Source organism: Pyrus communis, chromosome 2 (genome assembly GCF_041283825.1).
Source record: "Pyrus communis isolate YQ-2024b chromosome 2, ASM4128382v1, whole genome shotgun sequence".
NCBI classification, from domain to species: domain Eukaryota; kingdom Viridiplantae; phylum Streptophyta; class Magnoliopsida; order Rosales; family Rosaceae; genus Pyrus; species Pyrus communis.
Window position 1 is genome coordinate 6,008,455 of NC_142566.1, and position 65,980 is coordinate 6,074,434.

The 65,980-nt window shown below is 37.5% G+C and overlaps 8 protein-coding genes and 2 pseudogenes across 8 annotated transcripts; 2 read left to right on the forward strand and 8 right to left on the reverse strand.

Annotated features, from left to right (window-relative positions):
- Window positions 1-547: 547 nt before the first annotated feature.
- LOC137746551 (transcription factor bHLH91-like) lies at window positions 548-2,691 on the forward strand. The gene is made up of 3 exons (XM_068486567.2): window positions 548-1,684; window positions 1,831-2,250; window positions 2,442-2,691. The coding sequence occupies exons 1-3, from the start codon at window positions 815-817 to the stop codon at window positions 2,541-2,543; spliced, it is 1,392 nt and encodes a 463-aa protein (XP_068342668.2). The 5' UTR covers window positions 548-814; the 3' UTR covers window positions 2,544-2,691.
- Window positions 2,692-5,274: 2,583 nt separating this feature from the next.
- LOC137747974 (uncharacterized) lies at window positions 5,275-6,870 on the reverse strand. Its single transcript, XM_088678057.1, has 2 exons — window positions 6,486-6,870; window positions 5,275-6,368 (listed from the first exon to the last, which is right to left on the reverse strand). Exons 1-2 carry the CDS (start codon window positions 6,868-6,870, stop codon window positions 5,275-5,277), a joined length of 1,479 nt encoding a protein of 492 aa, XP_088534183.1.
- An 8,463-nt stretch (window positions 6,871-15,333) lies between these two features.
- On the reverse strand, window positions 15,334-16,908 carry LOC137747973 (uncharacterized). The gene has a single exon (XM_068488094.2). It carries the CDS (start codon window positions 16,906-16,908, stop codon window positions 15,334-15,336), a length of 1,575 nt encoding a protein of 524 aa, XP_068344195.2.
- Window positions 16,909-25,114: 8,206 nt separating this feature from the next.
- On the forward strand, window positions 25,115-27,533 carry LOC137746771 (BTB/POZ domain-containing protein At5g17580-like). The gene is made up of 3 exons (XM_088700743.1): window positions 25,115-25,508; window positions 25,608-25,674; window positions 25,809-27,533. The coding sequence occupies exons 1-3, from the start codon at window positions 25,474-25,476 to the stop codon at window positions 27,414-27,416; spliced, it is 1,710 nt and encodes a 569-aa protein (XP_088556869.1). The 5' UTR covers window positions 25,115-25,473; the 3' UTR covers window positions 27,417-27,533.
- A 196-nt stretch (window positions 27,534-27,729) lies between these two features.
- On the reverse strand, window positions 27,730-28,924 carry LOC137747972 (uncharacterized). Its single transcript, XM_068488092.2, has one exon. It carries the CDS (start codon window positions 28,709-28,711, stop codon window positions 28,184-28,186), a length of 528 nt encoding a protein of 175 aa, XP_068344193.2. The 5' UTR covers window positions 28,712-28,924; the 3' UTR covers window positions 27,730-28,183.
- A 323-nt stretch (window positions 28,925-29,247) lies between these two features.
- LOC148698418 (5-oxoprolinase 1 pseudogene) lies at window positions 29,248-29,952 on the reverse strand (annotated as a pseudogene).
- A 9,612-nt stretch (window positions 29,953-39,564) lies between these two features.
- On the reverse strand, window positions 39,565-40,215 carry LOC148698419 (uncharacterized). Its single transcript, XM_088678066.1, has one exon. The coding sequence runs from the start codon at window positions 40,213-40,215 to the stop codon at window positions 39,565-39,567; it is 651 nt and encodes a 216-aa protein (XP_088534192.1).
- Window positions 40,216-42,487: 2,272 nt separating this feature from the next.
- On the reverse strand, window positions 42,488-43,970 carry LOC148698420 (uncharacterized; annotated as a pseudogene).
- Window positions 43,971-44,093: 123 nt separating this feature from the next.
- On the reverse strand, window positions 44,094-48,755 carry LOC137725065 (uncharacterized). The gene is made up of 2 exons (XM_088678072.1): window positions 46,749-48,755; window positions 44,094-44,690 (listed from the first exon to the last, which is right to left on the reverse strand). The coding sequence occupies exons 1-2, from the start codon at window positions 48,753-48,755 to the stop codon at window positions 44,094-44,096; spliced, it is 2,604 nt and encodes an 867-aa protein (XP_088534198.1).
- A 12,720-nt stretch (window positions 48,756-61,475) lies between these two features.
- Window positions 61,476-62,823, reverse strand: LOC137746445 (RING-H2 finger protein ATL52). Its single transcript, XM_068486460.2, is given in 2 exon segments — window positions 61,476-61,698; window positions 61,701-62,823. Coding segments are annotated over 2 exon segments (1,062 nt in total). The 5' UTR covers window positions 62,713-62,823; the 3' UTR covers window positions 61,476-61,648.
- Between the last annotated feature and the right edge of the window lie 3,157 nt (window positions 62,824-65,980).

Below are 65,980 nucleotides of genomic sequence, written 5' to 3' on the forward strand. Positions count from 1 at the left end.
TGGTTTGCTTGGGTCTCACGGCTCTAACTTTTGTCTTAAACGTGTAAAAAAGCGAATGTGATCATTTATAATTATTCAAAATTTTTTTAACAATAACAGGCAAATAACGAAGAAGCCATGAAGTCTATAAAAATTCTGATCTCTTGCGGGAAAAAATGACAATCTAATGTTTTTCTACTTCACTAGAAAGTTACGAAATTTTCATTCGTTTTGTATGAAATTTATTTTTTTGATAAAAGTTAATCAGGAAAATCCTTGCAAACCCAATTTTATTTCTCTCGTTAATTACAAGATTTAAATATAAATACATAACAATGAACGGAAAAATAAGCAATTCGGGAGAATGAGGAATTGGTAGTTTGCCCTTTCTATTGCACTCGATTTTCAATTTCTTATTCTTATAATAACTAGTATTTCTTTTTATTTATAAATAAAAAATTTATGTTCGAAGTTTGTAGATCACAAGTTTGATATCAATTTATATTCATTCTATTTAATATAAATATATAGCTTTATTAAAACAAGTTTGTGGTGTAAAAAAAGAAGGAAAAAAAAGTTAGAGTGAAAGTGCAAAATGGGCAGGCAGAATCAAGAATTTCAGAGTAAGGAGATTGTGAATGGGCCCCACCGATGAGAATCTCAGTAACAAACTCCCAGCTCTGCTGCTGCTCTGGCAGATTGGAAAATCTCAGAGAGAGAGAGAGAGAGAGAGCAAATTAAAGATACAATTCTCTCTCACCTCCACAGATATCTTATTTTCAGTTTCAGTCCATAATAGGCTGAAGGCAAAGAGAAGCAGAGTTTTGGTCCAAAAATGTATCAAGACACAGTAAGCTGCAACTTTGACCCAAACCTTCTTCCCCCACCACCGCCGCCGCCGCCGCCACAACAACCGCAAGGTCTGATGGAAGAGCTTTCTTTTCATCACCATCACCAAAATCATCATTCCTCCATGGAGATGGAGCTCCAGAACGAACTTGGGTTCAATGTCGATAACCCATACAACACCACCACTGACCATGACACCAACATCAACAATTCCCATTTGGTGTCCTTTGATCACCCAACAAATTGGGACAACGACATTCACGGAGTCCATGATCAGATGCAGCAACAATTCCCAGATGGTACTACTTCTCCTACTTCTACTCCATACCCACAACCGCCTGACCTTCTCAACCTTTTCACCTTACCCAGATGCTCCCCCTCCTCTCTTCTTCAAAACTCATCCATCACCTTCACAAACACGCTCCCAAAAACCTCGCCCTCTTTTGGGTTCCTCGGTGACCTGCCCACCGCGGTTGACACCCCACTGGGGACGGCTTCTTCCGTTCTCTATGACCCACTTTTGCATTTGAACCTGCCTCCACAGCCACCAATGTTCAGGGAACTGCTTCAGTCTTTGCCACATGGGTACACGTTGCCTGGCTCCGGAAATGGGTCTTTGTTCAGTAGCGGTGGCGATGAGAGGGAAGGGAGCGGAGGAGGGATTTACCCAGATCATGGCACTATTAATGGGTCTATATTTGAGAATGGAGTGATGGAGTTCTCCAGAGAAATGGGTTCTATTGGAAGGGGAAGAAATCTCAAAGGGTCCAAACACCTTGCCATTGATCGCGGTCGGAGACAGCAGTTGAATGACAAGTTCTTTACCTTGAGGAGTTTGATTCCCAACCCCACCAAGGTTTAATCATAAAATTCACAATTCCAAATCCCCTTCCAATTTTGATTTTAATGTGCCAGTTTTGTTTTTAATTTTCCAATTTTTGCCTCTGCTTTTTTGGCTTGGTTAATTTAATCTTGCCTAACATTTGTTGCTTGGGATACAAGAATGATAGAGCATCAATTGTGGGAGATGCGATTGGTTACATAAACGAGCTTCTGAGGACAGTGGACGAGCTCAAATTGTTGGTGGAGAAGAAAAGGCGTGGGAGAGAGAGGAGCAAGAGGCACAAGACTGAACAAGATGGTGGTTCCGGAGATGATGAGAACTGTAATGTGAAGTTTGAGCCTCGTGACCAGTCCTACAACAACGGCTCTCTGAGGAGCTCGTGGCTGCAAAGGAAATCCAAAGACACCGAGGTCGATATCCGCATTATCCACGACGAGGTTACCATCAAACTGGTGCAGAGGAAGAAGATCAACCTGTTGCTGTCTGTGTCCAGGCTTCTTGATGAGCTGCAGCTTGATCTTCATCATGTTGCTGGTGGCCACATTGGCAATTCCTACAGCTTCTTATTCAATACCAAGGTTAGCTTTTTTCACTAGTCCGCCATTAGTCTCACTTTTTCCTCTTTTGACAAAACGATATTCTAAACTCATCTAATATACGAGAAGGAGAAATCAAATTTGTGTGCAATGAGGTGAACACACTTGACCAACTATGTCCTAATTCACTTAGTTTCGTTTTATTAATAGGGGGTTTGGTTTTAATTTTGCAGATGTATGAAGGGTCTTGTTTGTATGCAAGTGCTATTGCTGGCAAGTTCATTGAGGTTCTGGACAGACAATATTCAGCAGTTCCACCAACCAGCAGTTATTAGGAACGCATTTGATGGTCATTGAATTAATATTAAGTCTTCTAAATAGTATCATTTTCTTGTGTTGGTTTTACTATATGATTCTGAATACTTTAAATGCAATCCAATATATAAATAGTATCATTCCAATTGTTTGGAGATGATTTCTAAATTATATTAATTTCATATAAGCTATTTACTAGCTAGTTCAGTTGAATTACGATTAAAACTAATTTGATTACTAAATTGTCAATGTTTCAAACAGATTATTTTGGTTTAAAGTTGAATATAAACTTGATATTCAGGCCTTATTAGGGGTAGAGGATTGAATTGGAAAGAATAAATCATTATTAGTCTTTGAATAGATGTGAATGAATAATACATTACAAGGACGAATTCCTTACATGCTAACTAAAAAAGTTAAGGTTTTATCATAAAACTAATTACCAATATGAGGAGTAGTCAAATTACTTATAATATCACGCAATGTCCTTATTTTCTTTGATGTGAGATTGATACTCTCAAGACGCCCCCTTAAGTGTAGCAAATTTTCAAGCCTAACATGTGAACAACACAAATGGATTGATGTGGAGTACGTGTAGCCGTTAGGCTTCACACACGAGTCTACAACCTGCTATGATATGATGAAGAAAGTTGAGATTCCACCATAATTCCAATTGGCAATATAAAGAGTAGCTCAATTACTTATAAACATATGCAAGGTTCCTTTTTTCCTCAACGTGAGATTGATACACTCAACACAAACAATACATTACAAGCAACTAGTTTGATGATATAGCAAATGTTACAAGTATCAACTGTTTACATACTAATGTATTTACTTGTACATAGTTTTCAGTAGTTTCTTTTTTGGTCTAATTAATATGGCTCGTTTGGAAATATACTTTCAAATTGGTTGAAAGTACTTTTAGTTAAAGTGTTTTTTATTTCCAAAAGTACTTAGAATGCTTTCTGTAAGAATCACCAGTTATGTGCTAAACAAAAATTGCATGAAAAATATATTTTGTGTTATCAATGGAATCAAACTAGAAAAGCCTTCTAATCAAACATTTTAACAAAGTGTTTGATGTGCATTCAACTAAAATGACATTGTACAATTTAGACCGGTACACATTTGTATCTCCCCATCAGGACACAAAAGATGAAAAGGGATCCTCTCCGGATCCCTTCCACAAAATTCACCCAATCAATGAATCCGGACTCTTGAAATTTGATCAAATGGCTAAAAACAGGGGGCATCTTTAAAAGTTATAATAACTTTAGTTGTTGGATCAAAGTTCAAGGGTTCAGATTCATTGATTGGGTGGATTTGGTGGAAGGGATCTGGAGAGGATCCATTTCCACAAAAGATGAAAATGGAAGTATCATGTATCATTGCATCAATTAAAAAAAGAGTAAATTGTAGCAATGATCCCTCAATTTTAACGCAATTAGAGCAATGATCTCTTAACTAAAATTCCATTACCATTGGTCCCTCAACTCATCAAAACGTGCAGTTATGATCGTTTTTGTCAACTCCGTTAGAACTTCTGTCAAAATGGTCCCTGCACAACATTGACGACCTCGTTGATGCTGCTGACTACTCTCTCTCCCTCTTGAGGAAGGGGGAATTACCCAAGTACATTCAATGAGTAAGTTTCTGTTTCTTGTGGATTTTCACCCGAATTGGAGCTTGACCCACTTGGGATTTGGTGTCCAATTGTTGAATTCAATTGAGTTTTTGGGGAATGGTTATCATTCGATGCATTTAATTAATAGAAGAAATTGATTGCTTTCTGCATTTTGTTGGAAGTTTTTATGCGCTTTCAGTGATTGATTTACTTATGTGATCTCAGTTAGTTTTAGTATTGCAATTGTCCACGTTAAATGATATTTGGTTATTTGGAAAGTCGGTATTTCGGGTTTTAGTTTTGAAGTCGATTAATTAGTGAAATGTATAATCTTTTGTGGTGGGTTAAGGCAGGAGAAAAGAGTGAGGTTTTAGAGATTAGTATATAAAATTCATTGATTACTTCTTAAACTGGGATAAAAATCTTTGTCCGTGCTGCAGACTGCAGAATGTGTAGTTGGTATCTGATGCCGGTATCAGTATACATAGTTAGGGGTGTATAGATTTGGTATTTGGCTAACATATCCCAAAAGCATCAAATTCTTCCCTGCATATGATTTATGGAAGTTGTCATCTTCCAAGTTCTATTGTCAATGTTTGGTTTTGCATGTCTAGTTCTGGTTTTGTGTTTTTCTTTTGTGGTTTTATCTGAATACCGTTAGCACTTGGACTAGGAAGACTTGGAAAAAGACTTTAGGAAAAGACTTGAACTACTTGGATCTAACGGAAGACATGGTGCAAAACCGAGCATAGTGACGTTCTAAGATTCATATAGCTGACCCCACTTAGTAGGATAAGGCTTTGTTGTTGTTGTTCTATCAAATGCTTATGTTGTCACAAATTGTGAACAGCTCGACGGTCCACATCATTGTTTGAACTCTATGGTGATCTCTAGCTATCAAACTCTACATTAATAATATAATTTGATGTACTAATCATACTTGGAAAGCAGTACCTTTATAGTGATTTCGTACACCTCTAGCTATAAATAGTGGGAGGATCGACCTATGTGAGTTTGTTACATATAGTTAAGTTGCAAGTTAACGAGTCTTATAATTGATTAACAAATGTGGTATAGCTGGAATTTTTACAGTATTAAATCATTAGAGAAAATGACATAAACCGTCACATCCTTTCTTGCTTGATGTCATACTTGAAGTTGAAGGCGTTGATGCTACTGTAAAAACCATCGTCCAAGTCATCAGTAACATGCACTTGATCGTTGTTACCAGTGTCGCGACGGGAGTAGGAGAAGGGAACATCACATGAAGCCTTGGCGGCCAGCAGCCTCACCTTCACCACACTCATTGCCGGCACACCAACCATGCAAACAGTCTCCACTTGAGTTTCGGATGTCTCAGTTTCTCCCCACCGGACCTCTCCTTTAAACTCACCCCCTGAAATTTCAAACTTCATCGCTCCGTTGTCACCTCCCGTGATTTGTGGAACGCCATCGGCTTCAACGTTGGTTTTGGGCTTAATCGAGTAAACTCTACTGATATCATTCCAACTGCAAACATTCGACTTCTTGTAGAGCAACTTGAGTATTACGTTTGTGGTTTCTTGGGTGAAGTTGACGGCTTCTCCGGCGGCAATTACCGTGTCATTTTGGTAATTGTAGATCCGGGCATGGGTGAGGCGGTAACTGACATTGTAGATGGTCCTTGACTTAACAGGTTCTTCAACGTGGAGGTGTGAATAAACGGAGAGATTAGAGACGTTGGCGCACATACCAGTAATATCAGTAATCCCGCTTGTGTGTCTCTTGCAGTACTTGTTGTTCCCTACGTTCATGAGAGCTATGGCTTTGTCATAAAGCTTGAACGCCCGATACAATGTGTCTTTGTAGTTTTTGACTCGGGTGGTCGGGTTAAACGCGTCCGGCCAAATCCACTCGTCTTTGGCGAGTCTCCAGTATCTTCCGAAGAAACTGTTTTTTATTTGTAAGGTTCCGTCGGGGTTTCTGAAGATCTCATTCGCCGCAACCGGATCACATGCGTCATGACCATCAAATTGGAGATACGGCCCATCTTCTTCGTCGCCTCTGTTGTGCATATCGTTGTCGTCGACCATATTGGCTGTGAGGTAGTTACCATCGTCTCCCTTGAACACCACATGTTTCGGCAATATCACCAGTGATTCCCAATTGACGACAGTGCACACATCGTGCGACTCTGCATTGTTAGGATCGTCTGCTGCGGTTGAACCTCCATAAAGTACTAAGGCATCGGAGCTGCTGTGTAACGCAGCGTAACATCCGAGATGGACATGCCGAAATTGGACCACCTGACTATCAATATCATCACCATTACTATTATTTTTATTTTTATTATTACTGTTATTATTATTATCATTACTATTATCATCGTCCTTGTCCACCGGATCTACGTAGACCGGCTCGAACAAGGTACATAAGGGCTTTGATTTGTCTTCCTCGGGTTCGTCAGCCCCTGCAACAATCAAAACCTCGTTATCGAACCTATGCGTTCCCGCCACGCTAACCCAATATTTATTGTTGTAACAACATCTAATGTGGACTAGTCCCTTATTCCCTCCATTCTTTGCCGTCTCCACTTCGTACTTTGCGTAATGGCTGCCGGCCTCCTCTTCGGAGAATTTGAGAAATCCGGCTGGTGCGTTCTCCTCTCCATCATCTTTTATGTAGCGCAAGAATTTTCTGTTGTGGTTTGATTTCACGACCACAAACCTTGGCAATGTCATTCGATCTGATTTATCTCCCTCTCAGTGTATATCTCAATAGATGTCTAGTTCGCAACATGCTTGTGATATATATAGGTTTTTTTCACTAAAATTAGTCACCATGAATATTGCACTCATTCCACACCGTGAATTTCAAGAGCTTATTGCTTCATGCATGCATGGCATGTTACGTAGTGGTGTCCCATATTGATCGACGCTTGTATTGGGCTTTCTTGTATATATAGAGAAAATTTTGCACGAATGGTAAGGCTTCTTCCAGGTGGCTGTCTCAAAGCCAAGCCTGAGATTTTTTGAAATTTTTATGTTGTTAAAATTATAGGCAAAGTCTGCTTCCAGTTGTTTGTTTCATTAAGAACTTCATGCTCGTCCTCCCATGACAAAGTAGTGGCTGGAGGGTTTGGAGGAGTGTTGGAATTGGGAGGTAGTTTAGACTAGCAGGCTAGGCTATAGGTACAACTATTTTTAGACATGAATTTAGACTTCCAAAGTAAGATCAGCTGGAGGTGTGGAAACGGGTTGAATTATTTCAATTTACAAAAGACTGAAAAAAACTTTTTATTCTATTTGGATATTTTTTGTTGCAAAGTATAAAGGAATGTATTTTTTGTTTTATTTAATTAGGTATTTGATTTTTTTTTTTTTTTTTTTAACAAACGATAGCGTTAGAGAGTAAAAGGTTAAATGTTTGAGAGAGGGGGATCGAACCCGCACAAAAGGTTCATAAGCATTATTGCTTCCGCTATTGTGGTAAAGCACCATCTGCAATTAAGAATTTGATTTGATCTGGATATAGGTCTCCTTGTCTTGTGGACAAAGGTTTGATTTGATTTATTTCCTGTTATTGCTACTTTGTAATCTTATAAAAACGTCCTTATGAAGAAAAATAAAGTATTCAAGTTTGTGAGATTATTTAAGAATTCTAACTTTATCCTACTTTCTTTATTTTCAACTTTTAAACTGTCACTTAGTACTACGGTTTAGTGGTATTCATTTTCACATGTGAGTGTGAGACTTAGCTTACTCCTCTACTCCTTAGTGTAGATATCATTTATTAAAGAAAAATAGAAAACATTTTAAATCTAACTTAATTCTTTAAGTAAAATTCAAGTTCGTGGCATCAGCAAGTTAATTGTTTATACAATTGAGTTAATGAAATAGAAGAAAATGAGAAACGAAGAATGATCACAAGATGTAAGTGAGTCATAATAAAGTATGACTTTGTGCAAAGTAAAAGTGGCACAACTAAAAATTAGAAAATGATAAACACATGCCCTTTTTAAATTTTCACACACTTATATTTATTTTGGCGGTTGTTGTTTCTATTTGATTTTTCAATCTGACGACAAAAGTTGATTTATTGTCACATCACAGCCCGGGCCCCCATCACATCCCAAGCTCGACTCCACCGTAGCACGATGTTGTCCGTTTTAAGCCCTGACCACACCCTCACGGTTTTGTTTTTGGGAACTTACCCGTGAACTTCACGGTGGATCACCAATCATGGGAATGCTCTAACCCCTTTCTAGCTTAACTTTAGAGTTCCTACAGAACCTGAAGCCAGTGAGCTCCCAAAAGGCCTTGTGCTAGGTAGAGATGAGAATATACATATAAGGCATAGAAGATGCACTCCCCTGGGTGATGTGGGATGTTACAATCCACCCCTCCTTAGAGCACTTCCACCGGGGGTGGGATAGGCAGGCACACAGCCAAAAAAATGGCTCGGCACCTAGGGAAGTTTCTCCAACCCACGGGATTGCATGGCACCCAGCCCAAGCTGGCCTCTAGGCCAACCCAAAATTGATAGACCTTGGGACCGGCCTACATGACGTTAGGTTGAAGTTATGATACGAAATCGATGATGACGAACTCCATCTCCGATGAGGAAGATGGCTGGACAATGCTACCTTCGAGGACGAGGCCGCCGACCCTGAATTTGCTATTGAGGATGAGCTGGTCTTGGAAGTTGTTGAGGACGATGACATACAAATCCGGTGATGCAGCTGAAGGTTAGGGCGTAGGTCCAAAGGCGGCAAGTTTGGAGCTGGCGAGCCCGGGCGCCGATGTCGACCGGTTTGGGGTGGGTCGGACTGCGAAAGGTAGTGGAGAGGAAGTGGAGAGTGAAGGAGAGGTGGGGATTTGATAGAGGGTGGAGATGGGGAGTGGGTTAACGTGCTCTAGTCTAAAGAGCATTTTTGGGGAGAAACTCAAAAATTAAAAATCAAATTATTAATTTTTATTATTTTATAATAAAAATTAATAATATTTTAATAAAATTGACTAGGCTATTTAGTTTTAGGGATGGATATGCATTGGCCTATTACTGTTCATTTGGGTCTATCACTGTTCACTGAGTGGATTAAATGGGCTAGGTGTTGGCGCAAAGTTTTTAGGGGTGTAATTGCTCTTAGGGGCCCGACATCCTCGTCGACACACTTCCGGCCATGGATTAGCTCTGATACCAAATTGTCACATCCCGGACCAGGCCCCCACCACATCTCAGACTCGACTCCACTGTAGCACGATATTGACCGCTTTGGGTCCCGACCACGCCTTCTTAGTTTTGTTTCTGGGAACTCAGACAAGAACTTCCCAGTGGGTCACCCATCATGGGAATGCTCTGGCCTTTTTCTCGCTTAACTTTGGAGTTCCTACGGAACCCGAAGCCAATGAGCTTCCGAAAGACCTCGTGCTAGGTAGAGATGAGAATATACGTATAAGGCATAGAGGATCTACTCCCCTGGAGATGTGCGATGTGCGATGTTACATTTATAGCCAAAAGTTGATAAAGACATCTCTTTTTTATTTTTTATTTATTTTTATTTTTATTTTTTATTTTAATATTGATTTGTAGCTGCAAAAGTTTTGTTTTCGTATGTATCGATGTTTTCTAATTTTATTTTGTACCAAAATTTATAAAAATTATTCGTACAGTTAAATATTTGAGTACTTTGTTTTCCGCACATATTTCTACCCATAATAGAGTGTGTAAGTTCGAATGGAATTTGATCAAACATTTTTTTTACCATTTTATTAGAGGTATGTTTAATTACCTATAATATTGGTATATTTAAATATCTGGTACATTTTGTTTCTTGATACATTTAGAATATAAACGTACCATAAGTTTTAAAAATATTTTTTTTATATAACTATACATAAAAGTTTAACAGATTAATGAAGTTTTCTTATGAAAGTACTAATGACTTTTTTTAATGGAGGAAGTGACTATATACATATACATAGGACGGATTAGTGACACTATATTTATTACACAAGATTTGACACAAACTTTAAACCATTAGAATAACTCACTTTTAATGGTTGGGATGTAATTTGACATGTCAATTGATTATTAATTTTATCAAACAATACATATTGGAAATAAAAATTTGAACTTTCCAATTATAATTTCTCTCTTGCCTATATCATTAATTATATATTAAATATGTTTGATTCTCTCTTTTTTCCCTTTAATACGATCTGCTAGATCTCTTTCTTGTTTGTTTACAATTTTCTCTTTGTTTTTTGTCTCCTTGTCATCTCCGAATTTCTTGCAGTCCCATGTCCTTTGAAATTCTTTAAGAACTCGTTACTATTTGATTGTACAAGTCCACCTAATTTTGTTGTGCTTAATCACCATATGTGGTTGTTTTTAGAGTTGCAGCCTAGTAATCATTTTCAGTTTTTAGAAATAAACCCACCACTTTACATGGTGGTAGCGATGGTAAGAATTGTTCTTCTTTTCTCATAGTATTGTTCAAACATACATGATATCCATTTTTTTTGTCAAAATGATAGATTTTCATTTCATTAAGTCGAATAGAGAGACTTACATCTTCCACAAGAATATTAAACAAAAAACAATCACGTAATGAAAAACCCCATCGCAATTCACACCCCCACCACCACCACCCCCACCCCCCCAGGTTGCCACCGCACCCCCACCACCAACCCCCCCCCCCCCCCCCCCCCCCCCCCCCCCCCACCGGTTGCCACCGCAGCTACTTCACCGAGGAGGCACACGCGAAGGAAATTGACTCGAAGAACCATCTTCCTAATATAAAAAAGGATACTCCCAATCTCCGTGTCAGGTTCCCTGCCATGTTTGAGGGTTTGTATAAGAATAGATGAGTCCGACTCGATGATTAAGTATAGGGGTTTGCTATCCGCACACATTTTTTTACTTCTCACACATCCTTTGTTTAACTTATCCTTTAAACTTCTTCAATTCATCCGATCCGACCGATGATCGAAAATTAAAAAGATATGTGAAAAGTAAAACAAAGTGTCTGAATATCACATACCGTTTATGAGGATCGACAGAGAAGAGGAGAAAAAAAGGAAGGTAAGGAGACTATGTCAGAGTCATAACACAATTAACTATTGAAGAGGGAGAACTAAAGTCATAATTAAAAATTTTCAGATTATTGATTTATAATGTATATTTGTTTAAACACTTAAAGAAAATTAATTGTCATGATATCTCAACCATTCAAAGTCGGTTAATCTAATGATTTAAAATTTGTGTCAAATCTTATGTAAAAAATATGGTGTCACGGATCTGTCCCATATAATATATATATATATATATATATATATATATATATATATATTGTTAAATAAAAAAAAAGGTGAAACTTTCATAATACCAAAATTGCCCCTTTTCATTAGGATTTTGAAAAACAAAAGATTAAATATAGCACACATCAACTCATATGTCCATGTTCTATGGGGTGGAATAAAAATAAAATATGGGATAAAAATAAAATAGAAATTACCTTTCAGAGAGATGGTCAAGTGGTTGATAGTCCCAATCTTGAAAATCGGTATAGTTCGAAACAAAGAACTATTGAGGGTTCGAATCCCTCTCTCTCCATTATACTCGGTGAATAGATTTGTTGCTTTTCTTTATGTTATTGGTTTTGCCTGGCTCAGTAGCATATCATAAAACCAAATGGCTCCTCCCCTTACTGTGGGAAATTTTTAAGAATAGCCAATTTTAGAAGCATAAATTGAATTTTAGCCTAAGTTATTATAATTCTAATAAAAAATCCACATAAAAAGTCTTAATTACCCTTTGTCATACTAATCTTCACTATCTTCTCTCTTCCCCTCTCCTTTAGTTTGCAGCCAGCGCTGGTCCTAGGCCGGCATAGCCCTTTTCTCATTCTTTATAGAACCATTTTTTTTCCCCACTTTCTTTTCATTTTCTTCTCTATTTTCTTCCGGGGGCTTCACGGGTCAACGAATCCTGGGCTCCGTGGGCGCGTTTCATGGCTTCAACGGTGTGGCGGATTCTCAGGCTTCGTGAGCAGTAACGTGGATGCAGGTCGTGGTCGTGGTGCGGGTATGGCAGGGCAGCAATGCTGCGGTGGCGGTGCAGATCGGGCGCAAGCATCCTCTCAAACTAGTCTTTGTCTACTAGCGCGAAGAACAACGGAAATCAGGACGGCGATGGCACTGCGGAAGGGTCCTAAAAAGCGAAATGTGGACTTTAACATCACCAAGTGAAAGGACCACCAACAATCATAAAGATAAAGCACTTCTACTTTTCTTCACTCACTCATTCACAAATGGATCAGCTTTCGCCATCCTTCTCTTTTGGAGGTTACAGGGACAAAGACCAGGACGATCGATACGGTGGCGATAGAAAATTCGCGGCCAAGGGTCACCACTTGTCTGGAGGTTACGAGGACAAATACTAGGAAAATCAATACGGGCGGCGAGAGAAAATCCGCAACCGCAGATCACTATGAGAAGCTGGGACATGCGGCACCGAGGACGAGCGAGCTGATGTCGAGTACAAAGAATCAAAGATTGTGAATACCGAAAGATTTTTCAGTGTATTACATCTAGTATATCACGTGTCACTAAATAAATGATGGGATACATGTGCTAAAAACTTAATAATTTAAAAAATAAAATTTCTCATCATTCCTATTAAAACAAATTGTGTACCATTTGTATTCCCGTCACAATTAAAAATTTCTCGTGAATACAATATACAAGTCTAATTCAACCCTTGGTTTCTTTCTTATTTTATTTTAATAGTAAGAGTTATTTGCATGAATAAACCGTTGTGAGTTAACTGCAGAATGATCCCAGAAAAAAAATTGAAAAGGGCTGCTAGCGGGCTACGATCAGTATTTGCTGCCCGACTATCGTAACAATTCTAGCGACCCAAGCTTGTGACAAAGGAGAGGGGAAGAGAAGATTAGTATCACTAAAGGGCAAATAGGACTTTTTACATTGGTTTTTGGTTATAATTGTAAGAGATTAAAAAGTTTGGCTCAAATTCAATTCGTTGTTTTAAAATTGGTTATTTTTCAAACTTTCACCCTAGTGTAAAGAATATCCTCAGTTCAAAAAAAAAAAGCCATGTAAGGTGGTTGGTAAGTTCACTATTTTTCAAATTTTATTTAATAAAAATAAAAAAAATCTAAAATAAGTAAAATTAAAACAAAAAAGTAAAATAGTAAAAAAGAGACAATTGTCACGTGCGTAGATGTATGGTGATAAGATGTTTACCACTTGCAAAACTATGGATAAAAACATTTAAAAATACTTGTAATAGAACAAGGTAGTTGTAATATAAATACTCATGCAAGATCATTCTCCACATGGATAATTAAAACAATATTTAAAACCAATTCTTAATAATCATTTAAAATAAAAAATTAGGAAAAGATTGATTTTGTAATTTAAAATAATAAAAACGAATTTTATAAAAATAATTAAACAAATCGTCAAGAAAAAAAAAAAAAAGGAAATCAAATTGCAAAGCACACAGTTTTAATAAAATGATAAAAATGCACTAGGGTTTAGTCGTTGCGATTAACAATCCTATGTAGTTCTATCAATTACTTATGAATTACCACATACATGCTTTGAAGGTTAGATTTTCCCAATGCATATTCTCCTCATTATGTTCAAGTAAGAACGTATATTTAACATGCAATCTATATATTATGTTCAGATTAAATATAATATGCAAGATTCATTAAGCTCTGTGAAAGACTTTTAAAAAACCATGCAACCCTTAAGAGTATGTTTGGCTTATTATGGTTGATACCAACCTTAGAAAAATTTGTAGAGAATGGGACCAGTGTGCTCTCAGCCTCTTAATTTTCTTCGATGTTGATGGCTAAGTTCGAAGAACATTGAGAAAAAGGGCAACACAGTCATGCCCAAGAAAGACACTGCTCTAATAACATGTGGAAAAACTAAGGGGGAATTTGAGAGATTTTAATGGATTTATAAATCCATGGATTTTTATGGAGTTTAACTGATTGTAGAGATTCCATGTAAAATTTTGATTCAATTCCCTCGAAATCTCATGGGAAGAGGTGAGATTTGTGGATGCTTAAAATACACTACAAAATCTCTCTAATTCCTCAACTTTTTCAAATTCTTTAAATTCTAATTCTAATTGAATACACTTGAAAAATTATAAACTTCTTTAAAATTCTAATTGAATACATTCGGATTTCTAATAATTTTAATAAACTATATTAAAATCTTGATTGAATACACATTGAATTTCAGAGAATCACTTAAAATCCTGATTGAATACTCCTAGATTCATTAAAATAACTAAAATCCCTCAAAATCCCAAATTGAATACACCCCCTCTAGTTTTGACTTTCGAATGTATTTTCTTACTATGAATTTTGAGATTAAAGGACTTCAAGTAACAGCAAATCAAGGGAAGATTACACGCAATCGTCCATAAAATCAGCCTTAATGGAGGGTAATCAAACAGCATTCCTTAATTAAAGGAAGTATATATCAATAAGTCAACTAAAACCTAGGGTTTAGGAATAACCGAACCCTAAAAACCCTAAAAGCAAATTCCTGGGAACAACATGCAACCTAGGGCTGCGGAACTGATCGAACTGATTGCTGCAAGATGCTGCTGTGTTGGAAACATGGAAGATGCAGCAAGGGGAAGAGCTGGAAGATAAAAGGCAGAGCTGAAACCGTGCTGAAGTTTTTCGTTGTAGAAAAAGGTATGTAGGCTAAAAAATATATTTGTTATTGATACGTGAATGTGGAAAAATGGAAGAGAATGCTTTTTTTCTCATTATCTTTCTCTACAAGATTACAAGGATATATATACATGATACAAGTGTGTAGGTAGGACAAGGTAGCTGTCCTAGTATGTAGGTAGGACAAGGTAGGACGGCTGTAGAGGACAAGATAGCCGTCCTAGTGTGTAGGTAGGATAAGGTAGGACGGCTGTAGGACGGCTTGACGGCGGTAGGACGGCTAGTGTGTAGGTAGGACAGCTGTAGGACGGCTTGACGGCTGTAGGACGGCTTATTCTTCCAATAATAATATTATATACAATTACACAAGAACTCCAACCATATTCCTTATTTGTCTAACATTCGTTCAATAAAAATGAAATAAATGTATGATTAATAATGATATATGATCATGACCCGTACGTTCTGATAATCATCACAGCCTTTCTTCATTTATATCGTACTTGAAGTTGAAGGCATTGATGCAACTGTAAAAACCATCGTCCAAGTCATCAGTAGCATGCACTTGACCGTTGATACCAGTGTCCCGACGAGAGTAGGAGAAGGGAACATCACATGAAACCTTGGCGGCCAGCAGCCTCACCTTCACCACACTCATTGCCGGCACACCAACCATGCAAACAGTCTCCACTTGAGTTTCGGACGTCTCGGTTTCTCCCCACTGGACCTCTCCTTTAAATTCTCCCCCTGAAATCTCAAACTTCACCGCTCCGTTGTCACCTGCCGTGATTCGTGGAACGCCATCGGCTTCAACATTGGTTTTTGGTTTTATGGAATAGACTCTACTGATATCATTCCAACTGCAAATATTCGACTTCTTGTAGAACAACTTGAGTAGTACATTTGTGGTTTCTTGGGTGAAGTTCACGGCTTCTCCGGCTGCGATTTCCGTGTCATTTTGGTAATTGTAGATCCTGGCATGGGCGAGACGGTAATTGACATTGTAGATGGTCCTTGACTTAACAGGCTCTTCAACGTGGAGGTGTGAATAAATGGAGAGATTAGACACGTTGGCGCACATACCAGTAATCCCCCATGTGTATCTCTTGCAGTACTTCTTGTTCCCTACGTTCATGAGAGCTATGACTTTGTCAGAAAGCTTAAACGGCCGATACAACGTGTCTTTGTAGTTCTTGTCTCCGGCAGTTGGGTTAAACGCGTCCGCCCAGATCCACTCGTCTTTGGCGACTCTCCAATATCTTTCGAAGAAACTGTTTTTTATTTGTAAGGTTCCGTCAGGGTTTCTGAAGATCTCATGCGTCGCGGCCGGATCACATACGTCATGACCATCAAAATGGAGATACGGCCCATCTTCTTCTTCGTCTCCGTGGTCCATATGGTTGCGGTCAGCCATATGGGCTGTGACGTAGCTACCTTCGTCTCCCTTGAACACCACGTGTTTCGGCAATATCACCAGCGATTCCCAATTCACGACTGTGCACACATCTTGCGACTCTACGTTGTTAGGATCATCTGCTGCGGCGTTTGAGCCTTCATAAAGTACTAAGGCATCCGAGCTGTTGTGTAAGGTAGTATAACGTCCGAGGTGGACATGCCGAAATTGGACCACCTGACTATCATCTTCTAGATCACCATCATTATTGTTATCATTATTAGTATTATTATTGTTATCATCGTCCTTGTCTATCGGATCCACGTAGACGGTCTCGAAGAGGGTACATGAGGGTTTTGATTGGTCTTCCTCGGGTTCGTCTGCCCCTGCAACAATTAAAACCTGGTTGTCAAACATATGCGTTCCCGTCACGCTTACCCAGTATTTATTGTTGTAACAACATCTAATGTGGACTAGCCCTTTATTCCCTCTATTCTTTGCCATTTCCACTTCGTACTTTGCGTAATGGCTGCTGGCCTCCTCTTCGGAGAATTTGAGAAACCCGGCTGGCGCATTCTCCTCTCCATTACCTTTCATGCAGCGCAAGAATTTTCTGTTATGGTTTGATTTCACGACCACAAACCTTGGCAATGCCATTCGATTTGATTTCTCTCTCTTTCTATGTATATCTCAATCAATTGTCTAGTTAGCAACAAGCTTGTGCTATAACTAAAGAACTAAACTATATATATGTTTTTTCACTGAAACTAATCATCATGAATTTTGTACTTATCCCAGACCGTGAATTTTTCAAGAGATTACTGCTTCATTCGTGCGTGGCAAAGTATGTGGCAGTCATTAATTATTTAATTTCTCACATTACTTGAATAAAACTTGTAAAGAAGATGGGATATACACCTAGCATGAACTTATTTTGTAGTGGTGTCCCATATTGATCGACGCTTTTGTTGGGCTTTTCTTGTATATAAATAGAAAATTTTGCATGAATAGTAAGGCTATGTCTTCTGAAAAAAAAGGTGTGAGGAAAAAAAAAACCGAACTTTGAATAAGACTTAGTCAGCAAGGTACTATAGTTCTTCCAGGTGGCTGTCTCGAGGGTTGGGAAGAGGAAGTGAGGTGGGTATAGGGAGATTTATATATATATATATATTTTAACTTTTTAAAATTCCCAGAATGTCCGTATCACATTAGCAAGTTAACGATTTATATAGTTGAATTAACGAAATAGGACAAAATGAGAAACGAAGAATGAATATAGGATGTAAGTGAGCCATAGTATAGTGTATATAGGGTAAAGTATGATTTTGTGTAGAGTAAAAATGGAATAGCGAAAAATAAGAAAATGTAAACATGCGCCCTTTTTAGCCTCACACAAGTATGTTTGATATAATTGTTGTTTCTATTTGATTTATTTAATGCAATGATCAAAATTAAGAGGGGTGTGTCAAAGGTTATAAAGTGGTTGTGAAAACTATCTTTCTTTTATTAAATATTGATTTGTAACCGGCATAGTTTCAGTTTGGATCCTGAGTCTCTATATTTAGGTTTCATGCATTTACCTGCATTTTACTATATCTATACCATTCTCATCTAACAACTCAAGACATGACACATCAAATTTAATAGTTAATTCCAATTTAACACTGTTAAGTCTAAATAAAATAAAATAAAAATAAAAAATAAAAACAACCCTGACAACACCCATTACTCAATCCACCTCACCCTACAGGCGGCAACCCCTGCGCCCCTCCTCTCTCTCTCTCTCTTTCTTTCCATTTTTCTTCTTGTTTCTCTCTATTTCTCTCCTTCTCTAATTGTCCTTAATACCACCATAAGCGTGTTCAAAAACCTTTTCTTGCAAGATTTGACAGATGGGGTAGCAAAAATGTGCCATCATTAGTCTTGATGTATTTGTACCTACAAAACAAATAAACACTTTTGACCAACAGCAAACGCCACGCTCGACTACTGGGTAAGTGGTTTGGCCAATGGATCTCCGATACCTAAGTCAATTTCTTTGAAAAGAGAGAGTGTTAAGGGCTTATTGTGTAGCAAAAGGTTATGAGAAACTGGTGTAGATAGAGTATTCATAGGGAGGTGCCTGGCTACAGAGGTAGAGTTCTGCTCTACACGTGGCGGTTTCCTATTAGCCAAGGTTTGTTATCTGTAGGATGGGGAAAGAATAATTCACCTATCTATAATCCCTTTGACTTTTTCTTCTTATCATGAGTAGGGAAACTTGTTGATGTCGTAGTCTACTACTCAGGCTTCTACGGATATTGGACTGCGCCTGAGAATATTTGTGGGTCATGCCCATTTAATGAGGGCATTCTTGTCTTCTTTGGTAAAAAGTTCACGTGTCATCTTCATGATTTTTGAGACCATTTTTTGCTTTACAAATGCCCCCACACCTGTTCTGTTGTACATAGGAGGTGCAGGAGGTGTAGAGTCCAAGTTGAGTAGGTTTGCCAAAAATGGGTTCTTCGACCACATTGGATTATAAGCTCTAACTTGTAGTAAATGTCTTTGGGAAACGAAGTCCAACTGCCTATATATTTTATTTAATTCTACCTTAAGTAGAGGATTAAATAAAATAAGAGAGCAATTTTCTTCAAAACAAAAAGAGACAAAATTTTAGGATTTGTTCCCCCTCTCCAATTTTCTTTTTTGGTTGCCCTATGAAAATAGCTGTTTATTGTACCAAAAGGTAAGAAAATAGTTTCTTTCTTCTTGTTGTTGTCGCAGGGTAGCTCAGGACTAGTAGATTGAGTCCTTAGTGGGTGACATGGCAACAGGGGTTGCCTGATAGTAGACGTAGATGCGGCTTGTCAGGGTTGAGGAATAAATGGCATGGTTGGAAGTTGAGGTGCAGGGTGTCGTGGGCCGTGAGGCTGGAGGACTGTATGAAGTCGGGCTGCATTAGTTGTTGCAGTAGGCTAAGTCCCAAGTGGGTGACACAGCAACAGGGGTTACTTGATAGTAGACGTAGATGCGGGTTGGTCAGGGTCGAGGAATAGATGGCGTGGTTGGGAGTCGAGGTACAGGGTGCCGCGAGCCATGAGGCTGGATGACTGTATGAAGTTAGGCTGCACTAGTTGTTATAGTAGGCTAAGTCCCAAGTGGGTGATATGGTAACAAGGGTTACCTGATAGTAATTATAGATCCAGCTCGATCAGGGTCGAGGAATGGATGGCATGGCTAGGAGTCAAGGTGCAGGGTGGCGTAGGCCATAAGGCTGGATGATTGTGTGAAGTTGGGCTGCACTAATTTCTATAATTGTTACCTTCTAGGTCGGTGCAACGTTGAAGCCGCGGAGGTGAGACTCGGCGGTAAGGAACCGCAAGAAAGGCATATGGCCTTGTTGGTAGGTTGGCCTGCTTGCTAGACCTTTAGTTGAGAATAATTCAAGGACTCATTCTTCTACTTATAGGAGTTTTACTATTTTTAGAAATAGACTGAAGTCTTGGCTAAGAAGAATGCTCAGCGTAAGAGATCCCTGCTACTCCCAATGTTTATGTTTGAACATATAATGAATTGTCCATTTATAGCTAAGTCTAGATTGGTTTCTGAAATACTTGCCGCTATGAAAAGTGGGGAGAAAAGTTTGTCACTTGAAGAAGTGGATTGGGCTACCAAAGAAATGTTAAAGCTTGCTTCTTTTAGTGTTGCCACATTTGTGTTGTCTACCAAAAAGGAAGAAACTGCTCAAGTTTTGTTTCTCAACTGCTTAGATAGAGAAGTTGAAGATGAAGCTGCCAAGATTGGAGCCGCTGAAAATGAAGTGGTGATGGTGTGAGCTGCTGAAGACTAGGTAGCTGTTAGAGAGCCAGAGATCATCCAAGTTGCTAATAAGTAGTCTGATTTGTTTTACTTGTGTCAGATTTCAGGGGACTGAGTGAGTGCAAGTTTATCAATTTGCTAGAAATTTAACCAAATGCTTTCTTCTTTTCATGCCATATTTGTTATTCATTGACTTGAATGTTCTTCAAACTTTTCTAGCTTGAAGGCTCTGTGGCCTGTCGTATGGGTGAAAACCCAGGTACATAGGAAGTGTCGCTCGTCATGGTTTCATAATCTTTCAACTTCGTATCCTTTGTCCAGGGACTTACTCAAAGAACTTATTAAAAAGTTCAGTGACTACTACGTGTGAGAAATTTTACGTGACAGAAAATTCCAAAAGTAATTGCGAGAGCGTTCTTCGAGCATTAAATCAGGCTTTAATGAAAGCACCAATTTGTGGTAGCAAAAGTCTGCCGTCTTCAGTCATGATGTGTTTATACCTACAACACATATAAACACCTTTGATCAACAACCAAAGCCACACGCGCCCACGAGGTAGGGGGTTGGCCAACAGATCTCTGATGCCTAAGTCAATTTATCTTAAAAGAGAGTGTTTAGGCTTAATTGCGTAGCAAAATCTTACTAGAAACTAACGTAGATGAAGTATTTATAAGGAGGTGGCTGCCCTACATATAGTAGCTTCCCATTAACCAGGTGTCACCCATATCTTGGGATATGAAGTATTAATCATGAGATAATATCTTGGGATATTCTTAAAAGTATCCTTGATTGGATATAATGAAGATTCCTTAGTTGTTTAAGTTGGCCTTCAATTAGGAATGAAAGATAGGATTCCTTTGACTTTTCCTCTTTGCCATGAGTAAGGGAGTTTGTTGATGTCGCAGTATGCTGCTTAGGCCTCTAGGCATGTTGAACTGTGTGTGAGAATATTATTAGGCTATGCCCATTTAATGAAGACATTTTTGTTTTCTTCAAGAAAGAGTCCACTTGTTGTATCGAGAATTTTTGGAATTATTATTTGCTCCACATCACACATGTTGTACACACCTTGGAAACTCATTAATTTCCTAAAAAGCAAAGAAGCAGAACATTGTGGTGTGTTCGTCCACTGAAGCAGAATATCGAGCCATGGCGGATACTTGTTGTGAACTCAAATGGCTTCAATATATTTTCAAATGCTTAGATGTTGAGCATCCAGGATCAGCTAAATTATATTGTGACAACCAATCAGCATTACACATCGCCAAGAATTTTGTTTTTCACAAACAAACAAAGCACATTGAGCTGGTGTCATCTTGTATGACAACATCCTAAAATTGGGCTGGTTTCCACTGCGTTACGCCAACAAGTTCATAATTGGCAGACTTATTTACAAAGCCCTTGGGAAAGGTTACTTTTCTCAAAGCTACTTGACAAGTTCAGAGTGTATGATATTCACTCTTCAACTTGAGGGGGACTTGTCGAGATACTTTATTATTTGTTTGATCATGCTATTCGTTGTAATTGATATTGTGATTGTGATTATCTCTATCAAAGATTGCATAGCTATTGTTTAGAGACGATATTTGGTTAATAGTAGATTTCTATGATATTTGATATTGTATTCTCATTACTGAGTCCTCCTTATAAGAACATTTGTACTATTTTGTAAATCATCCAATATATTACAATTCACACCAAATTTCTCAAGAGAGGCAAAATTTAAGAGGCTAAAAGGTCCCGCAAAATGTAGACAACCATATGATGTCTAAGTCCATGATATGTTGAAAGATTAGACAGAATATTCGAATATTCGAATCAGAATTTGTACTAATCGGAATATTCAAATGAGGATTTAAACTACTTGAAATATTCGATGAAGGATTTGGACTAATTGGAATATTTGAAGGAGGATTTCAGCATCGTTTCTTATAGTATAGTTCCATAAGGTTTTGAAAGACGTTATATGCTAGTCGAGTGGCGTGATGTACGCTAATGCCTAGCGTTGAAGCAGAGCCTAGACAAACTAGGCGAATTTTAGTAATTTATATATCAAAAATTCTTATTAGGGATCTGATCTGACTATCCCTATTTGCCTAGAGGATTTCATCCCACCACCTGCATGGCTACACCTTCATTTTTGTTTGAAATTCTTAGACCAAGTCCACTTCTCCTAATTTCTTGTCATTGGGCGATTGAATCCCTTAAAACTCACAAAATACTCTCCACCCCAAGCCTAATCAGTCGGGCTACAGTGAAAGGAAGCAGAGTCTGACTGCTCAATCGGACCACAATCACCGAACCCAACGCCCGAGTGGTCTAACATTAGCATGACGTCAACCACATTAAAATATTAAAAGAAATTATTGCAGGAGGAGAAGGACAAATTGTAGGAGCATGAGGAATCGCAAAAGGATGGGGAAAATTGTAGGAGAATGAGGTGAAGAAGGTGATAAAGTCGGATTCGAGGGGAGGGGTGGGATGACGAAAAAGAGGGAGGGAGAGGGAGAAAAGAGGGATCTGGAGCTGATGAAGATCTAGGGAGGGATCGAGAAGGGGAGGAGAAAAAAAGGGAGAGGTGAGGCTAGAATTGCCACGGAGAAAAATAGGAGAAAAGAAGTAGGAAGAAAGAAAGAAGAAGAAAGAAAGAAAGAAGAGAAAAAGGTGAAAAGAATAATAATAATTTTTTTTTATTAATTTAAAAAAATAATTTTTTTAGTAGCAATTACCTGCATAATTTATGTTATATGTAGAGATGTATTCGAGTAATTACTATTCAGTAAGGCAACAATTGTCTTTTCCCAATTGACGGGGCAATTATTATTTTAGTGAGATGAAGTGGATATCAAGTAGCAAAGCATAAACCAAAATGATTGAGTATCATGTTTGATTGTGTCATTGGCCAATGACATCAAATTATTTAGATGTTCTTTAATAAACTTATGAAATTACTTTTCTTAGCCTCTCATTACAAAAGATTGTCAAACTACTTTAACTCTTCTAAGACCAACTTCAATGGTTAGGGTTAAAATTAAAATTTTTAGCCTAGGAAATTTAGGTTTAACCCAAAACAGTTTTTCTCTTCTAATGATTTTGACTTAAAATTTTAGCCTGCGATTATTAAAGAATGAATTTAGGTTTTTTTTTTTTTTTTTTTCGTAACTTTTTTGAAAATAAAATTTATGTAGATTATGTTAATTTATTTTTACGAACATAAATAATGAAAAATCACTAAATCTATCTTATTTTTACACATGCACCACATGAAAGAATGTTTTTTAATTGTTTTAGTTGTAGGATTTAATTTTTGATTGTCAAATCTTTTTGTTACTGTTAGATTTACTCATATTCGATCGCAACCGTTGAATTTAATGTACTTATAAATTTGATTTAAAAAAAAAAAAAATTGAACCTGGTGTTGAACCATTGGTCCAAGTATGTGGGCCTCTGATTAAAAAAATAGTTGTTGGTGTTTTTGCAAGTGGTCGACAGCGTCAGCAACTCGGTCACATCCACTAACCTTAGCTCATTTTTTGGGCTTAATTTGGGCCAAAAATAAGTTTTAACCCAAAACCTTTTTTTAGTCCAATGATTCGAAAAACTTTGAGTTAGTTTAAAACTCAAATTTTGAGTTTTATTCCAACCACTGGAGTTGATCCACTTGGAGCATACTACAACCCTAGGTGGCAAAGAGCCAACATCAAGGTGCCTAACCTTCCCGTCGATGTGAATCCTTGGGAAGGATCAGCCTGTTATCCCTAAAGTAACTTTTATCCATTGAGTGATGGTCCTAAGTACTTGAAGGGTTTAACACATAAATTATTGAAGGAAACATCACGTTCCATCTTTTTACCAAAGGGCCAATGAAAACCATATTTGCAATTGTTAGGTAAGAACATCTCCAGGCTTAAGGCTTTAAATTTGAGCCCCTGACCCACAAAAAAAACTCCTCCAACAGATGGCCCAAATTTAGGTCCAAGCAAAAAAAATGAAAACCATAGATTTGAGTCAGTCTTCTTTAAATTTGACCTCTTTAAATACGACACGTTACATAAAAACGAAGTCTGAGAAACTAACGCACTTCACACCACACTCCGCAAGGGAGCTTTCATTTGGAAAGTGGTTTTATTTTCCACGTACCCCTTCTCTTCCACTGCACACTTCATGTTTATTTCCTTTTCCATTTTACCATCCGGAAATTTACTACTAAAACTTTTTTGATCTCACTCTCATACATAAATATTATTTTTCCTGCCATTCCAACGTCTGTTAATCGATTCGTTAGTCTATCTGTTGATCTACACGCGTAGACAAACGAATGTAAAATATGTGTCAATGTGTACCAATTTTTTTTTGTCTTTGGACGATTATAATTGACGTGGCAGGTTTAGAATAAGGGAAGCAAATTATAGGGGAGAAAAAATCAAACAGTGGATATCCGATCCACTTCATATTTGGGTCATGTCAGTCAACGACATATAATTTGTTAAGCAAATGTAACCCCGCAAATTTTGTTTTATTAATTTAATTTTTCAAACTAATGAAAATCTGATACACAGATATTAACAGAACCCACATGTTTAGGAGAAAAATCAGATTTCTAACGTCCATATTTCAACAAGCCATTGACTGAACTGTGTATGTGAGTTCAAACGTCCATAATTACCACAAGAAGCTTCAACTCAATTTGGAACTCACTCTCTCCACCTCACTTTTTCCCAGTAAGTATCCCTCTCTCTTCTCCTTCTTTAACCTATAGAATATGTTAAATATTTACTGTCCCAGATTTTGATATAGATTTTTTTTTTTTTTTCACGTTATCTGGATCACGTTTTTACTTGCATCCTCAGTAGTAGTAAATGCATAATTATGAGTAATTAATGTGGATTTTGCATGCCTTAGTTGTTTGAATTTCTTAAATTTTACCTCCTTTTGTGTTCTTATTGAATGTGAAATTTTTTGCATATATACCATTGAGTCATATGAACAGTGAGAAAAAAGTGAGAGAATGAGTAACAAATTGAGTTGCAATTCATATTGTCCTCACTAAGCATGCCCCCTTACTGTTAATTTATTAATTTTTTGAAAAAGCTGTCATCAACAGTTCATGTGTTTGTGCTGAACTATTCTCACCAGGCCAAAAACCCTTTTAATCTCTTTCTTTTCTCGATTTATGTGTGTCATTCTTGCACATGGTCATGCTAACCTTCAATTACAGAACATACAGTAGTATTTGAAATTACAGTATGGATATATACATTGCCATTTGAAACAACCCTATCTGTTCATGTTATACCTTATTCTGTATGGCTGGTACAAAAGGAAATACAGTTTTATTGGTGAAGAGGTCATTGCAAAGCCAGAGTCGATCGTCGGAAACTTCCCTACTGTAAACGCTGCAGTCAAAGGAATCACCAAAAGATGGCAATGAGACAATGCAAAGATTTATCATCCTGGTAAAATAGAGGCTGAATTTATATAAAATTATTTTTTTATTTGAAATTTGTATGTATTTTTCACTCAATTTGTTCCCCTTGCCGTTTACTTCTTTTTAGGTTGTCTAAGCCTACATTGGCACCAGATTTGCAACTCAACGCACTTGGTGCGCCGTTCATGGACAAAGTAAGTGTTCTAAAAACCGTAATTCTACCGCAGTTTTTGTTTACCGCGACATATTTATGAACTCCTTTTCTATGAGAGAATGAAGGCCAGATGTGCTATAATTTTTCTTTGGTAATAATAATCGTTGTTCGCAGGTTCTTCTGGCTGAAAAATCAGCCAAAGTTGCTGCATTTCTCAAACAGAAATCACAGGATGATCTTTCTCGCTTCCTTAGAAATATCCCTGCTGACACAGACACTCTTGAGCTTGTTGCCAGATTCTACCACGGCTTTGAAATTCAGATGTCCACTGAAAATATTGTACCTCTCATTTGTGTAGCTCACTACTTGGAGATGACTGAAAACCACAGCAAAAATAATCTGTTAAGTAAGGCGCTTTCTTATTTTCAAGAAAGAATCCTCCCGAGCTGGAATGAAACTGTGAAGGCTTTCCGAGCCACAGAAAAGTTCCTCCAACAGTCTGTGAAGCTTGGTTTAATCGATGCCTGTATAGATTCTATCATTCAAAAGGCACTAGCTAATCCCAGCCTTCTCGGAGAGCCAATCAAGAATTTGATGAAGTATGATGATGACGATAGTGAGGATGATGACGACGAAGGCTATAGGCCGAGCGCAAGGAGAAGGCTCTTTGTTCTTGATTGGCAATCGGAAGACTTGACAACACTGTCCCTCCGGATCTATGAGCCTGTCATCCTTGGAATGAAAAAGCATGGCGTTCCATCGCGGTATGTGGCCGCATCCCTTTGTAACTATACAAAGAAATGGGTTTTCACTAGCAGCGGAGAGGAAGGTAAGATGAACTATCAAAGGGAAATCCTTGAAGCAGTGGAGAGGTTGTTGCCTCATGAAATTGGACTACTTCCATGCACATTATTGTTTGAAATCCTCCGTTTCGCTATTCTTTTGGAAGCGAGTTCTGACTGTAGAAATGGGATTGAGATCAGAATTGGAAAACAACTGGATCGGGCAACAGTCAAAGACCTCTTGATACCATCTCAAGGCTATTCCAAGGAAATGCAATACGAGATTGGGTGTTTGAGGCGGATACTGAAAGTGTTCTATGGAAGTTTTACTTCTTCAGATGTATCTGGGCTAGTTGCAGTAGCTGAACTCATTGAAGAATTCTTGGCTGAAATTTCCAGTGACATAGATCTGAAGATAGGTACATTTGTTGAATTAGCAGAGATGTCGATTGCAGCATCGTTGGGTATACAAAGAACCTCAGATGGAATATACAGGGCGGTTCATATCTATTTAGATAAGCACAGGCACTTGACAGAGATGGAACGAGAGGAAGTGTGTCAGGTTTTGGATTTCAAAAAAATGTCGCCCGAAGCATGTGAACACGCTACCAAAAATGAAATGTTGCCTCTGAGGGTGGCGGTGCAGGTGTTATTTGCAGGGCAGTTGCAGCTGCGGGATACGATCATCAATGAGGTGCAGGGTTCAGACGAAAGATCAACAAAGGAGGCTGCGGAGGAGAATGAAGCAAAGTTGGATGTTGGTGAGGGAGAAATGAGATCCGAGATGGAGAAAATGAGCATAAAGGTGATGGAGCTTGAAAGAGAGTGCTATAAGATGAGGAAAGAGATTGATAATGGCTGCAACCCCAAGGTGAAGAAGGAGAAAACTAGCTTGTGGAGAGAAATGAAGAGGAAGTTCGGGTGCATCAACAGCGTGGGCGATTCTAACTGCCAACTGAAGAAGAAGAAGAAGAAGGTGCATCCAAAACATGGAGTGTGACATGTAGATTCTTCTTCCATCTAAGACTTCTTTTGGCAAATATCTAGCTATTCATTGATTTATTTTTCAGCTTTGATCCTTGACTTAAAAAATAAATCCTTTTTCTGCTTTGTCTAAGTACAGCTTCAACTTTATCTAGTCTAGCCCTACTTTTGCAAATAATCTGGTTATTTATTGATATGAATAATGAAAGAGAATTAAGTTATCTGCAAATCAAGAAGTTGATTTTGAAATTCATTACAGAAAGAAGTTCGTGTTCTTGAAAGATAGAACTCAACTAGAACACCGAGGTTCACGAAAAACCGAAAAGAAATTGGGCAATCTGAACTACATTGTACTAATAAGCTTGAGAAAATTAAGTTACAACAAAGAAAACCTTTCCTCTTTTGTTAGTTCCCTTTCTAGCATCAAACTACATGCATATATATGATCATTGTTGCAAAACATTTTTACATGGTTCCAATTTACCTCTAAAATTTGTTTTCCTGCGTTCTTCAGACAACATTACCACTGCCACACCGAGAATGGACTCCAAACTCACCTCCCCATATACCTAATATTGTCCTTGAGCTTTTGTTCCCCGTGGCAAGAGAAGGAAGTTATACATAGTTGCGTATGATTCTTTCCATGATTGAAGCCAATTAAAATCTCTCAATTCCATTCCATTCCATTCCACGACAATTGCAATGAGGCTAGTCTATTTGCCGGGGGACGGAGATATATATATCGATACTACTTGGCAACATCCATGCTGTTGTAAAAAGAAATCAAACCATTAATCTCAACGGCATTTCACTATCTTTAGAACCAACTGAATCATTGATCGCATTATGATGTTCCATGTCTATGGCTTGATGATGGTTGTCTTTTCCATTCTGGCCTCCGTGTCCACCCTGATCTTCGTTCCCCATTACAACCACCGCGGCAAACTGCACCCTTCGGTCACCATTAGGTGAATGAACAGGGGAGTCTGTAGCTGATGATGCAATGCCAGCTGTCAATGCGCCGCTTGTGGTGGGGATGGTGGCTGCCCGGCTGCTGCCTGCCTTGGCATAGTGACCGCTGTCCCCAGTATGTGCGGCAGCAGCGGGCCTAAAACATCTGTAGATGCATGTCGTGATCCAAAACGCCCATGGAATAGCCACAAGCACCATTCCTGCAAGGGGGAACCATGGTTGGGATTTTTCTTCAGGTAGAAGCATGTAAAGGAAAAGAAGTACTCCGCCGGCAATAATGCAGATGAAGAAAAGGCCGGAGATGACAGAGACTCGAGCATCTCCTTTCCTTTCCTCCATTGAAGGTAAAGAAAGAGCGAACAGGATCTTTCTTCTGCGGCGTGACCGATAATGTTTTCTGAGTTTTGTGTAATTGTTTTTGTGTGTTGGATATTGTCTCTCTTCGTTTTTAGTTTGGTTAGACTGGGTCGAGTTGTTGCCGGAATCCAACAAAGTGGTGGATGGGAATTATGGAGGATACATCAGGTGGTGAGAAGGTTTCAAAACATAGCGGTGAAAGCGGGGCTGGTTTGTAACTGCAATGCATTGTTATTAACTGACTAACGAGTTTTATTTATGCACAAAACAAGAGTTTAAAAGATATAATGATGACAACGAAAATGACGAAAATGAATTGATGATGTACTCTAGTATGTACAGTTAATTATAGGATGCGATTTTTGTGCTCTTATTTAGTAAATTTACAATTTCTTAGTACTTTTAATTTTATGCAAGGCGATGCTATATGATCTAGTGACACAATTTCAAATTTATTCAATGAAAGTGGTCCTGAGCCTTTTAGATAGGACATTTCATTACATGTGAAATAAAAACATTTACATCACTTGCTGGAGCATTAAAGAGCCAACTCCATCGATGTTCTCTCTCAGGCCAAATTTACGCAAAAGAACAGGATATCTCTGCTCGAAAATTTCTGGATCAATCATTCGAGTATTGGTCATATGACACTGCACTCCACTCGTCCCGTCCTAAGTTGGACCAGCTCCACTCCCACCTCCAATTGTTTCATAGTAACCAAATGTATTGTCCCCAAAAGTGAGATTATTCATACAACCCTGTGAACAAGCACAAGCCTGAAATAAAGTAAGCACAACATCAGTTATTCTTTGAGAAGTGAGAACGTTACCACCCACGACAGCAGCTTTATCACTTGGAGAGAGGAAAGAGCCTAGTGGAGTATAGATTTTCACAGGAGCCAAACAACCTTGAGTTAGAAGAATATCAACATCCACCAAGCAGTGAAGACAACATATAACTGCTGCAGCTGTTACGGCTTCTGGAGCATTCCAATTCCCATATACTTCAGGACTAGTTCCACTGAAATCAAAATTTGCTTCCCCTTTCACATAATCAATTGTAAGTTTTAAATGAATAACAGACCCATCATCCATGTAATGCTCTTCTTCAATAGTAACAGAACTCTGATCTCCGGAACTAGCCGACTGAGATAAAACTCTAGCAGCAACAGATTTAAGCTTTTCTCTCACTGCTTCTTTTGCATTTAGCTGTACATAGGTCATGTAAGCCTGAACAGTGTCTAAACCACACTGCTTGATAAGCTCTTTGATAAGGGTAATTCCCCTATGGTTCGCAGGTACTTGAGCTCGAAGATCTGATAAATTATCTTGAATCCTGCGAGTTCCTGGGATCTTTTGAGCCAATTCATCAAAAGAAGGGAATCGAAGAAGTTGAATGATTCCTTCTTCTCGAAAATTTCCCTTTTCCTCAAGCTTGAACGCTTTTATGGCAACACCTTCTTCCCATATAGACTTGGAAAAATGTGGCATGCTTCCAGGAGTAATACCCCCAATCTCTGCATGATGCCCTCAGTTGACGACCTGGATACTGTTTGCTGCTTCTTAGAGGACCACGAGATTAGATTTGAACCCAAAAATATCACAAAACCAGTAGTAGATCTTCTATCATTAGGGTCTCTGACCCAATCAACATAAGAAAATGCTCTCACAGTGTCTGAATTAACTTCAAATCCTCCTCGAACATACCTAATACCCAAACGGACAGTACCTTTGAGATATCTAAGTATCCTCTTGACTGCACTAAAGTGAGATTCCATGGGAGTTTGCATGAACTGACATACTTGATGCACGACAAAGGCTATATCTGGCCTAGTGAATGTTAGATACTGCAAAGCACTAACCACACTTCTATGAAATGCTTGATTGTTATAAGGTTTCCCATCATTAAGAACTAATCAATTGTAAGGCAGACAAAGGGTTGAACAAGGCCTAGAATCAAGCATTTCAGTCTTTGTGAGGAAGTCCTTAACATACTTTTCCTGTGATAAAACCCAACCATCATTTTGTGAAATAACCTGAATTCCCAAAAAGAAATGCAGAGGACCTAAATCTATTCTATCAAACTCCTTTGTTAAGGTAACAATCACATCATTGATCAAACTTGGAGCATTCCCAGTAATGATAATGTCATCCACATAGAGAATCAATAGTACAACAGAAGAGCCAAACTGTTTCACAAATAAAGATGGATTTGCATGAGTTGTTTTGAAACCAAATGATGGCAAAAAACTTGTAAACATGTCATTCCAGGCTCTAAGGGCCTGTTTTAACCAATATAGAGACTTGTGTAGTTTGCAAACATAGTCAGAGTGTTGAGGATCACTGAAACCTGGAGGTTGTGACATGTACACCTCTTCTTGTAGTACTCCATGCAAAAATGCATTCTTAACATCAAGTTATCTCAAATTCCACCCAAAATGAGCTGTCATAGCCAACACAAGCCTCACAATTGTTGGCTTAACAACTGGGTTGAATGTTTCCCCATAATCAATGCCTTCCTTTTGATTGAATCCTTTTTGCCACTAATCGAGCTTTATATCTCCCTATGGAGCCATCAACATTCTTTTTAATCTTAAACACCCATTTACAACCCACAATGTTTTTCTATGCAGGAAGATGAACTAGACTCCATGTAGACTGAGTATAGAGTGCATCTAATTCTTCTTTCATTGCATCAACCCAAACTTTACACTTCAATGTAGATTTGTATGTTGTAGGTTCAACAGTAGAGAGATCCACAATCCCACTTTCCTGAACTGTGGTAAGAAATGCCTTCTTTTTAGAAATACCACTCTTTGATCTGGGTTGCATTAGATGCAAATTCAATGGAGGAATAGATAACACTGCTTGAATACTATCAGGTTGAAACTCAGAGACCATAGAGTTCTCAATTGGAACCTCTGGAGCCACAGGGATATGTGCAGATGAAGATTGTTCACTTGCATTGATGGATTGTGTTGAAGGTAGTAGGTTAGGATCAATGGACAATGGTGATGATGCTGAGACTAGCACATTATCAAGATTAGGCATTGATGGTTGTATACTTGGTTTTGACACTTGTGATGTATGGAGGCTTGGTGCATCGATTCAATAACTGAATAAGGAAATTTAGATTCATCAAACAAAACATGCCTAGAAATATAAACTTTGTTTTTGATGACTTCATAACATAGGTAGCCCTTGTACTTTGATGCATATCTTAGAAAAATGCACTTAATTGTTCTAGGTTGTAACTTTGTAGAGGTTAAAGGTCTTAAGAATGGATAACAAGAGCAACCAAAGACTTTAAGGTGACTGACATCAGGGATAGAACCATATAGCATTTCAAATGGTGATTTCTGATTCAGAGTTTGTGAGGCATTCGATTAACAAGATATATTGATGTTTGACATGCAAAAGACCAAAATGGTGCAGGTAGGTGAGATGTTTGTAGAAGAGTGATTGTAGTTTCAATAATGTGACGATGTTTCCTCTCGGCCAAACCATTATGTTCTGGTGTGTATGGACAAGATAAGTGGTGACTAATGCCTTTGGCAGCAAGAAAGGTTTGTAACTGGTTCCCTATATACTTACCCCCTCCATCACTCTGAAATGTTTTAATAGACACTGAGAAATGATTAAGTACAAACTGATAGAAGGTAATAAATGTGGGACAAACATCAGCTTTATTGACAAGTGGAAAAATCCAACAAAATCAAGTACATTGATCTATGAAGGTAACATAGTACTTAAAACCTTCTATAGACAGACACGGGACATGACCCCATACATCACTGTGTACAATATCAAAAGGTTTGACAAATTTGTATGTGGCTAAATCAAAGGGTATCTTGCTAATTTTACCCTCAATACAACTTGAACACATCACATGTAGAGAATCAGAAATGCTAGATACATTTGATTTCTTAAGCTAATTTTGGTACATTTAAATATATTATCTGAACGTACCAGTCTCAAACCTCCAAAAATAGAGAATACGTCTAATTATCTCAAATGATATCAATATAAAATAGTGAAAACAACCACTAATTGAAATGGATAAGTCCATTCAAAATTCAAAAATAAGGATCACAGAATTCTAACGTGGGAGAAGAAACCGTATGACTCAAACATGGGGGAAGAAATTGGCTTCCTAAAAAAAAGGCCATGTACAAAAATATATCAACCTAAAACGATATATATGGTGTGACGACCCGTCCCAATTTATTGTATATATTTTATCCCCATGTATGTAAGTGACGTTTATACCCTCGTTGGCTTGGTGATGTAGATGTACGTATATAGTTTAAATTATTTTCTCGCTAACGTGACTAAATTGTACTCGATGTCATAAGCGTGTTTACGCAAGTTAAGGTCGAATCAGGTTTGTAACGAAAATGTTACGAAGGAATAAGTGAAATTGGATTGGTTTTATTTCTAGTGGACTCATTTTCTTGAGCCCTAAACATTGTAGCCCCATTAGGGCTTAAGATCCTTTTATCTAGGCCTAACCCGACCACACACACACACCCACACACACATACGTACCTTCACCCTCCCCTTTTTCTCTCGATCTTTCCTTCGTTTGTACGACCGAACCCTTTAACTTTCAAACACCATCACACACACAGAGATCGAACTTATGGATAACGTTTTCGTACTCCCCTTGACTTCACAGGACTAGCCATACCATTAGTTTGAAGGGAAGACGTGTCAAACTCGAGAAACCCGAGCTCCAGCGAGGGATCCAATTTCCTCCGACGTGATCACGAAGGATTCACTTGGTTTTGAGACTTAAAAAGGTGTTCTTCTACCTTCCTTAGCAACTTGGAACAAGTTTTAAGTGGATTGGACGTCGGAACACATGGATTTAGGAAGTTCCAGTTTAGCCGGAATTTTCTAGAGATTTTTTCGACCACTATTTGTCGGTTTTAGGACTTCAAATAGGTAAGAATTTGTTCTACTCTCTGAGAGCTTCAAATCCATATAAAATTCATTGATTTTGGTTAAGTTGTGAAGGAGATATTGAGGTTCGAAAATTTTTCGGAAATCGATGACGTAGAGGCGATCGGTTCCGAAATCCGGTGAACCACCAGAGAAGGAGGGAGAATATTCTGTCAACTTTGACGGAATATATTGACAGCGTTAGGTAACTTTAACGGAATATTCTAATATTTAACAGAATATTCCCTAACACCGTTAGGGAATCCGTCAGTGTACCAGGCACATGCCTGCTCGTAGCCGGCACGTGAGGCCGTTTGGACCTTCGGAAAATTATTCTAAAAATATTAGGATGCTCGTGGTGTTGAGTAGGCCACGATGGCGTATTCAAATACCTCAATTGAGCAACGTATGAGAAGTTGTTACATGGTTTTGGTTATGTGCTTAAAATTAACGTTAAAATAGTTGTTTCACATATAGGTGACACATTTCCGGAGGACGAGCGCAGCCAGGCGAGACCGGGGGTTACGACCCTTCTACATACTAGTGAGTGGGCTTTTGGTATATATATATATATATATATATATATATATATATATATATATGTGTGTGTGTGTGTGTGTGTGTATATATGTGTATATGTATATGTATATGCGTTTCCCAGAAACTATTTTTAAACAAAATTTCGTTTAAAATGCCATGTCATGTTTGCTTTACGTTTTAGCATATGCATTAGTATAGTTTTGCATAATATTGCATGATGCTGCGAAGGCCTAGGTAAGTTTAGGTGAGTATATATTGACGGTATGGTTGCATGGTAATTGATTATGAGTTAATGCACATAGAGTTTATTGTCCTGCACCCCGGTGTTAGTGCTCCGCCCGTGGCCAGGGCCTAGCCTTCATGTGATCGTTCACCTTCTGCACCACATGCTCAGCTTGGATCCAAGTCAGGTGTCAGCCTGTCATACAGACCACATTAGGTGGTTCCGACTCGTAGGTGACTTGTGATTCGTCGCACAGCCTTCACGTGATTGTAGTACTTGAGCATACTTATTTGAACCCAGCCTGTCGTACAGACCACATTAGGGTTTTGACTCGTGTGCAGGTTTAGTGCCATACAGGTCACATTAGGTGACTCCGGTTGGATTGATGAGCAATAGGTTCAGCCGTATAAATCACATTAGGTGACTCCGGCTGGCATATCACTTTTACATTAATTTATATCACCTGGCTTACATATTTACTGCTGAGATAGTGACATGGCATATACTTTGTTTCCATTGCTTTCGTGAATGTACGTACATAGCATTATTTTCTAGGAAATTATACGAGTTTTACGGTGAGGGGTTATTACATTTTTAAAGGCAAAGATGTTTTCAAAAACTTTGTTTTTACCCACTCACACTTTCGGTTTTGCGCCCCTTCAGGTTCTAGGTAGAAGTTCGTGTTGGTGGCTTTACGGCGGTTTTGACAGGATTCAAATAATATAGGGATTTCTTTCATGACTTCTATAATTAATGCTTAGCCTGCTGGACTGCACTTAGGTTACCTACGCTCTGAGCACTTGCATTACTATTTTAAACACCTTCACTCGTACTTATATACTTACCTAGTGTAAAGTAGCTAGTTTGGTTTTTATTTACCCACATATTTGTATGACTATCACTTCCGCACTGCGCACATGGCTACGTCATCCTTATGTGACGGCTAGCATGCCTCGATTTAGGTCGGGGTGTGTCAGTTTGATATCAGAGCCAGGTTTGGTAGTCCTCCATATTTTGTGAGTATTCTAATCATTTTGATGTCTTAAGTCAAAACATTGCCACTTCGTAGAGAGCCATGTACCTCTTCTGAGTCTAATATTACGGATATTACCCAACTTGGGGAGGCTATTGCTAATGCCATTCAGTCCTCACTTCGTCCTCCCCAGAGAACTCCCTTGATTCACTCAATTTCATTGAGTATTGAAGAAGTTATGAACATTTAAAGTTTACCCAGTTTCCGACGAGTTTTCCAGTTTTCCCGTGGACCAGTCACCTTTTAGGCTATTTTCCGGCCATCTCCGAGAACCATTGGGCTTCCAATGGGTATAATCTTGTTCTACCCTTTCCTATCTTCCTTTTGATATATTATAGGTCGAAGGTTAAGAAAAGATTGAGTTACGAAGCTTCGAAAATTGCCCAAACTTTCGGTCAAGAGCTCCGGGACACTTAACGGAGTTTTTAACCGAATGACCAAAATAATGGATGGTGGACAATCTCATGGACCATTTCTATTGATTTTCAATCTCAGAGACCAAAGTGATGTGTTATGCAAATCTCAATGATCATTTTGGCTGAAAAGCCTAACATAAAAGCATTTCCAAAGTTTGGCATTACGAATCGGTCCTCATCCCCTATACTTCATTGGGTCTGGCCCAAACTCATTTTGTTCGCAGTCCAAACATAATAACTAAGCTGTCACATAATTATGTAAAGTTGGTTTATTGTCCAATCACAATAACAAAGCTGTCACATAGATTAGATAAGTGGGTTTATTGTCCAATCATAGCAACCAAGCTTGTCACGCAGATTTTGTACATTTAAAATTATTTGAAATTCTGATAAATAAAAAAAAATGAATTATTTGAAAACAAACTTAGTTTTATTTTTCTTTTTAAAAAGGGGATCAGTTGGTTTTTCACTACGACAATCCACATTTTTGTGGGCTAGAAAGACTTGCAAAAACATTTCTGCCTCCGCCTAGCCACTATCATGCGATTCGTCAGCACCAGAAATCAAACTATGTAGAATATGAGTTTGAAATTCATCCCCAACCACTAATCCACTCCACATGATTCCGTAAAGTTTCCTCCACTAGGTTGTGGTATTAAATGTTAATTTTTTTTAGAGTTCAACATTTACTGTATATTTCTTTCTTCTACTAAACCCCAGTTTTTGACAATCTAACGAATGTATAGAATTCATTTCGGTGAACATAGCTCTGCATTCGTTCTCTGGGTTTGATTTCTCTATTTTTTGCCTTTGTTTTGGCCGCTATGAAAATCTTCCCTTGATCAAACAAAAAGCTTGATGATTTTCCTCTTTAGGTCCTTCATTAATGAACATGATGTGTTGATCGACACATCGTAAGCAATTCCAAGTGGCATGCATTATTTTCTTGTTGAATCTCCTAATCAATGTCCACTGATCGCATCGTTCATACAGTTGGACTCCCTGATTGTAGCATGAGACGACAACGATCAATCCAATTATACAACAATACTCTAAAGGCTTCCATCAGTATATGAATAACTTTCATTGAATAGACCCCATCTTCGCTCGTGCACATCCTCAACAAGGACGCCCTGCCTTACCGTCCTTTTATTTAAGGTGTTACTTAGGGTGTTTGTGGGGAGATGTCTTAACCTACGTTGCAGCGTCTATCTCCTTATATCCTCTTACACTCTTTTCATTTATAAGAGTTACTGATTTTTCTCCTAGGTTAGCCCTTTGTCTGGACTTTCTTTGTAACCTTTGGCGTTTGCCGTGGTTCAGATTTTTTTTTTTTTTTTTTTTTTTGTTGAAAAGAAAAAGAAAAACCAACCCTAAGAGTGTGATTTATGATAACTGTTAGAATGTTTGAAATGGCATTATGAACGTGTGGGAGAGGTTTATTTATTTATTTTTTATTTTTATCATTCATGTTGAAATTCCAGGGTGTTAGTGTAGAAGATGAAGGATCAAACATGAGATGAACGTTTAAGAAAGAAAAAATAATAATAATAAAAGAGATGTGCGTTTTAAAAAAATGCAAAAGACACCAAGATAACCCTCCATGATAGAGGGCATCGGTCGGTTGGTTGGTTGGATTGGACTTCAAACAATAAGCCAATCCAACAAGTTTGGATTGACATTTTTATAACCCGTTGCCACTGAAGAAAATGGCCAAACCAACTCATCCAAACCATTAATTCTTTGGCGGGTTAGGTTTGGTGAGTTCTACGAGTCGGATTTATTCTTTCGTTTTTCTTATTCCTAATGTGAGTAGACAAATAATCCAAAATTCATGTAACTTATGCTTAAATCATGTGTTAGTGTTGCGAATCACTACATGTTACATAATATTTGAATTTTATTCATTAAAAGAAAAAATATATAAACAAGCGTGTTTTATACGAAATTTTATGTATACATCTATCTAATATACATATACGTTTAATAATAGTTGACATTGTTAATAATATACCCAACCCAATCCATCTATTGGACGGGCGGTTCATATTTATAAAAATAAAATAAAAATTTAAAAGTCAAACTGTAAATGAGATATCCAGATGACTCATAATCCGAAAAATTAAAATCAATAACATTCATCCCATTAAAGTATATCTTCAACCATTGAGTTAAAACCTAAAATTTTTAACCTAGAAACAATTTTTTCTGCTCTAACCCTTATGAGTTAAATTTTTACCCCGAGATTATTAAAGAATGAATTTAGGATAATTTTTTTTTAAATAACTTTTTTATAAGAAAAAATTATGTAAAGTATCCTAATTTAATTTTATGAATATTTTAACCTAAGCATATTTAGATTCCGATAAATATTGAAAAATTACTAAACCAACACCATGAAAGAATATGAATCACATGAAATATTTTTTTTTAAAATTATTTTAGCCGTTCGATTTGAATTTGGACTGTTAGATATTTTTTTACCATTAGATTTGATCATATTAGGTCTTAGTCGTTGGATTCAATGAATTTATAAATATAAAACTAAAAAAAAATACATATATATGTTACCCACTAACCCAAGGGGAAATTTTGGGCTAAATTTGCCCCAAAGGTTGGAGCAAATTGATGGAAGTTTAGAACTTAAAACTTTGAGTTTTACTCCAAAGATTGAAGTAGGTCTTAAAGGTTAACAGACATTCGAAAAATATTGAAAATTATAAGCTTAAAAATAAAATGACTTGTAATCACCCAAATAGAAAGGTACGTGGATAATATAGTGGCTCCTCTCGAACCCTAATTGCACTTTGTAAAAAGACTATGGGCTGTTAAGGTCTCCTTTGAGCTTTTATTAAGAGCACTTCCAGTTAGGGATGACAATAGGGTGGATCAGGATTGGATGTATCATCCTCATAACCGAACCCAAAATCGTAGAATTCGCGAATGGGTTTTCTCTATAGTCAGGTAATGAATTTTTCATTTGGGAACGATTTTCTCCATTATGATATATATACACACACACACACACACACACACACACACTAGCCTCTCCGCACGCACTAATGTGCATGTGAGAGGCATTTTTGCATCACGAGCGCTACGAGCTCCTGAAGGTGTATTGTGTTATTTTTTTTTCCATTGTAATTGTCAAGATATATTTTAAATGTATTGTGCAAAGAGAAACTTTTTCTTTACCATGCACGTCCTAAAAAGTTGTCATGTTTTTCGTTTTCACTTTGAGTAAAGTAATGATTTAAATGTTATTCATGCAATTGTCAAACAACTTGGGATTTTGGATGCAAGTTCCTACCTAAAGTCCATGAACAATAGTAAGTAGATGTAAATAAAAAAAGAGTAGATGAAAACATTAAGTACTAGTAGCAAAATACAAAACAACTTAAATGTCAAAATATAAAACCTACATCACAATATGTACATTATTCACAATACCCATAAAGTCTATATTGCACTGTTTCTTTTGAAAAGAAAGTTTACATATTGACATCAATGCTGCAATTTCCACCCATTTGTTCCTGATTGATGCTTCAAATTTTCATTGCCAATCTACAAACGATAGTGAGAAAATTAAAAATCAAATAAAAAGAGTTAATTGATAAGTGAGAAATGCATACTGAAAGGTTATCATTAATAAAGTTGTTACCTATTAAGAATCAGCATAATTAGCTGGAATGAAGCAAGACTTCTTTGTATACTACATTCCGTGTAAATACACCTTGTTGGCCTACTATAAAGCCATTTTTTACTAACATGGTTGTGGTTGACTTTGAGACCCTCCTCGATAAAGCCACATATAATTGTCCATGACTGAAGACATGATTTGGAAGGTAAAAGCCTACATGTGGTATTGTTCGACCTTGAGATTTGTTTATAGTGATAGAGAAACTTAGTTTCACTAAAAACTGCTTTCCTGTAAGTTCAAATGGAAGCCTAGCAGTATCAGTGCTTTTGAGAGGGATTCTTGGTAAGAAAACTCTGGATTCGACAAATTGTCCAATTAGAAATTCAGCATCAATAAGACTTCGGTAAGAACCACGACACAATAATCTTGTACCATTACACAATCTCAATTTCGGATCAATATTTTTCAAAAGCATGATTGGAGCACCTTTTTTTAGAGTTAACTTGTGTGGAGGCAAACCACCAAGTGAGATTGAATTCAAGAACTCTGGCTGATAAAAATTCCTTATGTCATCCTCAACTGAATCAAATGAATACATTGTCTCTTCTAAACCTGGAAACATATTGATTATCTTTTCATTCAACATATCAACGTCTTCATTTGTAGGAGTTACCACTACCTTTTCCACCATGTAGGTTGCATCATTTATATGATCCTCTAAGTTAGGGAAGATTTTGGCAATTTATTGATTAATTGAATGCTCACTCTCCCATGGTATCACCATGCATTTAGGTAGTTTTACCATATCATCCATAATAACATCTTCATTCCCATCACCAACACGAAGTAAAAATTTTGAAAATTCACAATCATTTATGGATCTCATGTTTTGTTTGAGTTTTAAAATCTTTACGATGATGCATCGAGACTAAGTGGTATCTTGAATTTAGAATGTGTTGTCCTCTCACTAGGCAAGATCGTAGTTGCTATTCCAGATGATGTTGTTGCTAATACTATGTGCCCCAACCTTCTCAAGTTTGTTAACAATTCGCGATATAAATAAGTTTTTCCAGTTCCACCGAGACCATCCACAAAAAAAGTTGCATTCTCTGATCGTTGAACTGCACCCATTATTGTGTTAAACGCACTTCTTTGGTCATCATTTAAGCGTTTGATTGCATCAAGATCTTGTTGTGGAATACATATGGATATTTCATCTTCAATACATCTTGTCATTCCTGAACTTGATTCAATTCCTCTTGTCAATTGGGGCAAATCATACTCGTTTATACTCTTATTAAATTGAACCAAAAGTGTGTTCAACTCACACAAGAGTTTGTTGGTAGCAAGTGTGGGAGTTATGTTAGTCGTGGAAACATAATCTTCTATCATGAATGGATAAAACTCATCCCATAACCCTCAAACACCAATTGGTGCACAATATACCAATATGGTGACAAATAATCTTCTTAAAGCCGACAACATCTGAATTGTGGAGGCTTCTATCAAACATTGCTGAATACTGTCATCTCTTTCTAACAAACCTCGTTGTTTTGCTGCTTGCTTATATGTTGGATGCAAAACCCCATTAACTGTTCTCAAGTTTGTGAAAGATGTTGGTCCTTTAACATGATTAAGAAGAATCCGAAGGTAAATTTTTTTGCATTCAGCAGTGAAGCTGCATATATTCGCCCAATAACCTTGCATTCATTCTTCTAGACCACTTTCTTTGAGCTTGAATCCATCTATAATGTGATGGGATCTCCATGTATAAATATCGTCGCGCTTCAGCATCCACATGATTAAATGTTTTCATTCAAAATTGTTTTTCTTGTACTCTCATCATGTAGAATATTTGTTATACTCTCGTCGGCACGAAACTGAACTTGGTGCATATTAGGAAGATGTATTTGCAATCGCTCAATAGATGGGTAAATTCGATTAATAATGAACTTGAATATCTTCCATAATGCCTCCGGTGCGCAAACCCATCTTGCATCCTGAAACTGCTTTATTTCATCATATTCAGGGTCTAATTGCCCTTCGACTGTCATTTTATCTAGGCCTTTGTAAACATACTTATATAAGTACTTGACACTTTTTATGCTTGCACAAATTTCAACATTGATGTGACAATCATATCTTAATAGCAACCGTGGATTATATGGAATGCCCCAACTATTATCAACCATTATGTTTCCTTATCGATCAAGTGCGACGGGCAATCGATTTCCTTACCTTTGATAAATTGGATATGAATCATTCCCTTGAACAGTGATTGGTGTAAATGGTTTGAGAAACTTTCTCTTACAACTCCCATTTCATATATGGAGATTGAGGATTATGAATCCCACACGGACCATGAATTATATGATTTAACACCACATTATAAAGTTGAGGCTCTACATCTTCATTTGGTATTTCAGCTCTAACAATTCGATCATACTCATCTGGGTTATTGATCTTATCATTTTCATCTAACACCACCAACATATGCACATGTGGAAGACCACATTTCTGAAACTTAATAACGTATGCTTAAGCAACAATATTGCCCAGTACCTCCTTTTCAATGATGTCTTCTTTTAGTTACTCAAGTTTTGCCTGAAATACTCTAGTAAGTCGGGACGATCTTGTGGTGTTTGTCCAGCGAGTAATTTGCTTTTGATTTCTTCCCAACTTGGGTTACATGTCATGGTAATAAAAAGATCTGGCTTTTCGAATCTTTGAACTAGAGTCATTGCATCTTGGTATCGTTGGTACATGTCATGTGAGCTTCCAACAAATGATGATGGTAAAATAATTCTACACCCGATGCTACCTGATAATTTTTTATTTTCAATTAGTAACTATATATATTGTACACGTTTTGAACAAAGTTATATTCCTAAATAACGATGACTTAAGCAATATATATACCTGCATTATGTTGACCTGCATTTAAAGAGTCTTTCAAGTCCTTTTTAGAGATCCGCTCTAACTGTGGCTTGATTAGAACGCAACCATCTAAGTTTTTGTGATTCAATTTTAACGTAGTTATCTACAGCATATTGTTGTAAGAGATGTCCATCTCGAAGCAAAAGTGATGATCTGTTATGGCGTATCTACAAAAGTAAATTTCATATATTACTTTTAATATGGAAATCATCATTCATCCATATATACTGGGAAGTAAATTATGTTATCGGTACAAACCTGTAATATATATTCATAATAGTCGCAACATGTTATTGCTCTTCCATCATCATCACGACTATTAACATCCCATCTGTATGTATCGTAAGGTAGAAATAGTAGATATTGTAAAAGATCATAAAATCCAACAGTCTCGGACGTGAGAAAGTTTTCCACTAATTGTCTCCAGCACGATATCCCTACCATTTGCAGTTGTGGCATTATCTCCATCTATTATAATTGCCGCAACTTGTGATGCTGATGGTAGACTATACTGACGCCAAACTATTGGTTGCTTTTTTAGGATCAACTTGCAATTCGGCAAATCTTGGCGTTGTCCGAGGCTTCGCAATGTATGAACAAAAGGATTATGGTTGTTCAGCATCTGTTGTATCTTTTCAACCACAAGTCTATCTAAAATTTCACTTTCACACATTCAGTTTTCAACTTCATGCTCAGTGTCATATATATAAGCTTGTAAAAATTGCGGTATGTTCTCTTCATTTGGTAAAAGTCCACCAATCTTATGAGATAATGCACCTTGAGCACAAAATGTGTAAATCCCACGACCACCAATATTTATTCTTTCATCCATATGTACTCCCATTGAAGTGAATGCAAATGCGTGATTGTAAGCTCGAATATTTTGCCTAAAGTATCTACCGTCATTTGTTTGGTCAGATAAAAGAGCAACCATTTCTAGTGGAGACTGTATTGGGGGTAAAGCAATTCTTCCTTTCAAGTAATACATATTCAAAGTTTCTCAAGTAAACAATCGTGCATAGCAGTACGGACATGTGGTTGGAGCAGGTAATTGGCAACCTAGTGTCACGGGATGACTCTTTAAGCCTTCCGCCCGTGCGGCACTTAGACTTGTATACCTCGATGAACAAGCTAAGTAAGCCTTCGAAGCCTCGCTTCCCCGGATTGAATCACGAAGAAAGCTAAGATAACTTGGAGAATGCTAAGATCACTTAGAAAATGGGAGAAAGGAAGCTTTGTATTGAAACTTAGGAGAGCTTTACAATTGCTTACAACTCTTGGATTCTTGGATGTTTTTGGATGGTTTGGCCAAATGGCCTTGCCTCCTATTTATAGGCCTAAGTAACCTCCTCAATGGAGGGTTCTAGAATTCCCTACTTACATCCAAAAATATCTAGAATAGTTCTAGATACAACTTGCCTAATCTAGATTGTTCTAGGTGAGGCTTTAATATCTACACTTGTGTGGATTATTCCGGAATGCCCTAGATTATCTTGAATGCTCCGCCATGTTCTTGATTTCTCCGGGACGTTCCAGAATCTTCTATGAAGACAAGGCTTAATGGGCTTGGATATATAATGTCTTGGGCATTTTCTTTGTTTGTAACTTATGGCCCGTGACATCCTCCCCCACTTAAGCCGTCGACGTCCTCGTCGACTCCTGCCTCTCGAATGCATCAATCAGGTCCTTATATTGCCATAAGGACGTCTCCTTCTCCCATGTCGCTTCGGAGTATGGTAGCCCTTTCCATTTGACAAAGTACTCCACATGCTTTGGTTGTCTTGGTCGCACCACGACACGCTTGGCCTCAATGCTCTCTACTTCTTTGTCAAATGCCTCCGTCATCAAAGGAGGTGCCCGACGAGACTCGCCTCGACTTGGTTCCTCATTGTCATGATAAGGCTTCAAGTTGCTCACATGGAACACCGGGTGAAACTTGAGGCGGGGTGGGAGTTCCACGACATAAGCGGCTTTGCCAACCTTCTTGATGATAGGGAATGGTCCCTCATATTTCCGCAACAAGCTCTTGTGCAAGCCACGAGTACTCTTGTGCTGAGACGCATTAAGCTTCACAAAGACTTGGTCGCCGGTTTGGAACTCCACATTCCTTCGCTTACGATCCGCCCATTTCTTCATCTTCTTTGAAGCCTTCTCCAGATGAGCTCGAGCAAGTTCATGGGCTAATTGCCACTCCTTAGCGGTTTTGAAAGCGGCTGGACTACTCCCCGTGTAGCCAGTTACGACCGTGTTCGGGGTCAGGGGTTGTTGCCCTATAGCCAACTCGAACGGACTTTTCCCCGTCGACTCCGAACGTTACAAGTTATAAGAGAATTAGGCAACATCAAGTAACTTAGCCCAATCTCGTTGATTGGCACTAACATAGTGCCGCAAATAAGTCTCTAACAATGCATTAACCCGCTCCGTCTGTCCATCAGTTTGGGGATGAAAAGCGGTGGAAAAGTCTAATTTTGAGCCAAGTAGCTTGAAGAGCTCCTTCCAAAATCTACCCGTGAAGCGAGCATCTCGATCACTGACTATGCTCCTCGGAACACCCCAATACTTCACCACGTGCTTTAGAAACAAGCGTGCAGCTACTTCGGCTGTGCACTCCACCGGTGCGGGTATGAAAGTGGCATACTTGGTGAATCTATCGACCACGACGAAGATAGATCCACATCCATCAGACTTGGGCAGATGTGTGATGAAATCCATGGTTAAACACTCCCATGGTCTTGATGGGGTGGGAAGCGGTTCCAACAGTCCTCCTGGTTGCTTTTGTTCCACTTTGTCTTGTTGGCACACAAGACAAGTCTTCACTTAGGAATCTACATCATCCCGCATTTGTGGCCAATAGTAAGCATCGCTCACCAAAGCCAACGTGCGGTGAGTGCCAGGATGTCCTGCCCACATTGAGTCATGGCACTCCTTCAGGATTTCTTTCCTTAAGCTTCCCCACTTTGGGACGTAGATCCGCTTGCCCTTGGTGTATAGCAAGTCGTCCTCAAGCCAAAACCTTCTTGTCTTCCCATCCTTGACAAGCTCCACAATGTTCTTGGCTTGGACATCATGTGATAAACCTTCTCGGACACGGCCCAAGAGGTGGCTTTGCGGCTTGAGCACCGTAGCCATTAACTCTACTCATCTACTTAGAGCGTCGGCCACCACGTTCTCCTTTCCTTGCTTGTACTCTAGCTTGTAATCAAACTCCGCCAAGAACTCTTGCCACCTTGCTTGCTTAGGTGTGAGCTTTTGTTGGGTTTGAAAATAGCTAGTGGCAACGTTGTCCGTCTTGATGATGAAGGGAGTACCAAGCAAGTAATGCCTCCAAACTCTAAGGCAATGGACGATGGCGGTCATCTCCTTTTCATGGGTCGTGTACCTCTTCTCGGCATTGTTTAGCTTGCGACTTTCATAGGCTATCGGATGTCCCTCTTGCATCAACACTCCTCCTATGGCAAAGTCGGAAGCATCAGTGTGCAACTCGAATGGCTTACTAAGGTCGGGCAACCTTAGTACAGGCTCCTCCATTAGGGCCTTCTTCAACCTCTCAAAGGCCTCTTGACACCTGTCCGTCCATTCCCATGCCTTGTTCTTCTTAAGAAGGTCTGTTAAGGGTGCCGCTATGGCTGAATACCCTTTAATGAATCTCCGATAGTAGTTGGCTAGCCCCAGAAAGGATCGGAGTGTTGGTACCCTGGTCGGTGGTTCCCACTCTTGAATGGCCTTGATCTTGCCCTCTTCCATCATAAGTTTCCCCTCCTTTATCTTGTGGCCAAGAAAGTTTACTTCTTTTGTGGCAAATGAGCATTTCTCCTTCTTGACATAGAGTTCATGCTCCCGAAGGGTCTTGAACACTATGCGCAAGTGCTTGACGTGCTCCTCCAATGTCTTACTATAGATAACTATATCGTCAATGTAAACCACGACAAACTTGTCAAGATAAGGATGGAATACCTTATTCATCAATGTACAGAATGTTGCAGGGGCATTGGTCAGACCAAATGGCATGACTTTGTACTCGAACGATCCATATCTGGTCACCATCGCCGTCTTCGATTCGTCTCCAGGGGCTATCCTCACTTGGTAGTATCCTGATCGAAGATCCAACTTTGTAAAGTACCTTGCTTCACCAAGTTGATCGAATAAGTCGGCAATCAACGGAAGTGGGTACTTGTTCTTGATGGTAATCTTGTTCAATGCTCTGTAGTCGATGCACAACCTTAGACTACCTTCCTTCTTGCGTTGGAACAAGACAGGTGCACCATATGGGGACTTGGAGGGTTGGATGTAGCCAGCATCAAGTAACTCATTGAGTTGCTTCCTCAATTCTTCCAACTCGGGTGGCGACATCCGATAAGGTGATTTGGAGGGAGGCTTAGCACCAGGCTCCAACTCAATCGCATGGTCGACCTCTCTCCTTGGTGGCAACTTCTTCGACAGTTCCTTGGGCATCACGTCCGCAAACTCCCTAAGGACTGCTTCCACTTGTTTCGGCAAAGGCCCGCACTTCTCCTCCCCTTCATTCAACATTAGCGTTGCAAGAAATGTGGCCTCGCCTTTCTTCCAGGACTTGGCAAATTGAATTGCCGACAAGTGCTGGGTATACTTCTTGGCTTGCCTCTCCAATGGCACCAGGCAAGGTTGTCTTCCGTCATCCAAGATACAGAAAATATTGTAGAAGGGAATGGGAAAGGCTCGTACCTTGTCCATGAACTCTAACCCAATGACTACGCCGTAGTCGTCCATCTTGACTATGGTGAAGTCGATCTTTCCCTTCCATGCGCCAATGTCCACTTGTACATTGCGCGCAATCCCGACAATGGGGGTGGCAGCGGAATTTACCGTCTTCACGCTACTGGGCTCCCGTGTGACTCGGAGGCCAAGCCTCGCGGCTTCCTCCGATGTCATGAAGTTGTGTGTTGCTCCCGTGTCCACCAACACACGTGTCGTCTTGTCACCAGTCTTGACGTCGACGAACAATGATCCTCCCTCAACTTGAGCCTTAGGTTGTGGGAGGGTTGTTTGGATGGCATTCAGTAGACGGATGCATCCCATCCTTGCATCGTTACTCTCCTCGGGCTTGTCCTCCTTGAAGGCCATGGCCTTAAGGGCCTTCTTTTGTGGGCAATCTCGCATCATGTGAGGGCCGTCGCATAAGTAACAAGTTTGTGGCCTAGACTTACCCTTGCTTTTGTCATGCTTATCGGCTGTCTTCTCCTTCGGCTTGCTTGTCTCGGCCTTATCCTTCGGCTTACGTTCTCCCCCACTTTTCTCATGGTTACCCTTCTTCCCCGTGGACTTGGAATCACCTTGGTGGCTTGATTTAAACTCAATCAAGGATTCGGCGGCGGCAATGGCATCAGACAATGTTTGCACGTGCCTCCTTTGTAGCTCGAGTTTTGCCCAATTTTGCAGTCCACTCATGAAGTACATGAGCTTGTCTTCCTCTAACATGTTGGGCACCTCGAATAACAAGCTCACGAAGGTGTTGACATAGTCTTTGACACTCCCCGTTTGCTTGAGCCACCTTAGTTTCTCCTTGGCTTCGTACTTGGCATTTTGGGGATAAAAGTGCAACATAAGATCTTTCTTAAATTCATCCCAAGTGGTAAGAGAGAACGTACCTTGCTCAATCTCCATGCTCCGACGACGCCACCACATAAGGGCATTGTCAGCTAAGAACATGGTTGCCGTTGAGATTTTGGACTCGTCATCTTCAAGCTTCAGGTACTTGAAGTATCGCTCCACGTTCCACACAAATGTGTCGAGCTCCTTTGCTTCCCTCTTCCCATTATAGGATTTGGGTTTAAAGGAGTCAATTACCTTGGAGTCCAACGCCTTGGCTTCCCGTGGCCCTTGCACGAATTGCCTCACGACTGCTTCTTTGCAAAACGCCACATCTCCCTTAAGTTCTCTTGTGTCTTTTATCTCTTCTTGAAGAGCCACAAACCTCGCCTCCATGTTGTCAAGGTGAGCCTGGACTTCCCTCCGCATCTTGTCTGCCATGGTGTTGAGGGCGCCAAGGAGCTCATCTCGTAGCCCTTCCACCAAGCCACGCAGATCATCATTACCATTGTCCACCATGGTTTGGATTTCCTCCTTGTCGACAACGTCCTCATCAAGTCGAGTATCGAACTCGAGTATGGTTCGTTCCACTTTCTCGAGTCGCTCCTCCATGGTCTCCATCGATGCTTGCAAGTCCTTTAACTTTGGCTTGCTCTTGGCAACGTCGTGGACCTCGGAAGTATGCTCCCTTAGCTCGGAGATTCCGGACACCATCTCTCCACTTGCCATATCTTACTTTCCTTCAAGTGATTCCCGAACAAGGCTCTGATACCAGCTGTCACGGGATGACTCTTTAAGCCTTCCGCCCGTGCGGCACTTAGACTTGTATACCTCGATGAACAAGCTAAGTAAGCCTTCGAAGCCTCGCTTCCCCGGATTGAATCACGAAGAAAGCTAAGATAACTTGGAGAATGCTAAGATCACTTAGAAAATGGGAGAAAGGAAGCTTTGTATTGAAACTTAGGAGAGCTTTACAATTGCTTACAACTCTTGGATTCTTGGATGTTTTTGGATGGTTTGGCCAAATGGCCTTGCCTCCTATTTATAGGCCTAAGTAACCTCCTCAATGGAGGGTTCTAGAATTCCCTACTTACATCCAAAAATATCTAGAATAGTTCTAGATACAACTTGCCTAATCTAGATTGTTCTAGGTGAGGCTTTAATATCTACACTTGTGTGGATTATTCCGGAATGCCCTAGATTATCTTGAATGCTCCGCCATGTTCTTGATTTCTCCGGGACGTTCCAGAATCTTCTATGAAGACAAGGCTTAATGGGCTTGGATATATAATGTCTTGGGCATTTTCTTTGTTTGTAACTTATGGCCCATGACATCCTCCCCCACTTAAGCCGTCGACGTCCTCGTCGACTCCTGCCTCTCGAATGCATCAATCAGGTCCTTATATTGCCATAAGGACGTCTCCTTCTCCCATGTCGCTTCGGAGTATGGTAGCCCTTTCCATTTGACAAAGTACTCCACATGCTTTGGTTGTCTTGGTCGCACCACGACACGCTTGGCCTCAATGCTCTCTACTTCTTTGTCAAATGCCTCCGTCATCAAAGGAGGTGCCCGACGAGACTCGCCTCGACTTGGTTCCTCATTGTCTGCATGATAAGGCTTCAAGTTGCTCACATGGAACACCGGGTGAAACTTGAGGCGGGGTGGGAGTTCCACGACATAAGCGGCTTTGCCAACACTCAGTATAAGAATTTTCTTCGTAACTAAAAATATATCCATAAATAGATAGAATTATATATTAAGCTCACCATTGTGGGAAGGAATTGAGAACATCTCATTAGATATTTATGACCTATTTAAATGTGCCAATTGTCCCATATGAATACGCATTCTAGCAGAAGTTTGGTCATCACAATTTGTGATATCTGACAGAACCCTTGAACTTGCGCTTTCATGCTCAATCTGTTCTAATAAATAGACCACATTATAACATGATTAGTTAAAATTTTTGTGTTTAGTATTTAATATATTTAGTTGTGAGTCAAATATTTCGTAAGACTACCACTAAAAATAACAACAACATTGAGATCAATATTAGAGTATCGAACAAAAGAATAAAATGAGATTTCAATTCACAAAATTTTGTTCTAAAAACTTAACTAATTTTTTAAGTGTGAAACAAATACAAATAAAGAAATTGAAATAAATAACAGGAATTTGTTGTTGTATATTACTGGGGTCGACCTCAACATCATAGTTAGCCAACTGAACTCGTTCTTGTATATTACTGGGACCTACTTGTTGCATAGTTAAAAGAAAAATTAGAAATTAGAATTTTTTTTTATTTTTTATTTTTGCATTAGTATGAGTTAAAGAAAAAGGAATATGAAATAAATACCAAGAATTTATTGTTGTATGTTACTGGGGGATGTCATAATATGATCATCATATAGAGTTGGAATTTGTTGTCTTTTTTCTCATGTTATTAGACGTTGTCGAGTTAGATATCTTTGATGTTCTTCAGGACTCAATATTATAAGTTTTGTTTAATGGTTAGTACATGACCCATATTAAAGCAGTCCAACTAAAAATGGCCCAACCATAATAAATTATGATTTGTCAATTTTACCCCTAATTTTTTAGGATGAGTTGTTTTAAATTTGTTCCATTTGGTTTTCTTGTTAAGCTCTTTTTTGGTCAGGGCTAGTTGAAGGCTTTGAGAACCAGAGTTTCGAATTCTTATCAATTTGAACGTGATCGTCGTTTCAACTTTTGAAGTGCTGATCAAATTGAATGTGATCTTTGCTTTTCAGATCGTTTGTCATTATTCATACTATTTTCGAGGTATTTTTTTCCAGATTTTCGTCGTTAATGGAGTTCATCGTTGTTTTGCAGACCTTCTTCTTTTTCTATGATTTTATATTCTTTTTTGTAATAGATGTAGTAAAATTACAAGGAAATTGACTTTTGAGAGGTTTAGGAAATGAACTAGAATATATAATTTGGAATTTAATAAGTTCATATCACTCAGTCATTCTACTGAAATATGGTCATCATCATCATCTCCAAAAAGTTCATCAATGTAATCATATTTCCTAGCAACCCTTTTTTCTTCAAGTAACCTTTTTAGTCCATTTGGATAATTGTGCAGATGATTCACCAATATAGCTAAAATTGAAACTCTTTCCATAAATACTTCTTCCTTGTGAAAAGTGGATTTTATTGGTTTGCCTTCTTGAAGTTGGGTTGCAAAGTGAATGACAAATAAGCCACAATCCAATCTGCAATTTTTTACAAAATAAAGAAGTATGATAGATAATGAGATAAATTTATAACATTAAATGACAGATAGGAGTGAAAAAATGGATCTACATTTCTGAAACTGTTTTACGAAAAGAAGGCTGAAAGAAGAAAAAAAAAAAGGAAAAGAAAGCAACACATGTAGGGAATTGAAGGAACAGTTAAATGTCAAATATCACACTGTTTATGGATTAAAAAGAAAAATAGACACATTGTTTTTTATTTTTTAAGCAAAACAAGAAACACATATCATACTGTTTTTGGATCCAAAGCAAAATAGGCACACTGTTTATGAAAAAGAAAAATAGTAAAGCATTGTCTAGTTGTTTACACATATCATAGTGTCTCTGGATCCAAAGTAAAATGTGAACAATGTTTAAAAAGAACCCAAATAATAACATGAAACTATATTTTTGTACTTACGAGTCTTCTCTTTGCTATGCACAAGTCAAGCATCTTTCAATCTCTATTTTGAGGGTTTGGCCAGCCTTGAAATCCTTGTACAATGCTTCTATTTTGTCCTTCTGCAAAACAGGAAAAAAAAAAAGGAGATTTGATTTGTCTTTCTTACCGTAGTATGATAGTTTCTAATTGGTTTTTTTCTTACCACTTGCACAACATGCTTAAGGTATATGTATGTGCTGCTTTCTATCCTTGGTAGTTTGAAATTGTAGTGTGTCATTTTTTTCATTTTTAAAATCCCAAACTACTAGGGTGAAGTGGAAATAATGCTTTATTATCATGAAGACCTTTCTGACTTTGTCAACATTCTTTTCCTAGAGCCTCTTCAACGTTCGATCAATATGCTACTAGTCACTCTCTTAATTTATTTTCTCTATGTCATTCTAAAACAATAACATAACTTTTTTTTACTGTTTATGAAATTGACAAACATAAATTTGTTGTAAATGAAGTTGTTTACACTTACAAAGATGAAGGAAGATACATATTTTTCTCTTGTCTATCTTTTGTTTCATTTTCTAACATGATGAAGAAGGACTCATCAATTATATTTGAGTCAATTGCACCATCGATAAACAATGATGTCAAATCTAACTTTAGAACAACAAGCTCATGTGCCATGTTCTGTTTCTTTGGTTGCATCCAAAAATAGTCCCTGTGTAAGAAAATTAAAAGTGTTAAATACACACACACATATAAATATATACATCACACTGTTTATGAAATTTAAGCAAATCGAGAAAAACATGTAGGCAAGAAAAGAAACAGTCAAAGGTCAAATATAACACTATTTCTGGATTCAAAGAAAAATAATTACAATGTTTCTTAAATATAATAAACTGATGTATATAAAAATAAAAAAATAAAAAACGGTCCAAGGTTAAACACATAGACTATTTATGGAATAAGCATATTGTTTATGAATTTTAAGAAAATAAGCATACTGTTTATGAAATATAAGTTCATTATTAATGTTACCGAAAACTTACAATTCATCTTGTCTATAATATTTCTTGATTTTATCTTGTCTCATCGTCAAGGAACTTATAAGCCTTTGTTGTCGCAGGGAGGTAACTGCCTTTATCAGTTCCTGAGCTCTTTGCATTTGTCTTCTTTGCAGGCTTCCTTTTTGTTTCTTTAGCAATCGGCTTTGCTTTTTCCACTTTTGGTTCCTCCTTTGTTTTGTCAACAATTGGCTTCTTCTTTTTCTTTTCAGTTTCAACCATTGGCTTCTTCTTTTGAGTTTCAACCATTGGCTTGTATTTTTCAATTTCAGCTATTGGTCGTTCTTCTTCTTCTTCAACTATTTGCTTCTCATTCTCTCTTTCAAAAATTGGTTCCAAATTTTGTTCCAGCTACGATATAACAATGGAAGGGCTTTCATTGTCACTGACAACATATATGTACTTGGCCTTCTTTTTTGGCTTTTTCTGGACGGGGACATAGGCAAACTTCAGAAGAACGTTTGCTTTACGATCATCCCTGTTTCGAATATTTTTTTACCAAAGTTCTTGTCCTTTTTTTTTCTTTAGTGGCATTTTTTTCTTGTCCATCTTTAGTAGCCTTGCCTTTTGGAATAGCCATGTTAGCAGAAGAATCCTCATTCATAGCTTCAACTTTAAAGGTATCTTTTTGGTTGGCAGCTTCAACATATTGACTCTCCATTTGAACATCAATTGGAACTTGAACTTGCTCTTTTCCAGTGATCGCTTCTGGTTGTTTGGCAATTTCGACATCCTAAGTTTCAACCTCTATTTGAACATCTTCCATTTGATCTTTAGAGGCTTCTTCTTGACTCTCCATTTGAACATCAATCGGTACTTGAGCTTGCTCTTTTCCAGTGATCTCTTCTGGTTGTTTAGCAGTTTCAACATCTTCAGTTTCAACGTCTATTTGAACATCATCCATTTGTTCTTTGGAGGCTTCTTTTTTATTGGCAACGTCAAGTTTCAAATTTCCTTCATGTATTTGATTATCCTCATTTTGACTCTCTACTTGAACATCCATTTGAACTTGAGGTTGCTCTTTTGTAGTGTTATCTTCTAGAACTTCTGGATCTTTTGTTTGATTTTCTTGTAGCTTTTTCTTAAGATTCTAATCTCATTGAGAAGTTGATTGATTTTTCCTGAAGTTTCAATGTTCTTCAACTACAATTGTAGGATTTCAACATCCATATCATTGATTTTCTTCTAGTTCAACTCTCGTTCTTCTTGAAGCTTTTGGATGTCTCTTTTGAGTCGTCCAGTTATTTGACCCGAAACTATAGAATTTGTTTAAAGACTGTCAATTGCATGCATCATCATATGTTTGAGCACTGTATACCTCCTCAGTTCCATGCCGTACAGTTTTGAAATTGTATGAACATCTCGTCAGTTATTGTTGTGTCAATACCGAGGATGTGAATTTGATAATCTGGACTGAGCTTTCGTAATTCCTCACCGTACAACTTGTCGAACTGTTCTTGGGCTTCATTAATTGTGCTTCACTGATGTGATTCGTCTGTTCTACTTCTTGTTTAATCATGTTCCATCACATCTTTTCAGCAGCAGTCCTCTTTCTTTTCCTTGTAACAGTCTTTTCTTTGCCTTTTTTAGAAAATTCCTCTCCTTTCTCAGTAGAAGAAATAGGATCAACATTCTGCACATAGTTACACAAGTATTAAATATTAATTCAAATTATTAGTGTGAAACTGTTTATGGATTTGCAAAATGAATTCTAATTACAATTGTAATTTTACACTACTTATGGAATTTTAAAACAAAATTGTTTCTGGATTTTATAGTGCTAGAAAGTAAGGAAGTATGCATATAACAAGGTTTCTGGATTGTAAGTCACTATTTCTCCTTTGTTAAGTAACACTGTTTCTGGATTTGTAGTACTAATAGCATGCAGATATCACTGTTTCTATATTTGTAGTAACAATGTTTTTGCAACCGAATCAAAATATGACATACTGTTTCTAGAAATTAACCAACTAGAAACTACATTGTTTATGGAATTTAAAAAAAAAACTGCTTCTAGATTTTATAGTGCTAGAAAGTTAAGAAGTATGCATATATCAAGGTTACTAGATTGTAAGTCACTGTTTCTCTTTTGTTAAGTAACACTGTTTATGAATTTGTAGTACTAAATAGCATGCAAATACCACTGTTTCTGCATCTAAATCTGAATATGGTATAATGTTTCTGGAAAATAACCAACTAGAAACTACACTGTTTAAGAAATTAAAAAAAAAAATTCTATTTTCTGGATTTTATGGTGCTAGAAAGTATGAAAGTATGCATAAATCAAGGTTTCTAGATTGTAAGTCATTGTTTCTCTTTTGTTAAGTAACACTTTTTCTAGATTTGTAATACTAAATGGCATGCGAATATCATTGTTTTAGTATTTGTAGTAACACTGCTTCTATATCTAAATCTTAATATGGCATACTGTTTCTGGAAAATAACCAACTAGAAACTACATTGCCTATGGAATTTAAAAACAAAACTGTTTCTGGATTTTATAGTGCTAGAAAGTAATGATGTATGCATATATCAATGTTTTTGGTTTGTAAGTCACTGTTTCTCCTTTGTTAAGTAACACAGTTTCATCTCCTTCTTTCTTCTTCTTGATTTGTGATCTATCAATCATTTGGAAGAGGTAGTTTCTTATCCCCTTTGCCCAATTAAATTTGCTCATTTCCTCCAATTTTCCACAAATTTGCACGAAGTTCCATGTGATGTATGAGCCAGAGTTTACAAATAATAGGGACTGGATGAGATGTGCACATATTATGGAAGCTGTATCTCTTGCACCCTCCGGAGTTTGGTCAATGAGTGATTTTTTATATGCTTGAACAACGTGGGTTTTTTTTTTCATTCATTCAACATTCTGAAAGTACTTCTCTATGAATCTGTCCTCCTTACCATATTTGGAGTATTTGTCAATGTTTGGTAGTTTCCCTCCATCGTTGTTTAGTCCAAAGATTAGAGCAGCATCATTAGGTGTTATTCCTCTTGCGTCAAGATCTCCAAATCTAAACTTCTGCTCTTTGGGGTTGTAGCAATTTATAATCTTAATTAAGTCTATACCGGACTTCTTCTTCCTTTTGGTTACAACGAGGAAGTGATCCATGTAGAGTTTAATAAGACTCTAGAATGGTGTCTTTTTCAACTATTTGCAAACATCTTTGCGGCCTTCAAGCATTGGTTTGTCAATTTCCATTGAGTCTGAAAACCCGGTCATATTGCACCGATATTGGAGATATATACTCCGATATATTTTCTTCTTCTCAGTTGAAGTTTTCTTCTTATACACTGGAGTTTTCTTCTTCTCCATTGTTGATTTCTTTGCAAAAGTCTTCCTTCTAATTTTCTTGATTACCTGCATTTGTAAAAATGAACAAAGCTTAGGAATTATAATTAACTATTCAAGAAGAACAACCAGAACATAGATTGAAGAAAATGGATAGTCAACGGTCAAGTTTTTACACAAATCAAACTATTTCTGGATCTAAATCATAATAAGGGACATTGTGTTTGGAAAAGTAGCAAACAATCACACTGTTTCTGAATCCAGTGTTTATTTTTTGTTGGATTTTTCAAAATCAGCGCTAGGTTTTACACAAATTAAACTGTTTCTGGATCCAAATCATAATAAAGTACATTGTGTCTAGAAAAGTAGCAAACAATCACACTGTTTCTGGATCCAAATCATAATAAGGGACATTGCGGTGGTTGGATTTTGGTTCTTTTCTTTTCAGATACAGTATTTGTTTGTACACCGACAAAACAAACACTGATTGTTTTTCTAGAAACAGTGTTATGTTTTGGGTTCTCTAGAAACAGTTTTATGTTTTGGTTCATTTTCGTCCAGAGACAATGTTAGTTTTTATATAAGGGCGCAAACTGTTTAGGGATTCAAATCTCGCATTGTTTTCTAAAAAAGTGGCAAAACAATCATACTATTTTCTAGAAATGTTTAACTTTAAGAAGTGCGTGAAAGTTTAACAGGGATAAGATTATTAACTTCTTCTTTTTTTTTTCCGGTTTTTTCCGACGGTGGTTCTGGTGTGGTTTGCACTTCTTTTTTTTTTTTTTTTCGGTTTGTTCCGACGGAGGTTGTGGTAAAGTTTGGACTTCTTTTTCTCCAGTTTGTTCAAGCAAAGGTTCTGGTAAGTTTTGCACCACTTTTCGAGGGTTTGTTTCGACGGAGGTTTTGGTAAGTTTTGCACCACTTTTTCGCCGGTTTCTGCCACCGAACTTCTGTGAACTTGTTTCGGTGGCTTTGTTCCGATGAATGTTTCTTTTTTCAACTTTGATTTGAACTTTGATTTGGTTGTTTTTGAAATGGAGGAATTCGATTTGATAGGAAGACAGGGAGTTATTATGACGGTTTCGTGTTGGGTTGAGGTTAGTGAAGAGTCAGGACAATATTGAATGATTTAGGGGTATTTACGGAAATGTAGATTTGTAGTGGGTTGGGCTTATAAGTTTGGCATGTGGACAATAGTTTTAGATGATTTTTTATTAAACTTTGAGCCCTTTTGGTAAATAACATTTTGGGATGGTTTTTTTATTAAATATTTGTTGGCCCAAACCCTTTTCATTAAAGCATATGATAAGTAATATTAAATGTTTATATTACGAAGAAAACATATAAACTCTTGAAAATTATAAAATGCTACTATTAATGATATAAAAGCGAACATTTAATTTTCATATTTAACAATCCATGATTATTAACAACTCCCTTTATATAATCAATATTTATATTTTTATAATTAAATGAAACGGTTTGGTTTTGGGTATGAAATTGGGGCGGATACCCCAATAACCATAATTGAATCTGAAACCGAAAAAATCTGACAGTTACCCATAATTGTAAAATATCCCAAATTTGATGCCTGAAACCATACCGTTCAGATCGGTTACCTGTGGGGACCGGATTTGATGAGTTAAATTATTGTCCTTACTTCCAGTGTAGTAAGGCCCCCTAAGCGATAGGTAACTCAATTCCCTTAAATGAATAGTAACTGTCCAAGTACATTTTCACCTCAGGCAATTCGTATTAAATAATTATTTTTTTATTTTATAAAATAATAAAAGATAACTTTATTTTTAATTTCGAATAATAATAAAAGAGTATTTAAAAATATTGAAATGTAGTGTAAATTGGAAGAAAATAGTTAGGTATTTATTAAAAAAAATTATAATTTTTTATATTTTAATTAGTTTTTCATAATTTTTTATATTTAATTAATTTTTTTATAATTTTTTTATAATTTAAATTGTGGGTGACATCATCATGACGTCAACCTTGCATCACGTAAGCATGGCGTTGGCCTAGGCAATTATTGCTTGACTTCTCTATTGGTCTCACCTTGAGCCCAATTACCCGAGTGGACTAGAGTGTTCTGAAAGGGGAGAAGTGGATTGGGTTGCCTATTCCCAAGACAGTAAGCAATGGTTGAGTTGCTCTAAAGTCGATGGGTTTTCTAGGGAGAATCGTCTAGAAGGAGCTAGGCACTTTTGGTACAATTTTTTTTTTAATTATATCAATATTTTTACACTAGGGGAGTTCGGTTAATCCACACAATGGATAACCTAATTTGGTATCAAATTCGTTATCCACGAGATTCGAGCCTAAAACCTCTTACTTTTAATTAAGGGTATATTATCAATTTCCCCCCTGAACTTGTGACCATTAGCCAATTTCCCCCCTCAACTTTAATTTTGGCCAATTTCCCCCCTGAACTCTCATGATTAGTCAATTTCCCCCCTCAACTTTAATTTAGCCAATTTCCCCCCTCAACTCTTATAATTAGTCAATTTGCACCCTACTGTTAAATTTTTAATTTGATCATAATTAAACAAGTGTGTGTAAGAAACTAAATAAGATGTATGTTAATCATGTTCCTATATCTTTATCCTATTACAAATAGATTAAAATTTAGAATTTTACCATTTATCATAGATAGTATTATTAGTCATAATAAATCAGTATGGAGTAATTTTATTTGATTTTTGACTATACAAAATTGATAACAAAAAGGATTGATGTGTAAATTTTTGTATGTGAATACAATTTTCTTTATAAAAGTGAAAGCTAAGTTCAAGTAAATTGCGGAGAATCGAGCTTTAGTAAAAAAATGGCTAGTCTATTCATAATTTTCGACTCCTTATTAAGAATAACCCATTTTATTGAAATAGGTTTGATCCATGAGTTTAGGATTATTATTTCTTTTTGTTATTATTTCTTCTTCTACATGCTTTAAACCCGATTCATAACTTTTTCTTATAATCAACCCATGTCACATACTAACTGTATTATGTTTTTGTACATTTTACCCTATATTATGCAGGTGAGTTTATGTTAATTTTAGTACTTTGTTGGAAGCTATTAGAAATATTGAAAATTAAGAAAAGAATAGATGGAAAATTAAAAAAAAAAATTAACAGTAGGGTGCAAATTGACTAATTTTGAGAGTTGAGGGGGGAAATTGGCCAAATTAAAGTTCAGGGGGGAATTGACTAATTATGAGAGTTGAGGGGGGAAATTGGCCAAAATTAAAGTTCAGGGAGGAAATTGGCCAATGGTCACAAGTTCAGGGGGGAAATTGATAATATACCCTTTAATTAAAGACTGAGTGGCCGAGTTTATGCAGAAAATTGGTGCATATATTATCCGCACTGCTCTTCATGCTTTCCTACCCAATTTTTAGGTGTTCATTTGCTCTTTTGACACAAAATCTCTTCAACTATTTGTGAGTTGTTCATTATTTTATTTTGCCGGTGGGAAATGAGTGCTACAAGGTTCCTTGATAATCTCTCAATTTTAAAACGCAACACATGCTAATAATATACTCTAACTGCAGTTCTAGGGTAACAGAGTATATACAATGACATAAGTAATTAAATCCTTTTTTGATACACAAAATTACATTATGAGATTTTATCATTGAAGAAATTGTTACAAAACGAAACCCTAGTCCACTCTCTTACAAACTTCAGATAACAAAAAAACATTAAGTCATCAGATTATACATCCAACCTAATCAGATGACAAAAACAATTATGTCATCTGTTTATACAAAGAAATCACGGTCGAACAAATAGAGAAAGACCTTTGAGAAACTCAAGAGGGCCATATAAGAACGTAGGATAATGAAATTGTCAGCATAAATCATGATTCTACGTCGCCATAGCTGTGGCCTCAAGCTCTGCAGGAGTTTGTGATTTTACAAGATTGGAAGAGGCGTACGAATATTTATAGTTGGTTTGTGTTCTTGAAACCCTAGCATGTTGGTGGGCTGGTGATTCTATTTTAGGGGCTCATATATTGGGCTTTACCTAATGTCTATCCATATCATGTTGGGCTACTAACTCAATGTTTGGCAAATGTCCTATCCATATCAGTAGTTATGTGGCTTTAGTCTCTGAAGTGTTATATTGGTCCCAATCTACTTCCATTTTCTACTCTTTCACAGTCGATATGATGATATTTTAGAGCCTAAGATGTTTCATTTCCTTCAATTTTAATTCTCTGGTTTCAACTCAATCAAGCCATGATTGATTTTGTGGTGGTTGGTGATTCCTCATTGTGCTCTTCCTCAACAAGAGATTTGGGAACAAACACCAATAATGACATACATTTAACGATTGAATGTGCGTCCAAGAATTCAAGATAATTTAACGACCAAATGGAAGACCATTCGAGATGGGCTAAGAGGATCTTCAATGGAAGACCCTATTTTAGGGTCTCCACCCGTCTTTTAGGGACTTCAAGAGAATATTCGGGTGCCTAAAGGTAAAGACTAAAATATTAAAAAAATCATTGTTAATTCTGTTGGAGTATTGTGTTTGTTGATAAAAACAAGAAAAAAAAAACCAAAAAGCTATCTCTACTGTTGGTTTCCCAATGGTAAAAAAAAAAATGTTACAAGTTCAGCGTGGGGCCCGTGACTAATGCTGCATCAGCAACTGTTAGCGGGTAAGAGAGTGAGATAATCTATTGTACAACATTCACAAGGATGAGGTTTGTTTCCCACTCAAAATCAACATTGGGCCCCCTCTTTCGGTCTCTAGGTAGTCTTCATTTGTTGGAATTTTTACACAACCTTCGGTTAGTCCCTCTACTATTGGGACTAGAGCTATGTTCCATTGAAAACCACAAAATTCTTAAAGTTAAAGACACACGGTGGTAGGGGGGTTTCTTTCCCACTCAAAATCAACATTGGACCCCCTCTTTCGGTCTCTAGGTCGTCCTCATTTGTTGGAGTTTTTACACAACCTTAGGGTAGTCCCTCTACTATATAGACTAGAGCTCTGTTCCATTAAAAGCCACAAAATTCTTAAAGTTAAAGACATACAGTGGTAGGGACAATTTTTAGAGCATCATTAAAGATGCTCTAAGGAGCTTGCTCCAAATTCAGTTTCAAAACCATTACCAAATAGATGGAATCAATTTAGACTGATTTCCCTGTTTGCCCTTTATTTTTCCATATTCCTAGAGGATCTCAGTCCCAGTCCTTATTCCCACAAGTTATTATGCCATAATATAAAGAACTAAAAAAAAAAATGAGATAGAATATATTTAGCAGTGCAAGGTGCAAACAAATGGTAATTGCAGACCATAACTAGCAAACTCTAGTATTTCTAAGAGCTTTCTATTTCTATAGTTTATGCTTTTTCAAGTATAATAACCGTGTAAGAATTTTTTTAATTAAACAATTCTCGTACACAAGATTTGAACTCAAACCTCCTCTAACAAGCCAATCATTTATAGCGCTAGATTAAGTCAGTTAGTCTCATATTTGTATGCAGGGTCTCTCTTTTTGGGTATATAATATGGTATACAAAAGCGAAGTAGAAATTGGGGGATTTTTACACTAATTTTGGAAAAGAGGAAAACAATGGTTTCAATTAGGAATTACAGAATTCTTTTCCTTTCCATAGCTTGAGAAACTAATCTCCCTGTTGAAGTTGATCTCTTCATCACAAGAGGACCCTTTACCAAGCTGAAAACTCCACTACTTCTAGGGCTGTTACTGGATTTGAAATTCTGTTCTTGATCAACTCCTTTTGATGATCCAATTTCCATGGAAAATTGGGCACTTCCCATCTGATTTTCCAAGTCCTCATCATCATCTTCACTATCATGCAAATGCAACACATCAGCAATGGAAACTGATCTCCTCAACTGCTGCTGGATCCCATGATCTTGTTCAATCTCACAACTACTCACTCTACTCTCCAACTGACTAACAACATCTTCCGAATTATCTTGAACCACCAAAATATTTTCATTACTCCTATGTTGGTATTCCGAAGCGGACACATTCACCTCCTCCTGTGGATTTTCTTCGACCGGAGGCAGCGCTAGTTGCTGATGAGGAACTAGAGCAATGGCAGGAGCAGCAATGTTTGAACGACACAGTGGACAACTGGAGTGAGATTTGAGCCAAGTATCAATGCAAGGAACATGGAAAGCATGGCTACATTTCGGCAACAGCCTCAGGCTCTCATTTTCTTCAAACTCACTTAAGCATACCGAGCAGTCTCTGCCTTCCACAAGCTTATCACCTTTCTTGTACTTGTGAACCGTGATGGACTTGATCAGGGACTCATCCAGACCGTTAGTTGAGCCTTGCCACGATTCGCTAACTAGGTTTGGATTCGAACTGTCCATGTTCATGTCTCGAGCTCCATCGCTTCCTCTTCGCCTGCAGTATTTGGATATAACGGTGTAGTAAGTGACTAGAACGAAGGCACTAGCAAAGATGCCAATGATTGCTATAATGAGAGGAGAAAGATCTGTTGGAGAGTCGTGGTTTTGGTCATCGGCTTCGGTGAAATCGAGTGAAGGAGGTGGGGGGCCAATGATATTGCACCATTTAGAGCAGTAGATACTGCAAATCCCTTGGGAACAATCTTTGTATGAGTCATATGGTGCCCATGGATTTTGGTTTCTTGCAGAGCCCATATGAAAAAAAAAACTCAATAACCCTAGCTACTACCAGATCTTGCAAGTCCTCTTTTTCTTAATTTGGTCACCCACTTTTGCTTTGCTTTAATATAATGTTTCCTGAGAGAGAGAGAGTGTGTGGGGTTAAAGAAAAAGGAGAAAAAACGAAAAAAAATAAAAAAATAAAAGAGAAAAAATGAGGGGGTTGGAGGAAAATAAAAAAATGAGGGGTTGGAGGAAAAGGGAAGCAACGTAGGAGGGGAGAGGAGAGGAGAGGGGAGAGGAGGGTGGATTATTGATGTGTGTCTCCCTTTTATTCCACCACTTTTTATTTAATCTGTTATTCTTTTTGTTTGGAATTATTTATGGGAGGTGATGGCTTGTTTTCCTGTCTATTTGGAAGTATATGATTGGTAGTTGAGTTCGTGATCCAATCCAAATCTCTCTAGTCGGTGAATATAGGTGAGAGGACATCTGACCAAAAGAAAAGAATATCGGGATGAGGAGAGTGGACTCTTTGCATTTTTATATGCATAGCTACACAACACTTCCAACTAACTCAACCCCCGGCCTTCTTGTATGCGGCCATTTACTATGATGGTGAAAATGTGTCAAGCATTTGCATGATGGTGTGAGTTAAAATTTTGCTGATAACTAATGTAATATCTAATTTAACAAAACTTATTGTTTGACAAAAAAAAAAAAAACCACGACCTTCTTGCCACCTTTAAAAAAGGACCAAAGATTTTCGTAAATCAAGATGTGAACCTCAATTGTTAACAGAGCTTATTACGAGAGTTTTATTAACATCTTTTTTACTATGAGGGTCATATTAAAGTGTGATAACACCACATGGACCACAAAAAAAAAAAATGGCCTAATTTAATTTGTTGAAACATTTTGTATTCTTCATTTTTGAGAAAATAATAATAGTTTATGTTTAGTTACCATGAGAACTTAGTGAAAGTCGCCAATTCCTATAGTAGATGTTGGTTTTGTATTTTATTTGTCGAAGGTTAGTCACTGATGTCGACAATCATTATTTTAGTTTAGTGCTGTTTGTCTTTTTAATGTCAAAATGGTCCCTAAGTTTTACTCTATCGGTCAGTTTGGTGTCTATTTTTTTAATTTGGTCAAATTGGTCAAATTGGTCCTGATGTTTGCCTCTATTAGCCGATTCTAGACATTCCGTTACAGGATTGTTAAAATTGACATGTGCTTTGCATGTGAGATGGTCATCGTTGATCATTTGATCTTGCGTGGTTTTAGTGATTTAGAGGGTAGTTACATTTATGTCCTCTCACATCCAAGGCACATGTCAATTTTAACGGTTCTTTAATTGATAGTTTAGGATTGGCTAACGAAAGTAAATACAAAAATCAATATGGCCAAATTGAAAACACAAAAATCAAATTAACTGATAGGTTAAAACACATCGACTATTTTGACATTTAAACCTAAATTTAATTCTATAACAAATATTGGTCATATTTGAGAAATAATTAATTTTCAATGGCCATTTAATTTTATAACATTAGTCTCCACTTGTTAGAAGACTTTGTCCGACAATGGCGCCCTTGTCAAATAAAACGAAAGAGAATTTTTAAAGATAAGTTTAGGGAATATTATTGTAGTGGAGTATTCTTAGGTGTAATTGTTATCATTACTATATGGGATACTGATCAACTCGTATTATATATGTGTGTGTATATATATTCAAATAAATATGTGTTGTTGTCTCATATTTAACACATGAATTAATACCATTATACTACGTGCATGACAATATTACAACACAAACAATAATTTCTCAATGCTACTTTCATATACTTACTTTATCCTATATAAGGTGTTGTTGAACAAAAAATACCCTACAAGGCTTTAAGGATTACTTAATTTGAAAGGAGTTGTCTCCCTAAAATAAAATAAAAACGTTATTTGAGTTAAGGTTGTACCAAATTGAGTGTGAGATGTTTATCTGTGAGATGTTTATCCTCCGCTGACGTAGGCAGGGCTTACGAGGCCGGCGTTGGATACAATGATTATCCCTTTCTATTAAACAAATTAGCAATAAATCCTAAACTAAAACTTTTAGAAATGTTAGTAATAATAAAATATTTAAATCCGCAATCATTTTTTTTACTTAAGACAGAAATGTGATGCGAGTAAACAACGTGTAAGTTGTAACTAGGGATGGACAAAATATCCACAGGTATGGGTAACAGCGATTATCTGCCTATTTAAAACTCACGGTTATGATTATAAATAATCATTTAGATAAATAACGGTTATGGGTATAACCATTTACCCGTGAAATTTAAATGGATGATTATGGGTATCACCTATAAACGGATACCTATTTAACCATTTATTTAATATATGTAAAATTTAAAAAAAAAAAAAAAATTTAGTTTCTAGCCTAGTTTAGTATCTCGAGACATAAGTGGTTATAAACGGACCGTGTGTGTGTGTGTGTGTGTGTGTGTGTGTATGTCTCACTTGAGAGAAAAATATAAGTGATTGAACCGGCCTATGTTTAATGTATGTGATTGAAAATGCTAAAGCATTAGAGTGTTTGAAAGTTTTGTTTTTAAATATTTTAGAACTTTGAATTACCAAATATTCAAGATAATGATTACTTGAACCTTTAGAAGCATGTCATTGCCGACTAATGCAAACCTATATATATTTATTGGCCTTGAGTTTTCAATAAACTAGCCTTTTTGCATGCGCTTAAGCGCGTGTGAAAGGCATTTTTTTAATCACGGCACACTACGCGCGATTTACACATTGTAGATGTATTTATATGCAAGGATTGGTTCAATACATGCGTGTGAATGACATTTTTTTAATCACGACATACTACACGCGACTTACACATTTTAGATGTATTTATATGCGAGGATTGGTTCAATGTATAGAAACATAAAATAAAGGCGATTATCATCTCTAATAATACAGGTAGGAATTTAAAGTATTTTGTCTAGAATATGTAAAAAAAAAAGTAATAAATAACAGAGAAGATCCTTATAATTTATTTGCAACTAAAAGCTAAATAAAAAGTATAAAAACAATCCAAGAACTTCAATTGACCTTGATAATCTACTACCTCAGTGCTTTGGGGTAAAAAAAAAAAAAAAAAAAAAAAAGAAAACTAACGAAAAGTTCAAAAAAATTTCCCTTTTAATGAAAAGTCATTTTTAAAGGTAAAATGAATAGTACCAGGGAAATATATAAATGTGGTTTTTCATTAAAAGTGGTTCACTCCACTAATTTTGATGAAACA

Excerpts from the sequence above, each read along its gene's own strand:
- LOC137746551 (XM_068486567.2), top strand. The coding sequence starts at position 815 with ATGTATCAAGACACAGTAAGCTGCAACTTTGACCCAAACCTTCTTCCC. Across the intron at positions 1,685-1,830 it reads TGATTCCCAACCCCACCAAG|AATGATAGAGCATCAATTGT; the intron begins GTTTAATCATAA and ends TTGGGATACAAG. Across the intron at positions 2,251-2,441 it reads GCTTCTTATTCAATACCAAG|ATGTATGAAGGGTCTTGTTT; the intron begins GTTAGCTTTTTT and ends TTAATTTTGCAG.
- LOC137747974 (XM_088678057.1), bottom strand. The coding sequence starts at position 6,870 with ATGACATTGCCAAGGTTTGTGGTCGTGAAATCAAACCACAACAGAAAA. Across the intron at positions 6,369-6,485 it reads TAATGATAATAATAATAACA|TACTTTATGGAGGTTCAACC; the intron begins GTAATAATAAAA and ends CCGATGCCTTAG.
- LOC137747973 (XM_068488094.2), bottom strand. The coding sequence starts at position 16,908 with ATGGCATTGCCAAGGTTTGTGGTCGTGAAATCAAACCATAACAGAAAA.
- LOC137746771 (XM_088700743.1), top strand. The coding sequence starts at position 25,474 with ATGGCAATGAGACAATGCAAAGATTTATCATCCTG. Across the intron at positions 25,509-25,607 it reads TGCAAAGATTTATCATCCTG|GTTGTCTAAGCCTACATTGG; the intron begins GTAAAATAGAGG and ends ACTTCTTTTTAG. Across the intron at positions 25,675-25,808 it reads GTGCGCCGTTCATGGACAAA|GTTCTTCTGGCTGAAAAATC; the intron begins GTAAGTGTTCTA and ends CGTTGTTCGCAG.
- LOC137747972 (XM_068488092.2), bottom strand. The coding sequence starts at position 28,711 with ATGGAGGAAAGGAAAGGAGATGCTCGAGTCTCTGTCATCTCCGGCCTT.
- LOC148698419 (XM_088678066.1), bottom strand. The coding sequence starts at position 40,215 with ATGGTGGAAAAGGTAGTGGTAACTCCTACAAATGAAGACGTTGATATG.
- LOC137725065 (XM_088678072.1), bottom strand. The coding sequence starts at position 48,755 with ATGGCAAGTGGAGAGATGGTGTCCGGAATCTCCGAGCTAAGGGAGCAT. Across the intron at positions 44,691-46,748 it reads AGTTACTTGATGCTGGCTAC|ACGGGGAGTAGTCCAGCCGC; the intron begins ATCCAACCCTCC and ends GTAACTGGCTAC.